The sequence below is a fragment of the Paroedura picta genome, chromosome 4, assembly GCF_049243985.1.
Source record: "Paroedura picta isolate Pp20150507F chromosome 4, Ppicta_v3.0, whole genome shotgun sequence".
In the NCBI taxonomy this organism is placed as follows: domain Eukaryota; kingdom Metazoa; phylum Chordata; class Lepidosauria; order Squamata; family Gekkonidae; genus Paroedura; species Paroedura picta.
In genome coordinates, this window is record NC_135372.1 from 33,937,069 (window position 1) to 33,998,016 (window position 60,948).

General features: G+C 45.9%; 2 protein-coding genes across 3 annotated transcripts; one reads left to right on the forward strand and one right to left on the reverse strand.

Moving 5' to 3' along the window:
* Positions 1-22,365: 22,365 nt before the first annotated feature.
* NUF2 (NUF2 component of NDC80 kinetochore complex) lies at positions 22,366-45,133 on the reverse strand. The gene is made up of 14 exons (XM_077332273.1): positions 44,984-45,133; positions 44,232-44,355; positions 43,722-43,796; positions 41,583-41,659; positions 40,088-40,149; positions 38,133-38,230; positions 35,833-35,906; positions 33,831-33,927; positions 33,437-33,499; positions 31,050-31,187; positions 27,800-27,940; positions 27,128-27,303; positions 25,032-25,167; positions 22,366-23,041 (listed from the first exon to the last, which is right to left on the reverse strand). The coding sequence occupies exons 1-14, from the start codon at positions 45,088-45,090 to the stop codon at positions 22,907-22,909; spliced, it is 1,503 nt and encodes a 500-aa protein (XP_077188388.1). The 5' UTR covers positions 45,091-45,133; the 3' UTR covers positions 22,366-22,906.
* A 255-nt stretch (positions 45,134-45,388) lies between these two features.
* Positions 45,389-60,603, forward strand: LRRC52 (leucine rich repeat containing 52). 2 transcript variants are annotated; one of them, XM_077336275.1, is made up of 3 exons: positions 45,389-45,852; positions 53,884-54,956; positions 59,867-60,603. In XM_077336275.1, exons 2-3 carry the CDS (start codon positions 54,257-54,259, stop codon positions 60,115-60,117), a joined length of 951 nt encoding a protein of 316 aa, XP_077192390.1. In that variant the 5' UTR covers positions 45,389-45,852; positions 53,884-54,256; the 3' UTR covers positions 60,118-60,603. The 2 variants fall into 2 exon arrangements, 1 of the variants encoding a protein (XP_077192390.1); XR_013230703.1 differs by lacking the exon at positions 53,884-54,956 and having other exon boundaries at positions 59,867-60,002.
* Positions 60,604-60,948: the final 345 nt, after the last annotated feature.

Genomic DNA, 60,948 nt, shown 5'->3' on the forward strand with positions numbered 1-60,948 from the left:
GCCAACAAAGCCCAACCAAGTTTTATTCAAGGTAGAGAAGCGTTCGTGTGCATGCGAACTTCCTAAGACACAACCATATGGGAATTCCCAGTCCATACCTATAGGTAGAGGATAGATTGTTTGTTTTTTTTGTTTGTTTCAATTTCTAGCCCACCGTTCCTGGTTATGCTGGCTCGGGACGGTTTACAACATTTTAAAAATTACAAATTGCTATGTAAAACAACCAGAAAGCTGAACAGCCCAGTACCAACTGTATTAAAAATAGCCATAATCAACAGCATAAAAAAAAAAATCGGCAGCCATACGGCTGTTCTTTTCTGGTTGTAGAAGGAACTAGATTTACAATCTCAGGTTTTGAGGAGGGGCCCGGGATGAACCAGGGCAAATTGAAATATTAGCAGTATATTAGTGTTTATTTATCATTTGGTGTGTTTTGTGTAGCCAGAAGATCTGAAGATTGTCTGGTGGCCAGAGGAGAGATGCAGGGGTGGGGTGGGTTGTGATTTGCCATTGTCTTCCTCTGCATCAACCCCTAGTGGTCCTTGGGGGAACTACCATCCATATCCTTCGAGGTCTCCCATCCAAATATTAATCAGGGTAAGCCCTGCTTAGCTTCCAAGATTTGACAGCTATCCCAGTCAGGGCACTAAATTACTAAACAGCTTAATGAAGATTTTCAAGAGAATCATGGACCAAACAGGAATGCCAGCCTTAAGAAGAAGAAGAAGAAGAAGAAGAGTTGGTTCTTATATGCCAACCTTTAGTGTATAAGGAATTGAAGCCAAGCAAATGGTAACCCTATATGCTAAGCTTGTCATTTCTGTTTGGTCCCTGAATCTTGTTAAACATAATCATCATGCCATCTGGGCTGTGGCAACCCACTAGTATTAAGGAATAAAGACAGATAAGTTATTTTAATTTGATGAAACAGGGGTGTGCCAAATGTGACAAGGAGGGTCTTCCTTAACACAAGTTCTCTCAGTTGGGTGGGTCTAAGGAAAGCAGGTGATAATAATTTATTTACAAAGGACAAAGTCAGACAACAGTTCTGCTCTCCTTCAGGGGCACCCTGCTGCACCAGAACATGGGTCTAGATCAGGGGTAGCAGGGCTCTCCAGATGCCCATGGACTACAGTTACCATGAGCCCCTGTCAATTGGCCATGCTGACAGGGGCTTATGGTCATCGTAGTCCATGGATATCTGGAGAGCCACAGTTTGGCCACCCCTGGTCTAGGTAGCAATGGACGGAAGGAGACAGAGTCAAGGACCGGTGGTTTCTCCACCTTGCATCCCAAGTGGTCACCTTGCCCTCGTCTGGCCCTGCTGTCCACCCTTAATCCAAGCCCTGATGCTGGAACCTCGGGGCCAAACTGGCGTGTCGGCGGGCAGTGTGGTGATGGCAGCTGTGGGCCAAAGGTGGCCCACGTTGTGGGGTGGGCGGGTAAGGAATCTAACTTGTGATATATACTGGATCTCGTTCTGGCTATTGTATAAAATAGAATAACATTTCAGCCATAAACAGCCAGCTTGGTTATTTCTTCTTTTCCTTGGACGGTCGGCTGGCTGGTCTTCTTTTTCGCATTCCAGACCAACATGGCTACCCTCCTGACTCTATCTTCCGGACGCGCTTCAAATAACTACCAGATATCAATTATTTTTTCTTCTTGTGAGGACCAGAGGTAGAATGGCCTACACCTAATCCTACGTACCAATTTGCTGACTCGCCTCAACCTCCAACTAGGCTTCCCTCCCCCGCCAAGATGCTTAGCCATCTAAGGTAAACCAGCCGGAAATATTAGGATCTATTTAATTTTCAGCACTTAGACTTCATAACTCTTTCCTATTTTGTCATTCTTCATACTTACGAGACGTCCAGCAAGTGATTGATCCTCAGCCGAACTCTGTGGTCATTCACGTTTGCTTATCTTCAGCCCACTGGGGGTACGCAAGAGATTTATTGCGGCCAATAAAGGTTGCTTCCAAAAGTACAGATTTTTCTTCGTCTTTTGGGTATGATAATTTCAAATAACTCTTAGGCGTGATAGCAATTACTGACAGGAGGCAGTTTCTGTTAATAGTTTATCACAGTTCATCATACCCCCTTTGTCAACCAAAGCACTTTGACAAGCACGGGGTTAATTAAAACCAAGAAGACAATAAAGTACACCTAATCAAACATTACAGGTACAGAAATCAATTAGCAGATTTATGGTTCTTTGGAACTTTCTATAATGCGCCAAATTCAAAGAAACTGTCAGTTCTGTCTCCCTGAGAGAATGTAATTGAATTTCTAATTGAAACAAGCTTTTCAATGGGGTAACACAATCTGAAGAAGTTTGATTTGCATGAAAGTGAGGTCTGTAGAGGCCAAAGGAGTGTACAAAAACCTAGGTCCCCCCCCCCAAGCTGCTTCCTCATTATAGCAAAATTACAAAAGAAGTGTAGAATCAATCAAATTGGCTGAGATGGATCGCGGAAGAAGATGGGTCCCGGGAAAGGAAGTTGAGTTTTGCCTCTAACAAGCTCCTGGAAGAATCACAAGTCAGGCCCTCCTTGTTGCGAAATCACGGCCTTGCCAATAACTCTGACTTCAGCCTTCATGGCTACAATTACTCTTATAAGAAACCGGCTGATCCCGATGCGGATAGTGAAAGCAACACCACAGGGCCACGCGCAGACCAGGTCTCCGCTTACTCAGGTGTCTCCCCAGATATGCAGAAATACATGACCATGAGAGCAATCCTAAATAGGTCTGCTCAGAACTCCTACTCAAGTCAGCTCAATGGGGCTTTCTCACAGGACGGTGCTCTTAGGACTGCACTGTTTGTAAGCTGTCCAAAAGACACCACGCCTTCTCAGAAACCGGTCCGATGAGGTCAAAATATGCTCCAGGAGCAACATAATATCGAGAGCATCGATTCAGTGAGGAAAATGCAAGAGGAGAAAGTAGCCTGCTCAGTCAACTCAGAACTTAGAGACCCAGCATGGTGGAGTGGTTAGGAGAGTTTGGTTCCCCGTTCTTCCACATGAAGCCTCCTGGGTGACCTTGGGCCAGTCTCAGAACTCTCTCAGCCCCATCTACCTTACAAGGTGCCTGCTGTGGGGAGGAGGAAGAGGGATAGGCAATTGTAAGCTGCTCTGAGACTCCTTAAGGTAGGGGTAGTCAACCTGTGGTCCTCCAGATGTCCATGGACTACAATTCCCATGAGCCCCTGCCAGCATGCTGAATATACCACCCCTGCCTTAAGGTAAAGAGGTGCCACGTGTGCAAAGGAAGCCCAACGGCAGGGAAGAAAGCGGGTAATTTAAAAATACACTAGGAAAGTGTGGTGAGAGAGAATAAAACAAACAAGGCGGGTGCTGCTGAAACAATGCTGATTAAGTCTGCTGCACAGCTGATCAGTTCTTCATAGAATCATAGAATTGGAAGGGACCTCATGGGTCAATTAGCCCCCTGCCCCCCAAAGGGCAATCAGATCCCACCCAGTTCCTAAAAACATTTAGTACGTGTCATGACCTTGAGGTGCAGTTCCAAAAGCCCCTCAAGACGAACACATAGGAATCCCAGGCACTGAGATAACCTAATGTAGTCTTCATTGAAGGCAAGGCAGCAACTACAGGAAATCAGCACCAGCAGGTAGCCATTGTCGAAGACAAAGAACTAAAGAGATTATGGCCAGTTATACCCTCAGACCCCGTATCCTCCCCCCCCCGAACCCCAATTGAGCCAGGAAGTCCATTTTCCCACAACAATCATGTTTGATCTAACACGGTACCCAAACACACAGGTGCTAACTCCGCTAGGGGCTTGTTATGAACAAAGATAAAGAAACAGAGAAGAGAAGAAGAAGAAGAAGAGTTGGTTCTTATATGCCGCGTTTCCCTACCCGAAGGAGGCTCAAAGCGGCTTACAGTCGCCTTCCCTTTCTTCTCCCCACAACAGACACCCTGTGAGGGAGGAGAACAGTTTTATCAGTGCCGTGGTGAGCCCAAGGTCACCCAGCTGGTTGCATGTGGGGGAGCGCAGAATCGAACCCGGCATGCCAGATTAGAAGTCCGCACTCCTAACCACTACACCAAACTACACTCCTAACCACTACACCAAAAGGATACAGAGTCTTTCTATAGTGCAGTGGTTCTCAACCTGGGGGTCAGGACCCCTTTGGGGGTTGAATGGCCCTTTCACAGGGGTCACGGCAGGGCAAGCAGCTTGGTTGGAGGGGGGAAGCACCACCACTGTTGCCGCTCCTCCTGAATTCCCCCTCCAATTTATATACAATGTATAACCCATATATACACAATCATGAACAATGAATCTTCACACCATTGGTCAGTTTTGGTTTAATTTCTGTGAAAGAACCCTTGCATAATGTTATGGTTGGGGTCACCCCAACAGGAGGAACAGTATTAAAGGGTCGCGGCATTAAGGAAGGTTGAGAACCACTGCTATAGTGTGAAGCAAGGAGCAGGGAGGCTGCTTCAAAGCGGCCTCAGATAGGCCAGTTCAACTCCAGGGCAGGAGAAACAGCCAAGCTAGCATGGGCCTGGTGTGGCTCATGACAGTAGGCATCAAGAAAGGTCTTGGCACCGTGTTGGGGGTCCCAATCGGCATTCCGTACGATCAGCCGATTGGAGAGATGTTTTCAGTGGCTTCTCCTGTATCTTTCTATGGAAATTTATTCTGATTTCTATGCCCCCGCTCTTGTTCAAGGATGCAACCTCCATCTTCACAATGTGTTGCGGGAAAGAGGAGCTAATGAAGATTCTCGCATCTTTCGTGGAGGAGTGAGAGTTTGTGGATCTAATTAGAGCTTATTTTAACACAACCCTCCAACCCCTTACCAGGCAATGGGGGTCCACCCGGCTGTCCCGAGCGAGAACTATGTTTGCTTTCTAAAAGCAGCAGATAATCGCCGCGTTTGAATATTCATGGCTCCCTACGCAGGTGTCTCACCCACACTTTGAGAACCTAGCAATTAGACTTAAGCTGTGACTTTTAATGATAGACCACCACAGTGGGGGTAAGGGGTAAGGCTTCGCTTTCAGTATGGGAAGAAGAAATGTGCCAGGAGACACATGAAAGTAGACAGAGAAAGGGAAGAAGGGGCGGGTTTTTGCCAAGGATATTGCAAGTTTGGGAATTTGGATTTCTCGATCTCAGTTTTGCTTCCATCTTTCAAAAAACAACTGTATGTGTGGTTCGACATTGGTACATGGATTCGCATTGTACATGATATGAAGATGGAAGGTGAGTTTAGAAGGTATGTTTTTTTTATACCCTGTTTTGTTGCTCGAAGAAGCTCAAAGCAGCTTCCAATCGCCTTCCCCTCCTCTCCCCACAACAGGCACCCTGTGAGGTAGGTGGGCTGAGAGATCTCTGGCAGGACTGCACTGTAAGGACAGGACTATCAGGACTGTGGCTAGGCCAAGCTGGCTGCATGTGGAAGAACGGGGAATGCAACCCAGCCAGCCACATTAGAAGCCGCTGCTCTTAACCACTACACCCTGCTGGCTCTGGGTTGGGAAATACTTAGAGATTGGGGGAGGGGAAGGGGAAGGGGGCCAAGGGAGGTATCTCAGTATTGTATCATGCTATAGAAACAGTACAATAAAGTGTATACTGACTGAGGCCAAAGGGCGTTACAACCTGACACACATGCAGAGCATCATGAAAACAGTCTAAAATATTAAAGCAACCTACTCAAAAAGTACTAATCATTAAAAGCATTGCCGTCTTTAGACAGAGCTCTAGCCCGTATTTTGTTGGCTGCTAAAGCAAAGAATGACACTCGACAGGAGATGAATGGGTCATAATCGGAGAGTAGATAGAAAAGCTTCTCTAAGTCTGAGAAAGATAATACTGTAGTACAGTGGTCCCCAACCCCCGGTCCGGAGACCAGTACCGGTCTGTAGATCAGTTGGTACCGGGCCGTGGCTCCTCCTCGTCCTCCTCCCCGGCTGCTGCCTTGGGAGCTGCCCTGCCACTCTGCCACCAGCTCACCTTTGGTGCTCTCCAGTGGCCGCCATCGCTGGGGCTCCCCCTCGGCGTGGCACTGCGCAGCTGCTGCTGGCAGCGCCCCCCAGTGGGCGGCGGGAAGTCAGGGGTGCCGGCAGGAAAGCAAGTGGAGTAGGGGCTCAGGTGGCAGCAGCGTCCCTGGGCAAAAGGTCCCGGCCCTAGTAAAATTGTCAAGCATTGACCAGTCCCCAGTGATAAAAACATTGGGGACCACTGCTGGAGTATTTTCCTATTTTATATGTAAACCACCCTGAACTACAAGGGTGGCCGGTATATATTTGTGTGTGTGTGTATGTGTATGTGTGTAAGTATGTATGTACGTACGAATTTAAGCCTATCTGGTTCAGGGCTCTATAGAGAGGACAGGATAAAATATTTATTTTATTACGTTTCTATATCGTGGTCTCTTGAAGGCTCAGGGCAGCTTACAATAATTTCACAGTTTACAACACCATCCAATTTGGGCACAGAATATAATGATCAAGCTCATTAACTTGTAAATTTATAAAACTTGCAACTCGTAAGCATTGTAATAATCCCAGCTGGTTACTATATAACCATACAAAACTGTTACTTGATAAGGTGGCTGGACTTGGCGCATCTGGTGGGGGAGGGTTCTTGGGGGGCCGAGTTGATGGTATTAGCTTATTGGACTCCACCAAACACTTGGCGGAAGAGCTCCCTTTTGCAGGCCCAGCAGAACTGTGCTAGCTCCTGCAGGGCCCTGATCTTAGAGGGGATACATTAAATTGGCAAACAATACTAAACTGGGAGGGGTAGCAAACACAACTGAAGACAGCAACAGAATACAGGGTGATCTTGATAGGCTCGAGAAGTGGGCTAAACTGAATAAAATTAAGTTCAATAGGGACAAATGTAAAGTTCTGCATTTAGGTAGGAAAAACCAAATACACCAATATAAGATGGGGGAGACTTGTCTTGGCAGTAGCATGTGCGAAAAGGATCTAGGAGTCTCAGTAGACCATACATTGAACATGTCAGCAGTGTGATTCAGTGGCTAAAAAGGCAAATGGGATTTTGGGCTGTATCCAACGGAGTATCATGTCCAGATCACGGGAGGTGATGGTACCATTTTACTCTGCCCTGGTTTGGCCTCACTTGGAGTACTGTGTTCAGTTTTGGGCACCCCAGTTGAAGAGGGATGTTGACAAACTGGAACGTGTCCAGAGGAGGGGCAACAAAGATGGTGAGGGGTTTGGAGACCAAGACATAAGAAAAAAGGTTGGTGGAGTTTGGTCTGTTTAGCCTAGAGAGGAGACAACTGAGAGGGGATCTGATAACCATCTTTAAATACTTGATTTAAAAGGGTGCCATATGGAGGATGGAACAGAATTGTTCTCTCTTGCCCCCAAAGGACAGACCAGAATGAATGGGATGAAATTAATTCAAAAGAAATTCCATCTAAACATCCGGAAGAAGTTCCTGACAGTCAGAGTGGTTTCTCAGTGGAACAGGCTTCCTCAGGAGGTGGTGGGTTCTCCATCTTTGGAAATTTTTAAACAGAGGCTAGATAGCCATCTGACTGAGAGGCTGATTCTGTGAAGGCTCATGGGGGTGGCAGGTTACAGTAGATGAACGATTGGGCTGTGAGGGCCGTTCTGCATTCGTCCAAAATAGCACAATGGTTACTAATTGAAATCGCTACAGTTTTGCCTTTATGCACAACGTCATTGACAATCTGCAACACTCCTGAAACCGATCCGCAAAAAGCACTTCGTTGTAGCGCTTTCAGGGAAATCCCAAAAAGTGGATTCACCCTCCGGAAAGCGCTACACTCCTGCAACCAATCTGCAACACTAGCGGAAAAGTTCTGTACGTTACCATTGTTGCGGTTTCTGCAAAGTCCTTCCCTCCCCCTGTCTCTCTCCTCTGATCTTCCGGTGAAGCGAACGCCATTTTTTTTTCTCGGAGCAGAGATCAACGCACTGGCAAGCCTTCGTTTACCCAGTGAGGCTTCCCCGGCTGCAGTCCCTCTGTTTAAAGTCACCAAGCAGAAGCAACACAGAGGCCCGTTTGCTGGTTTATTTTCCCTTTATTTTTCACACTGTTTTCGGCCGAAAATCGTGCCCGTGAAGGGGGATTTTTTTTTTCACTCGGGGGGAGCGTGGCAACGATGAAACGGCAGCTCAAACACCACCTGCTAGCTGGATGGGTCTCTCCGTTGCAACGAATCAATGCATATTCGTTGCAACGGGTGTGTGTTTTTTTAAACCTTCCTTAAAGGGAAAGGGGCTGTTTGGGAGCATGATAACGGCCGCCCATTGGCTGCTTGACGGCCAGGGGCGGGACACAGCTCAGCAATAGCACTTCCTGGCTAGTGATTTTTGCAGAGACCGGAACCCTGTGGGAAACGATAGAAACGCAACTGGATTCCACTACAAAGGCAGATATGCATAACGACGAATTCCACTATTTAAAATGGCGATTTTTCGTTCCGCAAACAATTTGCAACATTGATCCCGGTGCGGAATGGCCCTGAGTGTCGTGCATAGTGCAGGGGGTTGGACTAGATGACCCATGAGGTCCCTTCCAACTCTATGATTCTATGATTCTATCTCCTCTGGGAGCTCATTCCACCAAGTGGGGCCAGGACAGAGAAATCCCTGGCCATGGTTGATCCCAGACATGCTTCTTTGGGGGCTAGGGATCTCCAACGTATTGGAATTAGGAGTGGCTGGAAACCTCCTGAAATTACAACTGACCTGCAGGTAACAGAGCTCCCTTACCCCGGGAAAATGGTTACTTCAGAAGGTGGAATCCACGGCATCATACTCCATATAACTGGATCTGGCAGCCCTGTTCCTTCTCTCTCTCCCAAACACAACCCACCCTATCTCCACTGTATGTGGGGGATCACCTTCTCCAAGCTCTGATAGTTCCCTGATTTTACAGCCTCCTGAGCATTCTCTTTAGGTTTGCCAGTTCCTTCATGGGAAATATCTGGAGATTTGGGGGGGGGGGCTGAGGAGGGCAGGGTTTGAGGAAAGGAGGCACTTCAGCAAGGAATAATGCCATGGAATCCGCCTTCCAAGGTAGGTCACAACAACTACAAAGATACCAATCAATATTCCATAATATTTACATATAAAATCTCAACATCAAATCTTAACAATTAACCCTGATTGGGTGGGGCAAATGAAGTTGTAAGCAAATTTCAACTATACGGAAAGGTGGAGGTGAAGATGGAGATCCTTTCTTGTAGGAATGCCTCCTGGTCCAACAGGTGACCAATCAGGTTGTGTGTCCCGCCAATGACAGTGTCCTCAGACTTCTTCCACGCGGTGAAAGTTTCTGCCCGCTTAGAGGTACACAGGCCGGTGAGTGAGCTAGGAGGGAAGGGTGAGGGGCCTGCGGGCTGGGAGTCACTGGGGTGTTGGCTGGGGCCTGGAGGGGAGAGGAGGCCAGCCCTGGTCTCTACTGTGTTGGAGGGGGATGGGCTGCCACCACCCACACTGTTGCCTGCCTGTGGGGGGACCTGGGGAGGAGAAGACCCAGCCTAACCACTGCCAAGCTCCAGGGAGGAGGGTGGGGCCCTGCAGTGCCAGATCTGCCACATACCCAGCCTTACCTCTTTGCCACTTCCCCAGCCCCAGCACACCTCTGACCTGCCTGTTCCGCTGGCTGTGTGGTCCCAATGAGTGCAGTCCTTCTGCTAGCCCAGCCAGCTGGGTGGTGCTTACAGCAGAGACCAGCCCCACAACCACCTCCCTGGTTGCCCTGGAGAGGGAATGGGCGGACCTGGGCTAGCAGCGAGCACACCTGTCCCTGCCACTTGCCCAACTGCGGTCCCAGCCCACTTCCGTGGCATGCTTGCAGGGGGCTGCACGGCCCGCCTGGGTCCTGAACTCCTGCAAAGAGCCCTGCCATATGGTGGCTGAGACCTGCAAGGAGAGGTGCGGCTTGGCTTCACTGCCACAATCCACCCAGCTAGCCTTGGGGAAGGGGGCCAGGGACAGTCGCAACCACTGCTATCTCCAAATCCTGACCGGCCACCTGCAGTCCCTGCCTCCCTCCATGCTGCGGCCCTTGCCACACTCAAAACCCACGTGGTTCCTGCCCTCCCACGAAGAGCCTGCCCAGCTGCCAGCCCCCAAAAGCCCCACCCCATTCTGCACTGCCCTCTTGGGTGTAGCGGGGGGAGGCAGACTGCCTGCCAGTGCCTTCCCAGAGGGGGCAGGGGTGGTGGCCTAGCACCCATTGTATTCCTGGATACAACGGGCTTTGTTCCTAGTATATATCTTGAACAAAAATTTTTTGGTCTTAAATGTACCACTGGACAGTAAATTTGTTCTTTCTTTCCCTGTCTGTAGTTCTCACCAATGAGAACCGAAAGTGACTTTTAGGTCCATTATGCAGGGGGGGATAGTGCACATTCGGGGTGGAATGGCGGTGACTAAAATCACCGATAACGCATGGAGACGGCTGCAACCGGCCACAGATTCAGTGCACGCCACCGAAAAAGCCGTGTTAGCGAAACGTGGAAGAAAGCACAGCTTCTGGGTGACCGGGGCGCAACCAGAAGTGGTGCCGGGTTCGCCACGTGCATAATCGGTTACTCTGGGTTTTGCCGCCGTTGCGTCCCGTCCTGTGCATAACCGGTTTGCTTCACGTCTTCCCCCTCCGCGTTTTCCATGTGACCTGAAATCGCTGTTTCGGCGGCCGTGCATAATGGGCCTTACAGATAACTTTCCCCCACCCCCAGACTAAAATATCATTGACCTCTGCACAACCACAAAAAAAGAAGCGTAGGCGATATAGCCCCCCAAAGTTTGGTTACCGCTTGTTTAGAGGGAAGCAAAAATGAGCTGGTCAAGGTGACTGAAATGTCTCAAGGGAGAGGGGTGGGTTTCGTAAAGGGCTGCCTTGCCTCCCCTTGAGCCACTGATGGAAGGCAGGGATCTCAGCACTAGGTTGCAGAACTCCTTGAGATTTGGGGATGGAGCCTGGGAAGGACTCGGAACTCATCTGGATAGACCGCCAGGGACTCGTCCCCCCCCCTCCAAAGCATCTCTTTTTCCAGGAGAACTGCTCTCTTTAGTTTGGAGATGAGATCCCCTTGATAAATAGTTTTGTTTAAAGACAAAGAGGAGCATAGAATTTGAACGAAACTTCAGGGGGGGAAAGAGGTCTTCTCCAGAAGAGTGCTTGCACTCGAAAGCTCACGCCTTGAATAAATCCTTGTTGCTCTTAAAGGTGCTACTGAACTCTGATTTTATTGCTCTCCTTCCAGTGTTTGTGTTGTGTAAGTGGACCTGCCAAAGGCCGAGCTTGAGGCAGGATCCAAGCAGACACATAACTGACCAATGCGCAGCAAGGATACAGTATGCCTGATCCTATCAGTTTAAACCAACCATTGCTAATCTCACCAATTGCGCGGACAGGAGGGGAGATCTATTGTCTGCTTTGTGTAAGTTGGGGGGTTCTCAATGCAGTCTTGGTACAACTTGGATCACGTTCTGGCACCAATCAAGAGCTGCAACAATTCCAGGGTCTGTGTCCTCCTGAACCCACCAATGGAACAATTTGGCTTCAGTATCTGCCTATTTTGCATCTCTGCCATTTGTTCACAGACTTTAAAACAGAGATTCTAACTTCGAAACCCTGATTCTCTGAGCCGGCAATAAAAGCCGTGAAGACAAGGGGTCTCTTCCCCTCCCCCCTGTTTTCAGCATTTAAAAAGCTCCGACGTGGAGCCTAGCAGTTCACAAATATTACTCATGTAATTTGTGTGAGGCAAAAGAGGAGGTGAATTAAAAAAATATGTTCCAACTGAACACAAGGCGCATTGTTTGCATATCAGAAAAATTAATCTCCATAGAAAAATGTGAGAGCCTGCAATTCAGAAAGCAAAGAATTAGGACAGCCCAGCTGAGAATAATTTTCTAGCCAGTTAATTTAATTGCATAAATCATTCCTTTGTTAGCAATAAAGAGATATAATTAAAATGAGATTGCTTCTCATTTCTATTCTCAGGAAACTAAAGGAATTGATTTTTGGGGCATACATTCCTGAATACCACATTGGCAAATTACACGTACCTTTTTAAAAAAAATAATAAAATAAAATAAAATACAAGCGACACCATCTTGTGCTAATGTTGTGGAGAGGTTTAATTAATTATAGATACACTATATGATCTTAAAGAAATAATTTACTTAATGCCCATTGAAATAAGGTTTGCAAATGCAAGCACACTCTTTGAACAAAAGGTGTTCTCAGCAAACAGGCCGGGAAGTTTAACCGGTAGCTGGCAGGAAAGTTACAGCAGTAATGCTAGATGGAAGGAACAGCCTTAGACTAAGAGAGAGCAGGTCTCCCATTGTTGGCTAGCTTGCCTGGCATCTACTTTTTTAAAGCCCTGGTAGGGTTGCCAACCTCCAGGGAGTGGCTAGAGATCTCCTGCTATTACCACTGATCTCCAGGCAACAGAGATCAATTCACCTGGAGAAAATGACCACCGTGGAGTGGAGGGAAGACGGTTCCAGTGGTTATCAGCCTGGGGGTCGGGACCCCTTTGGGGGTCAAACAAGCTTTTCACAGGGGTCACGGCAGGGCGAGCAGCTTGGCCGGAGGGGGGTGCCATCTACACAACAGCCTTGTGGGGTAGATCGGGATAGAGTGTTCGTCTGTCTGGAGCAGCAGAAAAGAGCGAGATCGGCATGGTGGGACAAGAGGCAGAGCTGAACTGAGAAACCCCGGGGGAAAAAACAGTTTATATACAATCATGAACCATGGATCCTCACACCGTTGATCAGTTTCGGTTTCATTTCAGTGAAAGGACACTTGCCTAATTTTATTTGCTGGGGGTCACCGCAACACGAGGAACTGTATTAAAGGGTCGCAGCATTAGAAAAGTTGAGAACCACTGATCTAGGGCATCCCAGCCCACTGAAGTCCCTTTCCTCCCCAAACCCTGACCTATTCAGGCTCCAAACTCCACCCAAATATCCAGGTATTTCCTAATCCAGAGCTGGCATCCCTAAGCACAGGCATTCCACCCCCAGGCTACAAACCCCACCCTGCCCATCTTAGATCTGCTCAGTTAAAAATGACCGATTCAGTGGCTCCCTCTGTTTCAAGCTGTTTTCTCCTAACTTGTCATTTAGAATGATTTATTAGCTACATGCCTTTGTGAAGTGTGTGCGTGGCAGGGGGCGGTGGTGGGTGGGAGTGGTGAAAATCTCTTAGGCCAGGAACAAAACCATCTCCACATATTCTAAATCCTTTGTTTTGGCCACAGTCCTTTTAGGAGCTCTTTTCAGGCTCCAGGGATTTCTGCGATACTCTGGCTGCTTGCCACAATGAGCTAGGCTCAAAGAGGCCAAAGCTAAGAGTGAAATAACTATATTCCATGTATCTTTAAAAGGCCTAAGACAAGAGTGAACTGTACTCAGATTTCTAGAACATTTGACCAAGAGAAGCATGTCCATTCGTTTTTTTTTCTTGAATGAATTAATTCAAGCACACACAACAGATTGCATGGTTTCTTTTCCTTTCCCTTAGCGAAGGTCAAACTTCCTAGCAATTGATGATGTCATATGTGAGAAAATGGATATTTCATTGGTTCAGTTATCAGAGACCTCCATAAACTCTTTGGGCTCTCCAGTCTGGGGCCCCTTGCCAATGTGCCAGGGACTCCCAGGGGGTCATATGGACCCCCATTGAGATGAGCTGCTCTGAAGCTTCATAGAAGGTCCCACTGCTCCCCATCCCCGTTACATACATCTTAAGGAGAACACCCTTGCCAGCTGTATTTTCTTACCGCTGCATCACACTGCCTGCTCATGTTTAGCTTACAATCCACAAGTACCCCAAGGTCTCGTTCACATACAGTGTTACCTAGAAGCATATCCCCCATCCAGTAGGCATGTTTTTCATTTTTCTGACCCAGATGCAGAACTTTACACTTATCTTTATTAAATTGCATCTTGTTCTCATTTGCCCATTTTTCCATTGTGTTCAGATCTCGTTGAACTCTGTCTCTATCTTCTGGAGTATTTGCCAGTCCTCCCAATTTGGTGCCATCTGCAGATGAGTAGTCCCTCCACCCCCTCATCTAGATCATTAATAAATATGTTAAAAAGTACCGGACCGAGCCCCGAGCCCTGAGGTACCCCGCTACTCACCTCTCTCCAGTCTGATGAAACACCATTGACAACAACTCTTTGAGTGCGGTTCTCTAACCAATTCCCTATCCACCTATCTGAAAATCTAGATTGCAGTCCTTCAATTTATCCATCAGAACATCATGGGGAACCTTATCGAAAGCTTTACTAAAATCCAAGTAAACAACATCAACCAAATTTCCCCGATCCAGCAAACCTGTTACTTGATCAAAAAAGGTTGGTCTGACAGGACCTGTTGGAGACAAATCCATGCTGGCTTCCTTGGATCACCAAATCCAAGTAACACCTAACACCTTTGCACCTAACAAAAACAACAACAACAACAACAACAACTTGGAGGTAAAAGGTAACTCCAGGAGAGGGTCTCCAGCTGCCACGTGGAAGGTGGCAATCCTACTCCAAGGGAAATTTGGTTTGAATTTTATTCTAACCTGTTTTGGGGTGCCTAGTGGGGGGAAATTGCCAGCAACCATTCTAATTAACTTTTTTACCCATTGGCATGTCCTTCCCCAGGAGCTATAGATCAATCCTGCCTTTATAGGGCCATCCTTTTAGGTTGTCAGCTCTGGCTTAGGAAATTTCTGGAGATTGTTGGGTGAAGGCTGAAGAGGCAGGGTTTGGGGAGAGGAGGGACCCCGGTGGGGTACAATATACTGACCCTGCATAGCTTTCAAGATCAGGCTATACCATGGTCTTGAGGATTTTTAAGGGGCCTTTTCTCTGGTGGCTCCTGCCTTTCCAACACCCTTCTGATGATTATTTTTTATGTATTTGCATTATTTTGGGGACAATTGGAACACTTCTATTTGCTACATCAGCATTTAGTTTAAGGTTTACGCATTTTATTGGCTGCTGGAACCATTTTGCTTTATTTTTGACATTTTACTAGGAATACTACATCCCAGCCACCCGTGTGGTCTATATTTGACAGGAAAGCAGGATATAAATCTCTCAAAGAAATACCTCCTGGGAGGTATGACTGCCTTTCAAAGGCAGCCTCTGCTGAGCCGATATTTCTTTTCAATTTTACAATAGCAAGCCTCGCCTTCGAAAGTATACAGCAACCAAGCATTTTCTTTGCTGTGTTTCAACCCTTAATACATAGAATTCAATTTGGCCAGTTTGCTTAAGACTAGCAAGAATCTACCGACAAGCCTTCCTCAAGAGGGAGGAACAAGCCAAAGAAACCTGAAAACTCCCCCTTGGTCTTGAGGGTTCTGTGACATACAGGACTGGATGTGTTCAAAGCTGCTTTTTGAGGTGCTGTCAAAAGGCAGGCGATTCACCTTTTGTTCTGGCAGATATGTGGCTAGAAATAAATATTCATCGTAGCCTAACCCAATATATTGCAGAGTACAACAGTGTCACCCAGTGGACAAACGAGTGATTCCATTTCAGACCAGCATATTTCCTTATCTTAAATGAGCAAAACTCCAGCTGCCAAGTTTGGCCAATTTGACGCTGTGAAAGAACCCTGCGACATAGAATCATAGAGTTGGAAGGGGATTCTATGTCGCAGGGTTCTTTCACAGCGTCAAACAGGCCATCTAGTCCAACCCCCTGCTCAACGCAGGATCAGCCCTAAGCATCCTAAAGCATCCAAGAAAAGTGTGTATCCAACCTTTGCTTGAAGACTGCCAGTGAGGGGGAGCTCACCACCTCCTTAGGCAGCCTATTCCACTGTTGAACTACTCTGACTGTGAAAAGATTTTTCCTAATATCTAGCCTATATTGTACTTGTAGTTTAAACCCATTACTGCGTGTCCTTTCCTCTGCAGCCAACGGAAACAGCATCCTGCCCTCCTCCAAGTGACAACCTTTCAAATACTTAAAGAGGGCTATCATGTCCCCTCTCAACTTCCTTTTCTCCAGGCTGAACATTCCCAAGTCCCTCAAACCTATCTTCATAGGGCTTGGTCTCTTGGCCCCAGATCATCTTCGTCGCCCTCCTCTGTACCCTTTCAATTTTATCTACGTCCTTCTTGAAGTGAGGCCTCCAGAACTGCACACAATACTCCAGGTGTGGTCTGACCAGTGCCATATACAATGGGACTATGACATCTTGTGTCATCTTGGACTATGACATGAAGACTGGGAGACAATCCCTGGTAGGGATCAGCTTGTGAAACTTCAGAGGGCACACCCAATGCCCTCATTCTAAAACTGGAAGTGCCTGCATACTTCCAGCATTCCACAGGGCCTGTAAAACGGAGCTCTTCCACCAGGTCTATGGTTGAGTCTGGGACAGTGAAGAAAGATCACTCGGGGTCCCCCCTGGTGTTAAATGCCACCTGTGATTCTTGTCTCTCCTTTCTTCTCCCTCTTGAAGCTTGATGGGGGAGGGGTTGGGGGTTCCGTCATGTTGTTGCTGCTATGCTGTATTATTATGAACGCTGGCAGGGGCTCATGGGAATTGTAGTCCATGGACATCTGGAGGGCCACAGTTTGACCACCCCTGGTCATAACGTACATTTTTAAAAATAACATCAAATATATTTGGGGGAGGGGGAGGCAGTTGAGGGCGCAGAGAAAAGAAAGGTGCAAGCAGACACCATTTTGCAAATAAAACAAAATTGGAAAAGGGGGAGGCAGCAAAGCATCATTGGAGACTGCCTTCTCCCGACTCTCAAAGCAGAAAAGACATGGCGAATTTGGGGAGGAAATCCTGAATGCAGCAAAAAATGTCAACTCACAGCATCCAATGGATATCCAAAGTGAGACTAAAACCAAGTATGTCTCAAATGCGGAAACAATCTTTGTCACCTTCTTACTTTGCTTAGGAGAGGATCTGTCAGACGTCTTTACTAGACATGATAAAGTTTGATTGAGCCAGCTTGCTGTAGTGGTTACGAGTGCAGACTTCTAATCTGGCGAGCCCGGTTCGATTCCACATTCCCCCACATGCAGCGAACTGGGTGACCTTGGGCTCACCACAGCACTGAGAAAGCTGTTCTGACCGAGCAGTGATATCAGGGCTCTCTCAGCCTCACCCACCTCACAGGGTGCCTGTTATGGGGAGAGGAAGGAAAAGCGATTGTAAGCTGCTTTGAGGCTCCTTTGGGGAGAGAAAACTGGCATATAAGAACCAACTCTTCTTCTTCAGTAATATCAGGGCTCTATCAGGCTCACCTCCCTCACAAGGTGTCTGTTGTGGGGAGAGGAAGGAAAGGCAATTGTAAGCCGCTTTGAGATTCCTTTGGAGAGAGAAAAGTGGCATATAAGAACCAACTCTTCTTCAGTAATATCAGGGTTATCTTAGCCTCACCTCCCTCACAAGGTGTCTGTTGTGGGGAGAGGAAAGGGAAGGCGAATGTAAGCTGCTTGGAGACTCCTTCGGGTAGAGAAAAGCGGCGTATAAGAACCAACTCTTCTTCTTCGTCATCTTCACATTCAGAAAAGCTTATCTCATTGGTCCACTCTTCTCTTTCCATACTTTAGATGGTCTGAGCATTTCTGTGGCCTAACCTCCTCTGCCATAACTGTATATACTTCTTACGATCGTAAGTTTTAGCAATATTTATCTCTTCTGGATTGCCATTTGACGTGGCAACATAAGGTCCAGGCAAACTCATCTGATCTGGCACTTCATCAGATTCAAGTAGGTTGACTTGATCTGGCGTTCCATCAACATGGTATTCATTTTCTGTGTCTGGCACAGCCTCAGCCTTATAAAGGCCTGTGCTTTCAGAGCCTGTCATATACACTCTTGTCATTTTGGGGAAATAACACATTGTCCGTTTTCTCAAATTTGATAACCTCCCTTATCCAGTTTTGATAGGGAAATTAGATTTGTTTCCAATTCAGGAATGTACAGTACACTTTCCATAAGAAATTCATGAATGCCACCCTGTGGCAGACAGAGACCTAGCATCAAAGCCCCTTGACAGAAAGCAGATATATTTTTTGAATTTCCTAGGCCCACCTTTGTTGTAGGATTTTACGCAACTCTGTAAATTCTTATGGTTTCAAACATGACTGCTGGCATCAGAATCTAGGATGAACTTTCGTGTGTTTTTCTATTAAATGGCAGTAAAACTGTCATGTTTACATTTAGCCCTTTTATGGGGCTGAGTAGCCTTCCCCCTCCCTCTGCCTGGGGTTGAGCACTTGCTCTGAGAGCAATTTCTGGCTTTGACCCAGCTGACCAAATTCAAAGTATTTGATATTGGATTTCACTCCTGTAGCCTGATTCTCTTCCAGCATGAAATGGCTCGCTCTGCTTTGGAGTAACTTCCCTGGCAGCGAAATTGCCCTTCCCTTTGTTCTCCCAGAACAAAGCCTTATGGCCCAATTGCTCCAACAAATTTTCTATTTTTCCACTAATAAGATATCAATGGCTGATTTCCTTACTAACCTCACAAACTGATTGCTGGTAATACATGATCTGCCCCAGCACCAAATCACTTATAACAGACATGAAACTTTTAGGCAAACTTATACAGTACAGAACTTTTCTTCCGTCATCCAAATTCTTTCCTGCATATCCCCCTTGCTCATAATGTTCATTGAGCATGTGATCTAAAGCAGCCTCATCCACATATATAACTTTAGAGGGAGTTTGATGGCATAACAGTAACTCCAGGCTTTATGGTGGGGAGTTGATACAACAGTATTACACATGGCTTTTGCTGTATGCAGATCTTTAATATTTAAAAAAATCTGAACTAATGGGAGATTAGAAAAGATTGGATTTTAAGATTGCTTTGTTTTCTCTGTATCCAGCTCCATATCAGTGGGAGGGGCCTGCATGAGCTGTTGGGGTTCAAGAATCTTGGGGTTCTTGAAAAGATAAGAGCACTCTTCTTTGATATGGTAGACGTTCTCTAATTCCTTTGGGGAGGTTGTCCATGCTGGTTTCAACCAAACTTTTAAAGCAACACCCTGCTCCCCCTGTATAAATAGTAGGGCTGTTGGGCCAGACTCTGAATTAAATAAAACCTTCATAATGGGGTCAGTAGGCTCTGCAGAGCCTCTTGTGGCACAGAGTGGTAAGGCAGCAGTCATGCAGTCTGAAAGCTCTGCCCATGAGGCTGGGAGTTCGATCTCAGCAGCCAGCTCAGGGTTGACTCAGCCTTCCATCCTTCCAAGGTTGGTAAAATGAGTACCCAGCTTGCTTGGGGGTAAACGGTAATGACTGGGGAAGGCACTGGCAAACCACCCTGTCTAGAGTCTGCCATGAAAACGCTGGAGGGCGTCACCCCAAGGGTCAGACATGACTCGGTGCTTGCACAGGGGATACCTTTACGGCTCTGTAGAGATATAGACAAGACTGAGAGCTTTGGCCAAACTAATATGTGCAGTCTGAGATCCCCCTGGGAGAGGATGCTAATGGCTTCCCCATGGTGTCATCTAGCAAAAGCATCAATTCATTCTCCAATTTGAGATCTGAACCCCTGCTGATTCTGTCATCTGATTCAGAACTGTGAGACATGTTGACATTAGGCCATTGGAATGGGTTGTGTCTAGATATGCCGCTGGCAGCTGAGTTAAAGGTGGGAACCAGCATAAAACTTGGTGCTTAAACCAACTTCTCCAATCTGGTGGAAACATCATGGGAAATGGGAACCAGAATGTAGAGCGGCAGTGTTAAGTTTTTATGTCAACATTTCAACAACATCTCCAATGCAACTTCAAGGACCTCGCCATCAGGTATTTTAGGGCAGTGGTCCCCAACCCCTGGTCCGGGGACCAGTACCGGTCCATAGATCAGTTGGTACCGGGCCGCGGCTCCTCCTCGTCCTTCTCCCCAACTACTGCCTTGGGGGCTGCCCTGCCACTCTGCCACCGGCTCATCTTTGGTGCTCTCCAGCAGCCACCATGGCTTGGGCTCCCCCTCGGCGTGGCACTGTGCAGCTGCTGCTGGCAGTACCTCCCAGCAGGCGGCAGGAAGTCAGGAGCGTCGGTGGGAATGCAAGTGGAGCAGGGGCTCAGGCAGCAGTTCTCAGCAAAATACTACCCCCCCTCCCCGGGCCTCAGTAAAATTGTCAAGCGTTGACCGGTCCCCGGTGATAAAAAGGTTGGGGACCACTGTTCTAGGGAACGGCAAGTTGCAACTCAATAGGGCCTTTGTGCTTGGTACTGACGGGATTCTCGGTTGCCTCAGTAACAAGGACCTCTGTTCTCCCTCAGAGTTAGCACTGGCATTGGTAACTGAGTTGAGAGCCCCTATGGGATCAGATGTTTTACAGGGGAATTGCCTTTGGTCAGTGGAGGTGATGGCAGTTGTCAGCACTGAGGCAGCATTTGATTCGAGGTGAGAGTGACCAATGCTCATTTTTGTTAAAAAATTGTCTTCGTTTGTTGCATCCACTATATTGAGGATAATGGGAACTGCATAATCAAAAGCCACCTAGATGGAACAATCAGGTGAGACTGAGTGAAAAGGCTGGCTGGATCCAACCCCCTGAATAATAAGCTATAGGCCCAGGATATAAGCAATACTTCTGACACTAGCACACCTCTGTCCTGAAACAAGTCAGTAGGGTGCCCAATGCTGGCTTGGCAAATGCTGGGAAATCTGGGGATGGCATCTGGGGAGGGTGGATACTGGAAAAGATGTGACTTGCCAGGAAATGGACATGACTGCCTTCCCTGCCCTCCAATGTGCTGTAGTGGTTAAGAGCACTGCTAATCTGGCAAACCGGGTTTGATTCCCCGCTCCCCCCCACACGCAAGGAGCTGGGTGACCTTGAGCTTGCCACAGCAGTGATCAAGCTGTTCTGACCGAGCAGTAGTATCAGGGCTCTCCCAGACCCACCTCCCTCACAGGGTGTCTGTTGTGGGGAGAGGAAAGGTGATTAGAAGCCCCCTTGAGGTAGTGAAAACCGGAGTATAAAAACAAATTCTTCATAAAAATCTGTCTTCATAAGTGAATATGAAGCCCTTTTCAGCCAAGGTTCCAAAACACTGAATTTTTCTTCCCCCTCTCTCTCCTACATAATTCATTGCAGTCAGCTTGGAGTAGTGGTTAGGAGCGTGGACTTCTAACCTGGCAAGCTGGGTTTGATTCTGTGCTCCCCTACATGCAGGCAGCTGGGTGACCTTGGGCTTGCCACAGCACTGAGAAAGCTGTTCTGACCGAGCAGGAATATCAGGGCTCTCCCAGCCCCACCTTCCTCACAGGTTGTCTGTTGTGGGGAGAGGAAAGGGAAGGCGAATATAAGCCACTTTGAGACTCCTTCTGGCAGAAAAAGTGGCATAGAAGAACCAACTCTTCTTCCTCTGCCATTATTTTTACCAGAGACTAAGGGAAATGCCTAGAACAGGGGTAGTCAAACTGCGGCCCTCCAGATGTCCATGGACTACAATTCCCATTGGCTCATGGGAATTATAGTCCATGGACATCTGGAGGGCCGCAGTTTGACTATCCCTGGCCTAGAATACCAGTGTGAAGGGATTTTTTCCCCTTCCTGGTTATTTCCTCAGTGGTGTGAATTTGGGACCGGAACAGGTAAATGGAAGCCCCGTATATACGTGTGAAGCCCCTTGTTCATATTCCCATGAAGTACACATACCTGCCACTGGCCACTGGACAAGCTGAACTCAAGAGACCAGAAGCAGCCAACCAAGAGTATTCCCTACAGCAGTGGTCCCCAACCTTTTTATCACCGGGGACCAGTCAACGGTTGACAATTTTACTGAGGCCCGGGGGGGGGGGGGTAGTCTTTTGCCGAGAGACGTCGCCGCCACCTGAGCCCCTGCATTACTTGCTTTCCTGCTGGTGCCCCTGACTTCCTGCTGTCCACTGGGGGTGCTGCCAGCAGCAGCTGTGCAGTACCATGCTGAGGGGAAGCCCCAGCCATGGCAGCTGCTGGAGAGCACCAAAAGTGAGCCGGCAGCAGAGTGGCAGGGCAGCCCCTGAGGAGGAGGACGAGGAGGAACTGCGGCCCGGTACCGACTGATCCACAGACTGGTACTGGTCCCCGGACCGGGGGTTGGGGACCACTGCCCTACAGGAATGTGCCTGATGGTTTGCTGGCAGGGGCTCAAGGGAATTGTAGTCCATGGATATCTGGAGGACCACAGGTTGACTAGCCTGGGTTAAAGGGCCAGGCTGAAGGGCTGCAAAATTTGCATTGACTCAAATCACTCCCTCTTCCATCAATCAGGGTCATTACAGGTAAGCTTTGGATTATCTGGAGAACTTTTGCCTTTTAATGAATTTTTCAGGCAGGACAATGAAAACATCAACTGAAGCCAAATGAAAGTGATTAGTTTATTTTTCCATACAAAATGCTAAGCAAAGTTCACAAGACTTCTAAAAGGTTCCCTTGTAAAAAAAAAAAAATTCTGCTCAGGTGTCACCTGGCGCTCAGACATCAATCCAGGGCAAGAATGGAAAATCAGAAACATATTAAAGCACAGACAAAATGGTCCCATTTAAGATGCAAGAATACCTCATAGCAGACCTGTGGCAGTAACTCAAGCTTCCATGCTGGCTGTTCCCCTCAGATGGGCCGTTTCTTAGAGGACATCGTCTGGTTCCACTCTGGACTCTTTTTTGTTTCCTGCTGAGGATTCCGTGCAGCTCCTAAAACTTCTCGCGGTCGACAGGCTACTCCCCAAACGTTAAGCAAACTGAACTGAAGCCGGGATGCACATTCTCCACCCAACAGGACTGATTAGTGCCAGACCACTCCGCACTAAAAGGGGGAAGGGGGAGGTGTCGGCCCATCTCACCATGAAAGCCACTCCGAAAATTGCTTTCTACAGTGAGAAAGTAAACGTGATCGGAGTAGGAAATCAAGAGCAGAATGAAGCAGCCAAGGTCTCCAGTTCCAAAATTTTGCCTTCTCTTGCAGATGTGTAGCTGTCCACGATTTTCGCCAGGTTTTCATGGTACTTCTCCAAGCCAACTCTCATGTTAAGATAAATCTCCTTAAGGCAGAAAGAAGGAGGAGAGTCAGGAAATTATTCAGAGGAAGGCATAATTTGTGCACCCCGAAGGCTCTCTTGGGCCCATTCATGCTTTCTATTATTGCAAAACCCTAAAATGGAATATTAGCCGTTTACACATAACAAATCCACCAGACCTTTCCTCTGCTTGCCTATACGCCTTGAAGAATGACATGCTCCATTCATTCCAACAAGCCGGTGATCCCTGGCCCCAAAGACGGTCACCTGGCCTCAATCAGAGCCAGGGCCTTTTCAACTGTGGCCCCAACCTGGTGGAACAAGCTCCCCAGTGGAATCGGAACCCTGCTGGAAACGCAAACAGTTCCACAGGGCCTGCAAAACTGAGCTCCTCTGCCAGGCTTTTGGTTGAGACCAGCGATGCCCCTAAGTTTCCTGTTACTGTTGACTGTTATGATTCCTTCTTACAGTTGCTCAATGTACTTTCTTGCCCCTACTGAGACTGCCTATTGCCCTGCCCCCCTTAGTGAGGGGCAGTTTATAAATTCAATAAGTAAAGTAAATAAATGAGTGGAGAACAGATAAGCACAGTACAGGCTCTTCTGAAACTGCTTGGGCCAAAGGTTTAATAGAATCACAGCTAACAGCAACTGACAGGTTTTGACAAAATCAGCAATAGCCAGTGGAAATATCTTTTCTGAGATATTTTATTGGATGCTGATAATGAACAGCAAGCGGGATGTGCAACTGATGTTTATAACATCTCACTATGTATCCTATATTTTAGCTCTTTTTCTGGGATCTACGTCCCCTGCCCTTTTATCAAATAAATTTTATTTTTAAAAGGAATCTCAGCTAATGGGGCCTTGCCAACATCAATCTCATCTCTACTATGCCCTTCCAAGAACCCTTACATGCCAGAACCATAGAGTTGGAAAAGGACAGACAGGCCATCTAGTCCAGGGGTTGTCAACCTGTGGTCCTCCAGATGTTCATGGACTACAATTCCCATGAGCCCCATGAGCATTTGCTGGCAGAGGCTCCTGGGAATTGTAGTCCATGAACATCAGGAGGACCACAGGTTGACTACACCTGATCTAGTCCCTTTGCTCAATGCAGGATCCGCCTGAAGCATCCAAGACTGGTATCTGCCCAGCCAGTGCTTGAAGACCACCAGTGAGGGGGAGCTCACCACCTCCTTAGGCGAACCATTCCCCTACTGAACTACTCTGACTATGCAAGGCAGAACTCAGCAGTGATGAGCGTTACCACTACCAGCAGGAATTAGGGTCCCTGTGCCACCAGCAGCCTTACTTTTCCTTGGCCCAAGGAGGGTTAGTGCAGTGGAGCAGATTAGCTTCTCTCTCCAGGCCTGCTGTAAATTTACTTTATGGGCCTACATTTCCCAGATACCCTCCAACTGGGCAAGGCAAAATGGGAGGGAACAGGTAAGCCAATCACTGAAGAGAAGGCAGAACCTCCTTGGGAAGGAATCCAAATTTACAACAAACCCACCAGGACCTTGCCCCTGGTGGAAGGCCAGAGCTAATTACTGCTGGGTCAAAGGGTGCTTCTGCACCAGGACCATTCAACATAGCCCTACTGCTCCAACCTCGTTTCCTAATTTCCAGATCGTGCCCCACTTCATGACTCTTTGTCATGCAGGAACACCACGCTGATAATCGTGTCAATCTCGTTCACACGTCCATTTGGGTGAAAAGCATGTTCATGGCTATGGGAGTCTGGAGCTGGCTTCCACCAGCCAAAGAACAAACTTCTCAAAGGCATTCCCCACGGGTTTCTCTCCAAGGCTATGCCAGATCGGGCCTAAGTGGGGTTTTCGAAGGTGCCCCTTACCAAAGTTCCAGTCAACCTTAGCAGGGCTGTACTTCCCTGACCTTCCACTGACCAAAATCATTATTATGGCTATCCTGGTCCACACATGTTAAAGTGTGACCACATTCTATCCCAGCGGACATTTCTGATACCACATCAGATCTGTGCTTTCACTTACCTGTGCTTTTGATTTCTCCCTTCCAACCTTGTCGTGCAGCTGCTGAATCGCTGCTTTGAGCTGCTTGATTTCCGTGTGAATGGAGGTCAGTTTTTCACAAACGGCCCCTCTTTTCTCCTGAAACATGTTGCAATACCTGGAGAACAAGACGCCGGTAACGAATGAGCACTGCTACTCCCAGATATTTCACACCCTTGCCCAAACGCCAGATTGTATTTTCAAGGCATTGCCTTCGGTCTTACTCTTGGAACAAAAACCAAAAATAAGAGTTGTTCTCCATGTGGATAAACGAACAAATTGTTACCTAAATCCCCTATAACTGGGAATAGAAACCTACAGGTGTGGCCCAGGTAGATTGAAGCTAGCCACTGATGCCATACACACACACACACACACACAATGCTTTCTGCTCCACCTTTCCAGAGAAGCCCAAGCAGATCTTGAAAGGAGACCTTCTTTGGAAGCTTGAAATCCACAAGGTTTCAAATATGTGAGTTTGAGCATCAAAGCTACCTTCACCAGATATCTGACAAAGGGAGCTTTGACTCTAAAGCAGGGGTAGTCAACCTGTGGTCCTCCAGATGTCCATGGACTACAATTCCCATGAGTCCCTACCATGGGAATTATAGTCCAAGGACATCTGGAAGGCCACAGTTTGCCCCCTGCTCTAAAGTTTATGCCCCAAAAATCTTAGTCTTGTGTGCTGCTGGACTCAAATCGAGATCTTCTACTGCAGACCAACACAGCTATCCTCTGAAACGGATTATAATGTCTAGATCCTACAGTCCTGTTATAACGTTCCCCTGTTAATGGACCCTCATTACTTATCAGTTGGATTAAGAATTGCCACAGTCGAAAGTTAATCTCTTGAGCGTTTAATGAAGTCATAGCTCTGCACACTGTACCTACTAACTTTAAAATGTTCTAAAAGTGTTCTCATGGCTGCCGTGGGAATGTCACATCATTTCTATATAAGCTTAATTGACAAATAATAAATAAATAAATTTGCCAGGAGGGGAGAAAGCCTTTTCATGTTAGGATCATGTGACGCTTCCCCTTTGGTTTGAACACTGTTAGTCAGGAAACAGGCCCTTAAGTCCAATGTCCCCAGAAGTCTAGAATCTATTCTTGATGATGAACAGAAGGATCAAAGAAAGTCGAGAAGATTCATGAAAGGCAGACAGACCATTGTTTAAATGTTAGCCGATTTTTTTTCTTCTTTTGTGCGGGATGAAGAATGAATTTTTTAAAAAGCATTACAAGTTAAATTCGTACCAAGGCTTGATCAGTCCCAGGTACCAGGTTGCCACAGGGCCTAAAAATTTCACTGTATATTCAGCAATATTATAGTAGATTCAGCAATGATTTTTATTGCAGCATTTCTTAGAAACACTCAGCAGAAGACAATGGCTTATTGATCATTTCAAAATTGAAATATTCTTTGATATGACATCTGCATCAAATTCTGCCTATCGTTTTTTTATTAACCCCATTCCACATACTATGCCGCAAGTTTCCAGTTCGCCTTTAGAAGCAAAACAAAATTTGCGTGCCGTAGTATCTTGGAGACCAGCTGAATTTGCCAGGGCCAACCAGTCTGACCTCTCCGGGGCTTTCTAAATTGTCGTTCCTGTTATATTATTGTTGAACAAAACCATGGAAATTATGTTAAATTAGAACCACTGTTGGGTTATTGTTGATGTTATTTCTGATTATGTTATAGGCTTAAGTTGTTCCATGTATTATCCCATGACTTTGTATGTCAACCGCCCTTAGCCGTATGGGAGGATGGTGTAAGAATCTAAGAAATAGAATAAACCTTGTTTAGCTTCCGTGACCAAGCTAGCCCAAGTTGTCCGCTTAGTCAATGCCATGCTGCAAAAATTGTTGTCAAGTTGCATTGCAGTTATTAACTACTATACCATGTCACCTGCCTACAAGCAGAGTCACTTTCACAACCAAGGAACACGTTACACCCATTTGCCTGAAGGGACAAGGTGTCCTCACTAGGTGCTAGCTTTGAAATTACCTGGCAACGCTTTCAGAATTGCTCTCAGAATTAAGTAGGATAAACACAAGCACCAATCAATGCATACTCTGTTAACTCCTGCTTGCGCTGCTCCGTATCCTCGCGTATCTTCTTTATTTTGATTTCGGTGGTGGTGAGCTTTTCCCGTTTTGTAGTCACCAGCCTCTTCAAGGACATCTCTTCCGTCTTGGAATTCCTGAATCCGCTTTTGCTGCTCTCAATCTGGTGTTCCAGGGCTCGGATCTGGGTGACGAAGTGGAGAGGGTGAGAAAACAATGACATATCGCAGAGGTACAGAGCTGCAATTATTGGGCCAGCTCGAAAAGTAACAGCTCGCTTTAAGGGAGAACCAGAGCCCACTTTGCAGAACAAAGAAGGTAACCCCAGCAAATAGGAAAGGACTTGGCATATTTAGGCATGCTTTCAGGAAGAAGACTTTTCAACTGTGTGGTGATTGAACATTTTATTGTTTCCTCAGTTGCCTTGGGCACTACTTGGTGGAAAGCCAAGTTAGAAGTTTGGGATTATTATATTGCATTAATGGGCAAAGGAAAAAACCACAAAGAATCATCAGGGGCAGGAAACAGGAGGGAAAATGGTCTCCTGCAACTCAAAAACCTCCCCTCCCCACAATTCTAAGCTCTCTGGCCAGTTCAAGCCCCTCCTCCCCTTTTGACACACAACTGCTGTCAACTTTAAGGGAGCGTATTCAGATGCTTAGGAGACGCAAAAGACAAACCTCTGCCAGGACAGCCAACTGCTGATCGGTATATGCTGCCTGGGTCTGCATTTTCTCCTGATACATCTGGATCTCTGTCTGACAGGCTGGCAGCATCTCTACCAGGTCTCTGTAGACTTCATATTTCCGAATAACTTCTTCCTTTAACAGAAACAATTAAAAATGCAAAGGATTTTTAGCACTGCAGACAATTTTTTATTATTATATATATAAAACGTAATTTAAGTTCTCCAGTTTTGTGGTGCACCTCAATATTCTAAAAGAAGAAAATTGCGGGGTTTACAGATTAGGACCAGAAAGGAAACAGCATGTGGCTGCTTGAACGGTTGGCTTTTGATTTTTAATTTTGCAACTGGTCCTGTGTTCCTGTTTCAGGAACACAGAAGAACAGCTCACTTAGGGTGGCTAAGGTAAAATAATAGCACCAACACTGACAGAGTACCCTTCATTTTGCCCCGAAACATTACAGAGTCCCCATGATTGCACTGTGTGGCCACACACTACTGTAATTTCTTCCAAGGTGGATGAATTCCCATTGAGATCCCCACCATTCCTAAGCAATACATTTCTTACTGAATGCTGCCTTGTAAAACGTTTGGAGAGCCCACATTCAACCTGTCCTCCACCAACTGCACTGGTTGCCAACTGAATTCCAGATAGGTGCTGGTCTTGGCCTTAAAGACCTAATGCAGTTTGGGACATGGAACTGCCTCTCTGTATACACCCCTTGAAGAGCAGTTCATTCAGCCAATTCCAACCCATTGGCTGTCCCCAGCCACAGGCAAGTGTGCATGGCACCAAAACCAGGACCAAATGAGCTGCCAGTGAAGATCCGGTCCCTTTCAAAGTCCCAAAAGGCCTGCAAAACAGCACTCTTCCACCAGGAATTTGGTTGTGGCCAAGGTCGCCCTCCTACCATGTAAAAGCCCCCCCACACACACACACACCTAGGTCTCCCTCACACTTGGGTCTCTTCCTAGGCCAACTGAAACAGGCCAGAAACCAGACTGCCATCCGCTATAATGTTAGGCCCGCAATGGATATTTCAGATGGAGGAACGAGCAATGTTTAGGATTTTTTAATTATTATGTTGTATCGAAATGGGTTCGTATTGGTTGTAAGTGGCCCCGAAACCATTTTGGAGAGGGGCAACTAAGAAATTCAATAAATAATTAAGGGCTGCAGCATTTTGGGGTTGGATGCACGGAATACACTCGAACCAACAAGCAAAAGCTGTAATTAATGGGAAACTGACGGAAGCTATTTCAGTTGAAAAAGGAACATGTTGGGGATGCCCTTTATCCCCTTCATTGTTGATATTAGCAAAAGAGATTTTAGCTATAAAGATCAGATAGAACAACAGAATCAGGGGGGGGGGGGAAGCGATAATATAGAAGTCAAAATGAAAAGTTACACAGACGATGTGATACCAGCAGTCTCGAATCCCCAGAAATCGTTGCAATACGTAATTGAACATATTGAAGAATTTTGATCTCTTATCGGACTATAAAATTAACAAGGGGAAAAAAATGATAATGAAATCTTAAACACGGCAAAAAGAAGAAGAGATTATAAAGAGCACAAAGTGCCCAACGGCCACTGACCCTAGTAAATGTTCAGGAATAAGTGTGACTGGGCAAAACTAATTGTTTAAAAAATAACTATCAGGAAATTTGGAAATCTGTTCAAGCAGATTTAATAAAACAAACAAACAAACAAACAAAAAGCTAGAAATCTCATGGCTGGGGAAAATCTCTACAATTCAAATTAATGTGCTGCCAAAACTAAGCTTTTTTGTTCCAAATGTTACCCATATACACAGAAGGAATTTTGACAGAGTGGCAAAGACAGATAAATTCATACGGAATGGCAAAAAATCAGGAACAAGCTCCAAAGTATGACAAGATGAGAAAAAGAGAGGTGGTTTAACAGTCCCAGAAATAAAATAGCATTAACCAAGCAGGAGGTCTGATCTGGATTGTGGCCTGGGTTAGAAACCCAGCACAAAGAATAGAAAAATTAGAATCAGTTATGAAGGTTTGCAATTACCTATGGAAAAACAACTTCACTATTAAGCAAAAATATCATAACACAAGAAAGAAGTCACATAATCAGAGATGGATTTTTGAGAATATGGTTTACAGGAAGGAATTTATTGAGCCCCTCAAACTCCCTGTGTATTCCCCAATAGAAGCTCATTATGATCAGAAAACAACATTTGTTAAAATGTATGGCATGATAAACACTCATGCAAAAATCTAGTCTTGGTAACACATTAAAGAGGACAGTGTAAACATTTAATGGCTGATGTTATCGATTAGTCTCAAGATGAAGGAGATCGTGAGTACTGAAGGTGGAGTTCTAAGAGGTACACCTGAATGTGAGTTGCTAATTATAAAACAAAAAGAGCGTTTACTACCATTGATATATCAATTTTCCGCTACCGTTAGAACAGGTGAAAAAAATGTACAATAAGTGGATGGAGAACCTTAAATAGATGTTCGTGTAACAATGGAAATGACTATGGGGAAGGTATCAAATTTACAGTCAGCCAGACACTAAGAAAATTGGCACAATTTTTCAGATGGAATGCAACTTCAAAGGATATTATTTATTTATTTGACTTATTGACTGCCACTCTCATTTCTGGTTCGTGGCGGGTTAGATTTGTCCAAAATTAAAACCCCATTAAAACCATCTGGACCAACAATATGCATATCAACTCTAACAAAACCGTAATGTAGAAATGCCCTCTGACCCCACCAAGAACTACTATATGAGAGGGAGGAGGAATGCAGATCTTTAATTAGTATATGCTCTTAATCCTTTGGGGGGGGGAGCCCTTCAGATCTTCCTTGCCATGCTGAAAAAGCACATAAAAACTACAAAGGAAAAAGCTGGAAAAGCCATATGTGGTGGACTTGTAAAAAGGCAAAAAAGATATCAGGGCCAAAAAGAGAGTGCATATAAATGAGAAAGCTTTCCATAGCACTACATTATCTTGAGACTTCTAGGCAGCTTCATTGTTCAGAGTTCTGGTTTTTCCATCCAACAAAGCCATGAGACAAACAGTCTAAGGTAGGAGGACCAAGTGTACCAACTATAACTTTCTAATTTGATGAGACCAAATGTTCCAGTTGAAGCTTCAAATCACAGGGTGGAGGAAGTCCTACCCTGAAGCCTGTACCTCTGATGCACTTGTGAAGCTGCCTATGAAGCCAAACGCAAAGGAAGCGACTATGACTCTCACCTTGTCCTTCTTGATCTTCAGGAGAGACTCCTTCAAACGTTCTTTGCAACTGGTCAGCTCCTCGGGAGACTCCGTGATCTTGGACTTCAGCTGCTCTTGCTCCTCTTTCAACTCACATATGGCCCGTTTGAGTTCATTCTAATTAACAAGAAGGGCGGGCACAACGTGGTTGATGCTGAGGGAAGTTTCAATCAATACAAATCAGAGGGGGCCCATAAGCCAGCCTTTAAGTAGCCAGGGGTCAGGTCAGTTTTTAAGGCTTCAAATATGGAAACGTCACTAGCAGCTAAGCCTCCCAAGTTCTGCCATGGTGGCAGGTTTAAATTGCTCTGATTTTCAAAAACACTAGAACCCGTCCTACGAAAGAGAACTCTCTCTGCACCAGCTGCCTGACAGGGACCAACAAAGAAATGGCCACTCAGTGAGAGAAAAATCCAAACAAAGAAAAGGACAGAGAGTTGAAGCTCCCAAATAAGCTGTAGTAAATGTAACTGTTTATTCCATAATAATGGCTGAAAACCGCACCGGTTGGTTTTTCGGATAAACTTCCTCAGCAGCCGGTATCTGTATTAAGTTAATAACCTATGAAATACGTGAACTATATCCAAGAACCAAATCAATTACATTTTGATATTGCATTTGAAAGTAGGTTATACTTTGAAATGTAGTTTCAAAATTTAATTGATTTGGTACTTGGACATAGTTCACGTATTTCATAGGTTATTAACTTAATACAGATACCGGCTGCTGAGGAAGTTATCCGAAAAACCAATTCAACCGGTGCGGTTTTCAGCCATTATTATGGAATAAACAGTTACATTTACTACAGCTTATTTGGGTGCTTCAACTCACTGTCTGTTTCTTTGGTTGGATTAGCCTGACAGGGGCTGCCGGACTCTGTGCTGTACAGGTTGTCAACAGCTGGCTATTGATTGCAAATGCCCTGAACAAGTTACACACTACTTGGTGGTTTTTGACCCAAAAAAGGTCCTTGTTAGTGTTTCAGTATCTGGCAGAGGGTCAACTCTGGCAGCTGAAATACTTTTTTTTTTTTTTTGCAGGAGCAGGTAGCATTAGTAGCAACCATCTTGTAGCACAATATTCAAACGCAGTACTGAGTGCCTTGAAACCTCACTGTGTAGTTTGATACTACATGAGACCAAGTCTTCAGCCAAACCATCTGTTGGTTTATGGTCAAACATTAAATGGTTAAACGTTAGTTTTGTGTTGGGTAATGTTTAATGATATTAATACAGTTTATTAAGTCTGATCCCCTGAACGTATTGTACCGTTTCATATTGGAATGTATGCCGATCTATGTTATGAGCCACCCTGAGCCATAAGGGTGGGTGGTATAAAAATGCAATCTGTTCCACCTAATATTTCTGGTCTCATGACTTAAATACCACTTAATAAAAACCACTCAGGGCAGCTATCCCGCCCCTGAGTGCCTCCAACCAACTTGCCTGTCTGTCCAGTGGACAGCCAATCGCCTTCCGTCCCCCAACCCTGAACATCTCCTTCCACTTCCCTTGGAGGCTGCAGGTCCCTGCTGCTTGAGATGTCCCTAACGGTGAGTTCCCTGCCTGGGAGCCTCCAGTCTTTCCAGGTCCTGGGAAGGAGGGAAAGGCCATCTGCAGAGTTCTCCCACCCCACTACCCCCAATCTAGTGCCTGTTGTATTCCTGAATGCAACAGGCTTTGTCCCTAGTAAATAAGACTATTACCAGGCAGCATATGAAAGTCCCAGGGCTATCATGGCGACATTGTATTCTTGTCTTATCACATATGCATTGGCCTCCTGTATGCATATCTCCTACCTCTATTCAAACCAATTTTATTTTTGCTTTGCCACACTACATCTCAAAGACACCTGGTCCTTCTCCAGGTCTGTAATGGTTAAGAGCTGCGGATTCTAATCTGCAGAAGCACGTTTTGACTCCCCATTTCTCTGCAAGAAGCCTGTTGGGTAACCTCAGGCCTGTCACAGTTCTCTCAGACCCAGCTACCTCCCAAAGTGCCTGTTGTGGAAAGAAGGAAGGGAATGGGATTGTAAGCTGCTTTGAGACTCCTTAGGGTAGAGAAAACCTACTCTTCTTCACTGAACTCGGTCTCTCATCTTCTGATCTGCTAGACTAGATGAGAGATCTTCATTCTCATTTACGTCTGACGAAGTGAGTTTTGACTCACAGAAGCTACTACCCTGAAAAACATTTGTTGCTCTTCAGAGTACCACTGGACTCGAATTTTGATCTACCACTACAAGATAGCACAGCTACCCACCTGAAATATACAGCATGAAGACAAAAATGTACATTCAGTTGCACCTCTCCGTATGCTGAGGTCATTCCCAAGGCTATCATCAATTCCCTGCTGAGACACACTTACCAGATCTCGGGTTTTCTCCGAAATTTTCACTCTCTTTTGGCCGATCGCTTCCTGCAAAGCGCTCTGGTGGAAAGAACAACTGTTTGACAATTAAGAAAACAAGAAACTTGGCTTTTCGTCCTGAGCTCCAGCAGAGCCTGGACCTTTGCCTGACATTCTATCTAGCCTGTGGCTGTGCAGAAATGGCACATTTCTCTAGCTCACAGCTGCACACAGCAGCCTATTTCTGAAGAACAAGCCATTGACTTTGGGGTTTCACCGAAGGTGACAGAATGAGTTTACAGGCCATGGAGGTCATTTTTAAAAGTTCAAAACACAAAACGTGCCATTTGAGAACAAGTATTTAGAGAGCAAAACCTAAGGAGCCTGGAATCACAAGCCGACTCCTACATACCGCTTTCTGCCGATATTCCTGGTTAAGTTTGTGCTCCAGCTGTTGAATATCTTGCGACAGCTCCTTGAACTCCTCTTGTTGATCGGCGGGGATCGAACTGGATGCACAAGAGAAACGGGGTTCAGTACTCAGAGTAAACATGCAAAGATCCACTTACTAGGAAAGCCAGCTTGGTGTAGTGGTTAGGAGTGCGGACTTCTAATCTGGCGAGCCGGGTTTGATTCCCCGCTCCCCCACATGAAACCAACTGGGTTACCTTAGGCTCGTCATGGCACTGATAAAGCTGCTCTGACCGAGCAGTAATATCAGGGCTCTCTCAGCCTCACCCACCTCACAGGGTGTCTCTTGTGGGGAGAGGAAAGGGAAGGCGACTGTAAGCCGCTTTGAGCCTCCTTTGGGTAGAGAAAAGCGACATATAAGAACCAACTCTTCGTCGTCTTCTTCAAAGCTGCGGATATATCTTTTTACGGGCTTTGGGAGTGGGGGAGTTGGATTCAAAATCAGTCTTCTGCAGAAGTTCTTCTCCCACGCCGCAGAAGAATTTGGATCCAACCGTGAATGCTGAAATAGTATATGAGAGTCCTCTAAAACCCAGGATTTTCACCCAAGTGAACGAACAGGGTTGGTTTGTTTGGTTTCAAGAACGAGAGGCCTTCCAGATCAGCAAAGCTAGTCAAATTGAAGCTAAACTAGTGTCTGAGAAACCGCATGCAACAGACAAAACTGCAAGTTTCAGTAGGACTGAAAAGAACTCAGTCAGCTCCTGGGCATCTGCAGTGCTCAACTCCAATAGGCAACAGAGCTATCCCAACCCACTCCATAACATGAGAACCTCTTGGAAGTGCCGGGTTTACCAGCCCACTCTAAGCTCCTTGCTCAGAGGGTGGGAACTGCCAAGAGCACACATCTGCTCCCCTCTTGATGCCAGTAGGCTGGAGTTGAGTTGAAGGGACTAGAATGGACAGCTCTGTTCTCCTTCCTCCTCAACCAGCAGCAAGCCCCTGAGATAGGTTGTGCAGTATGAGTTCAGCCTGGCCATTCTCTGCTCTTTAAGCTACTGCAGTGGCTTGCCCTTCCCTAACAAAGAGTGGCAGACCCTAATCTCTCCTACATGCAGCCAGCTGGCTGAGCTTGGGCCAGTCACAGTTCTCTCAGCCCCACCTACCTAGCAAGGTGTCTGCTGTGGGAAGGGGGAAGGAAAAGGTGTTTCTAAGCCGCTTGGGGACTCCTTTGGGTCATGAAAAGAAGGATATAAGCAGTTAGCTCTCCTCTTCAGCTCTTCTCTAACTACCCCATCCTTGTCTGTTAGTGCATACACCATAAGGAGGGAAAGGAGTCTTCCTTTGCCCCTGCCCATGTGGAAAGAAATAAGGGAAAGGCTGGAAGGGAGGAAGTCTTCTCGGACGAGCACTTTGGGGTGAGACAGATGTTCCGAGGATGCAGAAAATCATGAACTTCGGGTCTCTCATATATTATAGTAGCTACCATGTAAGTCACCCTTCCCAAGACAAGCAAGAGCATGGACAGCTTTGGGGTCTCCTTAACATCAGCCAGTAGCTCTCATGGGGTGGGGACAAACCTCATGTTCCTATACTATTGGTCCCACCCACAGCTATCTGAGGATTGTAGTCTGCAAGAGGAATAAACCTCTGCACTGTATTTTTCCTCAGGCACACTATGAGAAGCCACTGGCAATACCAAAAGACCTTCAAAGTCTTCAAAAGGAGAATGTAGCCCTAATCCAATCCCAACTCATCCCCCCCCCGCCCATTTCCAACTACCACTAGAGCAAAAGATCAAGGAGGTAGCAACCATGGACTCGGTGCTTGGATCTGGTTGAAGCTGCAGCCAAGGAGCTCCACTGTCCCCTCACCAGATCCTGGGCTTAGCAGGGGGGAAACCTACATGCACCATTGCATGTCAAATATGCGATCTGGGGAGCCGTGAACTCAGACACAGGCTGCGGTTTTAAGCTGTGGTCACTAAATCTCAGGGGGCTTACTCAAGTTTTTCCAGCTTCAATGTTGCCTTCTGGATTGACATCTGAAGCTGCTGTGCTCTTTCCATGGCCAATTTCTGCAAAATAAAAAACTGGTTATATTAATAAAGATGGCAAACGTTACACACAGCTCCCCACCATCCACCAAATGCAGAATAGGTCGCTTGTGTAGCATGTTGCTGTAAAAGGCAGCTTGATTCCAGAGGCCAAGTGCCTTAGCTGGACTTAAAGTCTGTCAAAAGCCAATCACACTATTTTTAGGCAACAAGCCTTAAGAATCTACTCTAGTTTCTGGTTGCATTTTTAGGAAAATCCTACATTAGAAAAGTCAAATGGGTCAGGGGCAGGCAGAAAGCTAATCAGGATCCAACAACTGATAGTTGGTAATTTGCAGCTGATAGCTAAAAGGATCTCTCCCCCCTTTCCTAGCTAAAAGGATCTCCCCCCCCCTTCCCCCTCTGCCCAGTACACAGAGAGTCACTCCTTGATCTGGCTGCCCTTCCCTGCAGTATTTGATTTCTATACTTCCCACAAGCGGGCTCAGGCTGATTTACATTTTTAAAAACCACAGTTACAAACAAGTTCCCTTTCCCTTACTTTCTTAAATACCCGCCAACTACCTGGAGTCTGCAAAGGACGAGATTTCAAAAGGCGACTCATTCCACCAGGTTGGGACCAAGACCAAAAAGGTCCTGGCTGTGGTCAGGATCAGGCTACAGTCTTTAGAACCAGGGATTACCCCCCCCCCCCCCAGTAGAGCACAAGACCCAGAGAATCAAGACCTGTCAACCAATTGCTTCTTGGCCCATAGCCACCTGACTTTCCCTGCTTCTCTTATCTCTTCTCCCCCCACCCCACCCCCATTTCTCATTTCTCCTATCTCAGGCCCGTGCCTCATTTTCTCCTTAGTTTCCCATCCCTCCTATCTCAGGCCGGGCTTCATTTTCTCTTTAGACCAGCCCCATGTTCCTGGGCTCCTATTTTCCAACTTTTCTTCTGTTTCACAACATCCTTGCACCTAACAGGACACTAGCCTGGCTATGTGAATACTGAAAGCCACCCAGGAGCTCTCTCCACACTTAGGAGAACTCCACTGGTACACACAACATAAAAAAAAGAACAAGAAAGAGATCTCTTTTGCTTTGCCTGGTGAAAGGTAAAGGTAAAGGTATCCCCTGTGCAAGCACCGAGTCATGTCTGACCCTTGGGGTGACGCCCTCCAGCGTTTTCTTGGCAGACTCAATACGGGGTGGTTTGCCAGTGCCTTCCCCAGTCATTACCGTTTACCCCCCAGCAAGCTGGGTACTCATTTTACCGTCCTCGGAAGGATGGAAGGCTGAGTCAACCTTGAGCCGGCTGCTGGGATTGAACTCCCAACCTCATGGGCAAAGCTTTCAGACGGCTGCCTTACCACTCTGCGCCACAAGAGGCTCTTTTTTGCTCTGCCTGGTGAAAAAGTGACCCCAAATGGCTGAAACACTGAGAGTCAGGGTTTTTTTTAAAGGGAAGAGTAGAATTGGGAAGAAAGGTCCCCAGCAATTCATTAACCAGGAGAAAAAGCCAGGGACTCCAAGCCTCAGAGGTGAACAGAAGCATCGGTGAAGCTCAGCACTGGAGCTGTGAGATTCCCCGTGCACAGGGCAACATGCAGAATAGCTTTTGCCCACCCTCAGCTCAGGAATGAATGCGAAGAAGAGACTGAATCTGACTTTTGCAGGTAGTTGAGCGGAGCGGGGGAGGGGGACATTTTCAACCTTTAACCTTGGGTACCCCGTTTGTGATGATTGGCTGATCTTTGGTCAGTCCACTCAGTCAAGTCGGAAGCCTTCCTCCGGCAAAAGACGCTGCTTCAGTGGGAGGAAGGATTCCAACTTTGCTGGGCTCAGAGGGAGGGGCCCAGGCCCTTCTAAAGCTCATGTCAGATCTGCATTCTGTCTAACAGAACAGACCTCCAGTTGAAGCTATTTTGTAATATGTCAATAACCGAGCTCAGAATTGGCAGGAAAGGAGGCTTCTCTTGACAACTACCGGGACGGCTATAAACTGCTGAGAAAACAAAGGAAGAGGAGGATTTCAACCCTCTAGCTTCTGCGAGTACCGTGAAAGGTCAACTTGAGAGATGCCACAGGCAGGAAGTGACATACATGGCATGGTAAAGAGGCTGAGGAACTGGAAAGCCTAGGGGGAAATGGCCCTAGGAAGCAGAAGAACAGGAAGTCCAGAGAGACCATGGCTGAAGCTACCACGCCATCGAGTACGGCAAACATCAGCCGACTTCCCAAGAACTGAACGAGTAAACTTACGTGTGTGCTCTGGATTTCCAGGTAGACTGCCCGGCGGGAATCACGGAATAAAAGGAAGTTAATAACGCCGCTCAAGAAATGGGCTGTCCTCTTCGGTTCTAGAATTTTATCAGGGAAAAAAGCAAACGCTTCCATCACAGCTACCGGGCAAGTCGTTTTCCAAATTCAAAAGACCGTGCGAAGCTTAACAATAATGCACCAGGTAGATGCAGCAAGCTAAAGGAGACTATAGCAGTGTAGGATTCCAGAAGCATGTTAAAATATTTCTTGCGTTTTTGGATTTCTAGGGTGCAATGTTTCGGAAGCAAGCAGACCTACTTGGGCTACATGAGATTTTAAATATTTTCTTTCTTTTGTCCACATGGTAGTTCATGATTTTAGCTTTAAAAGGTAAAGGTAAAGGTATCCCCTGTGCAAGCACTGAGTCATGTCTGACCCTTGGGGTGACGCCCTCCAGCGTTTTCATGGCAGACTCAATACGGGGTGGTTTGCCAGTGCCTTCCCCAGTCATTACCGTTTACCCCCCAGCAAGCTGGGTACTCATTTTAGCTTATGTCTTGCCTATTTATCAAAGGAGAATTGTTTTACTAAGATTATAAGTGTCACTAAAATTTTTAGTTCTATCTTTTGCTCACCCATCTTCTGTTTATTCAGTTCTTCCTTTGCCCAGCGGCCGTTGCTGGATCCAAAAGTGGATATGTATTACTGCAGTATATTTTAGAGGGTTTTGTTTAGTTTATTAACTATGGACTGGAGATAAGGCAGAGACATAGGTATTGCTAGAAGATTCAGCAAAGCTTACGCAGTAAGCAGGAAGGAAGCTAGACAACAGAGGGCTTTTTGCCATTAAGTTGTTAATTTTTATTGTTAACTGCTTTGTCTTAAACGCATCATAAGGTTTTTATGTTTTGCTAATGCCCATAATATACACTTGGATTTATCATGCTTCGTTATTCCAGGGTTACCCCCTTCTGCTGTTTCGTTCATAAACACTCTGTATTAATTACAGACAAGTTCATTAATTACGCCCCAATAAACACATTCAAATTGCTCAGTTCAGCTCTGGATTCTGTCTTCTTACTTGTTAAGTGCTACTCAAGAAATGAGCCAGGTTAAAGGTAAGTCAAGTGCCTTTCTTCTTTGTGGTCTCAGGGCTGCTGCTCTTTGCCTCTCATCAGTGTAACTGGAAGAGGATGCTGTGTCCTTAGGTTAACTACTTATGTAGGACCACCACCCAAGTAATGCACTTGCCCTGTGCCAAACTTAGAAGAGTGCAGAGTTTGAGTTAGAACCACAACTGGAACTGTGCTGGGGTGTTAAGGCAGGCCTAGGCCAAGAGACACCTGAACAGAGCACATTGGTCATTAATCATCATCAATAATTCTAGATTAGGCATGCGCATGGGGAAAAATGCGGATCATTTCGGATTCAGCTGGAATCTATTTAGCCAAACCCAAATCACCCCAAGCTGCCCTTAACTGGTTTGGATTTGGCCAAATCTGAAGCAGTCAAAATTTTTCCCCTCTCCACACACCCCACCCCACCCCACCTTCCCTGGCAGCAAAGAGCATTTCCCCTGCCTGAGAAAGCAGGGAGAGGCATTTAAAGGACCTGCCAAGCAGCTGATAACACATCAGCTGTTTGGTGGGCTCTCTCTCCTTCTCATATTCTCTGGTGCTGCTTCAGAAGGCAGGGAGGAGGCATTTCAACTGGCTGAATTGCAGTTTTGCCACTGCTGATTCAGCCAGTTTATAATGCAGGGATGGTTGATTCAGCTCAGATAGGTCTGAAAAGTACCCCAATCAGTATTTATTTGGGTATTTTTTGGCCTATCTGAACAAAATCGCCCATCCCTATTCTAGATCTTCCCCTAGCAGAACAGCTAGTGCCATACAACAATAGCAGCTCAGAGATACAAAACCAACAACGTACAAAAGATGGGTTTGAATTCTTACTTGGATTCATGAGATCAGAAATCTGGAAGTCGTTGACGCGGCAGATTGGGAAAAACTGGTCCCTGTCAAAGTTTCACAGAATATTGATTCATTTATCAGATTATGTCACACTCCATCTCCCCTGAAAGGGAGAGAGCTAGCGTATAAAACGCATTCAAACAGTACAAAAAATGCAATACATATATTTTTAAAGTACAAAACAATTGAAAATCTATACCAGTAAAAACCTATCCATTATCAAGGATGGTAGGATGCACAGATCATGAAGACAGAATGATTTACTAGCTGCCTCGTGGATCAGTCACCCAAAGGCCACCCAAAAAAGATCAACTCCCTGCAGAACCTAGGGAGATCCCACAAGGCATATACCTCTTCAGACAGCTGGCTCCATAGGACTGTGGCCACTACAAGAAGGCCCTTGCCCTTGTTGACACAAGGTGGACAGTTATTGGACCAGGTACCTTCAATAAATCTGAGATGAAGATCTGAGAAGGCAAAGAGCATCATACCAGGAAAGGCTGGATATTAATTGTTATAAATAGTAATTTTTGTAATTATTAGTTTTTATATCCAATTGACTTTTTCGCATTATATTTTCTGGCACTCTTCCACGTGACATGGCCATAGTCAAACATCCAACTGAATTCCAGTTTGCTGCCATGGACGTAAGCATAACTAGGAAGCCATGATCACACACTCCTCATATAGAAGTCCAACATGTTTTTAGGGTAACAGCCAACATCAGAATCCTAAGCTTCTACACACTTTGCATATCTCCAACATGGTATCCTAGCTTATCTCTTCAATTGACTGGACATGCAGAACTTCTGACTCAAGGGCTAAAGACTTTATATAGTTACACTCTATGTCTCCCCCTTCAAAGTTCCACTTGACTCCTTTAGGGTCCCTTCACATGGTAATGGAATTCAAGCATCCCAATGACCCAAAGGAAGCTGAAAACTTATCTCAAATACACAACATGTCTCACCACAGGTCCAATTTGAGAACATCTTAAAGTCAGCATACAAAGGTCACCTGAAGGGCATTTACCATTACAACACTCTGTCTTGCCCTCAGCTCCTGTAGAGGGTCGCTGTAAGAACATTCCCCTTACAATGAGACAATGTTTTTGTGGGAGTGGCAAAATCGATACAAGAGAGCATATACTGTTCCACTGCCCTGCTTATGTAGACATTCGTAGCAACTTGATTGACCCACTCCTTAAAACGTTGCCAGAACATCATGATGTAGATCAAGCAAAGAGGCTGCTAAATGATGAATCCCCCCAGGTGACAACTCAGCTGGCTAAGTTTTGTGCCGCTGCCATAAAAATCCGATGCTTTAAAGTAGCTTAATTTTAAGTTCTATTTTATGATCTGTTTTAAATTGTATTACATTAAATGACCATATTCTTTTGGTGTTTTATGTATTGACTTCATACAACTTGGTCTGAACAACTGTAATAAAGTTTGATGGATCACCTGTGCATACTCACATGTGATTATATAGATTGCCAATGGGTAGGAAGCCTTCAAATATCTCAGGATACGCCGTTTCAAAGGTAACTGGCACCTAAGAACACAGATCCAATTTAGCAGTAAAAACCACAGAAAGTACTTCTAACGCATGGGTGAAAAAAACAAGTGGAAATTCAGTATGCGCTGCAGCATTAGAGATGGCTTTTTAACACAAAACAACCAATCCAGAAAAGGTGTGCAATCCTGCTTGCACACCTCTAGACGTTTTCTGCTCATACGTGATGCTATTTCTTGCTTGAGAAGAAAGCACCTACTGCTGGAAGACTGTGCTACGCAAAGTGGAGAAGGCAGGTCATTACAACATACGATAAGCTTATGCATGGCTAAACTGAATGCCCAAGGGAAAGGTTGAAGGTCTCCAGCAGAAATAGAGAAATTAGTGGGGGGGGGGGGAGTCACACACAACCAGTCTGTGGGATCTGAGTCCACAGCTACAAGTTCCTTCATGGCAGACTTCTAATAAAGCCAAGTCCCAAACATCTTGACTATTCATTCGCCATATCTCCCTATGGCAGCGTTTGTACCTTCCATTTTATGGCATAGCTGTTGACAAACCCCACTCTAACACACAAGTTCTTAGTACATCGAGCTACAAGGCTGAGGCATGGGAACTAGAACACCATACCACCCCAATCATTGATCACAGATGGATTTCTTTGTACAAAGGTCTAATAGCTTGGACTCTCGATTCTGACACCAAAAAGATCAGAGTTCACGTCTTGCCGCAATCTTGTGGGTAAATTTTGCAGAAAGGGCAAAGCTCTGCGGCAGAGCATATATTTTCAGTTTAGATAGAGGGGGGGTTCAGGTCTTGACTTCTGCAATTAAAAAGATGTGTCAGGTGATGATGTTATCCATTCAGTCGTGTCCGACCCTCGGTGATTCTATAGGAATGTTTTCGCTATATGTTTCAGTCAATGACTTCTTCTTTTATTTGGTTTATGGCAGTGGTCCCCAACCTTTTTATCACCGGAGACCACTCAATGCCGGGGACCACTCAACCCCTTTTACCGGTGGGGGGGGGGGGTAGTTTACTCCTCTACTCTCAACCACTGCCCTAGCGCTCTCTCATTGCTATGGTAATGTTTAAACATCCCTTCAAAATAAGATACAGACATGCCACAACAATGAAGTGTGTTGTAAATGGCTGGGGGAGAAGGCGTCCTTTGAGGCCCACCTCCAATTAGTCGAAGGACCACATGTGGTCCGCGCCCCACACGTGGTCCGCGGCCCACAGGTTGGGGATCGCTAATTTATGGTCATCCCTGTATCAGCTTTGATCGTGTCGAGCCAGCGGATCCTTTGGCGACCACATTTCCTTTTGCCGCTGACCATGCCGAGCATTAATGATTTTTCTAGCGAGTTTGATTACATGACATGTCCAAAGTAAGTGAACTTTAGCCGTAATATCTTGCCTTCTAATGACAGTTGGTTTGCTCCTCTCTAAAACTATCTTGTTGATAACTTTGGCTGTCCATGGTATTCACAGCATAATTTGAAAGCATCTATTCTCCTCCTGTCCTCCTTTTTCAGGGTCCAGCTTTCGCATCCACAGGTTGTTATGGGGAAGACAACGGCGTTGACTAGCCAGCACTTTGTATTAAGGCTGACATCCTTACTCTTCCATATTCGGTTCATGCCTAACATTGCGTTCCGGCCCAGCGTTATTCGCCGTTTGATTTCACGGCTGTATCCACCACTTTGATTGATCATAGAGCCAAGAAAGATAAAATCCTCAATACATTAAATGTTCTCATTGTCAATCGTGACTTTGGTGCTACTGCCAGTAGTTGTCATGAACTTGGTCTTTTTGATATTTAGGTATAGTCCCCTCCTTTCACTTTCTTCTTTTAGTCTCTTTGTCAGGTATGCCCCCCCCCCATACACCTTGAAAAGCTGTTGTGGTCAGAAAAACATAACAGTAGGTTCCAGGGGCTAGTGATATTTTCCATAATCAATTTTGCTCTCCTGACACAAGTAAAAGCAAGTCATTACCATGTCACCTTCCATGTATTCCCTTTCCCACTACAAAAGAGATTTCAGCTGTTTCCAGTCTGGATCCAGCACCTTTATCCTGTTGCTCACTGCAAGCATACCATGTAGAAGTGTTCCAGACGGATGCCATAGACAATCTGCAAAACTCTCATGAAGATCACTTGCAGTACTTCCGGCTAAAAGAGGAAGAAAAATGGATTTGCCAAGTACCCAAATCAGCCCAAGAAGAGAATTTATTTACTTTGCAATAATTGATTTAACTTAAGGCTGTATTACAATACTAACATATTTACGTGATGCTATATTATAATGAATTACCGAGCAAAGCTCCACAGAAGGGGCTGAATAGTACCAGCTGTAAATTGAATCACTCCAGATACTCAGTAGAAAAGCGAGAACCACAAATCAGAAGCGATTCCTGCGAGGGTTTTGCATATTTGACAGGCCTAGAGATATAAGATCTCCAGAAATTCAGAAGCCATAGGAGAGGTAAAAGAATATGTTGGCTAGAATCTAGTCTAAACTAGGTTTCTCAACCAGAGTTTTGTGAAACCCTGGGGTTTCTTGATAGGAATCACATTGCTCTACCCGAATAATTTTGCAGCACTTACCTTGACATTTGGAAATAAGTCACTTTTGGAAAAGTTCTTGGCCTCAATTCCTGTCAACAAGGAGTTGCGGAGGTGTAGAACAATGTCATTGTTGCTATATTTTGGAAAGGTACAACTGTCCATTCTGCAAGGGGGGGGGAAACACATTCTGTATTTTGTTGTGCCCGCCACAGTTCAAAATGTTCTAAGTGGCTACGGTAAGACTACAGTGCTTTGACAGGCAAACAGATACAATAGAAAATAACAAAGCAGACCCTATCTGTTACCACAAGCATATCAATTTGTGTAATAAAAATACTAGCTCTGAGACAAAATTTCAGGGGGAAAGAGCTCAGGGGGAGAGCATCTGTTTTGTACGCAGAACGTTCCTGTTCAGTCCCCAGCACTTCCAGTTGAAATGCCCAAGCAGAAGGTGATGCAAAAGACCCTGGAGAAATGTTGCTAGGGTTAAGTAGACCAGCATGGAGCAAGGGGCTGCCTACTGAAAGCAGATTTATGTGGACTTAGTAAGCTCAGTTCCCCTACAAACCCGAAAAACAGAACCGCCGGCAGCTGGATCAGAAGGAAAGGGCATTCACTCTCCACCCCAGCAGCAGCCAGCCAACCAGGGACCACCAGAAAGGACCGCCGACTCCCCAACCTCTAGCAGCTACGGTAGACTGCACCGGTCCAGGGAGGCTCCACTCACTCAACCCCCACCCCGATTTTTAATGCAAGCCGCCTCTCTGGAAATTAGCCAGCTCGCTCGTTACCTCACTTCGGGTGCAGCAAAACCGCCTCTGCCCGCGAAACTTCTCGACCAACGACCCTCGTCAGCGAGCCCTTCAAATTCCGCGGGAGCCCCGCCCCTGCCGTACATGTGACTGTGGACCTCGCCCCTGATTGGCTGGCTGAAAAACTTTCCTGTCCTCCAACACCTCCCGGCTGACGCGAACTCGTTGGGACGGTTTATCCGTTCTCAACTCTATGGTCAGCTTCCCTGCGGAAAGTATTCCGGAGAGGGAAGCGGAAATGGCTCGCCAGGGAGTCAGGGGCGGGACTAGAGGCCTTTCTTGAAACGGTGATTGGAGGAAGGCTCCGTTGGGAAGCGGGAGAAAGAAGGAGTCTTTGGGTGAAGCGGCTGATTGACTTGTTCATTATTTGGGGATATATATTTTCGTGCATTCTCTTTAAAGCCCTCTTTCACGCGCTCCTGTAAATGAGCTCAAGCCCGCCTTCATCTTTTCAAGGCGCTCCGACAAAGTCATTTTTCATCTTTCATTTTGATCCCTTTTCGCCCAACGGTTTAAACTCCCACTGCAATAGAAGTTGGGTTTTTTAATGAATTTGTGGCATATGTTAACTATTTATTTATTTATTTATTATATTTCTATACCGCCCTCCCCGGAGGCTCAGGGCGGTTTACATTAAACTTATAAACAATACATGGAACAGTCGCATAATAACATTGTGGCCCTTTAATTAGATAGATTGAGCACACCTGTTGGTCAATGGCAGACAGCTTTAAATATGTTTGAGTTCACGCTTTCATTGGGGACTCCTATGAACGGATCCCACAGAGCAGCAGCCTAGTGATACTATGAAATTGACCATTATTGTGATAAGCCATCCATATACTGAGGTATGTCATGAATTTATGTTGTATAAAAAGTTCTCATTAGATTTGTCATTTAGTATAGTTAATATATATTTGCTTTACTGTTTGTTGGAGTAATCACTGAGGCAGCTCCTGGTAAACGGGTTTATGACTTGAGACCCCATTTTGATTACTCACGATATTGCAGCAAACCACACAGAGAATACTCTGAAGTTTGAAGAATTTATTCATCAGCCTTTCGATTTCCTTTGTTTCTTTGCCTTAGTCTACAGGTGGGGCCTGGGGATTCCCTGGAATGGCAGCTCATCTCCAGAGATCAGTTCTCCTCCAGATATCCATGGACTACAATTCCCATGAGCCAGCAAACGCTGGCAGGGGCTCATGGGGATTGTAGTCCATGAACATCTGGAGGACCACAGGTTGACTACCCCTGCCCTAAAGGATGCTTTGGAGGATGGACTTCGTGGCATCATACCCCACTGAGAACTCTACCCTCCCCAAGCCCCATCCCCAAATCTCCAGGAATCTCCCAACCTGGGTCTGACAGCCCTTCCTCCACAGGTGGCTATGGGAAACCTAGCAACCCTATTAACTAAACAGCTGCCTCTTTCATTGTAAACACCTGAAGTGTTTAGAATCCTGGAGAGTGGCTGCCAATCAGACCTAGATGACCTAAGTGCCTGAGTTTGTATGTGGCCTTTTAAATAAGAGTCTCTTGTTTGGTGTTAGAGCCTACGCCTTACATGCAGAAAGCCCTAGTTTCAATTGCTAGTTAAACAGGACAGGTGGGCATTGATGTGAAGGCCACAGTGAACTACCAATCAGAGGCTCTGAAAGGTTGGGGACCTTTGTCATAGCCCCATATACATAGGGAAGTATAGCTGTGTGTCCCATGTGCAGAAAAAAGATGTATATGCTGAACTGAGTAACATGGAGTTGTTCAGCCATCACCATCAGTTGCTTGGTTGCTTCCCTGGCAGCTGACACCCTAATGCAGGCTTTCTCAACCAGGGTTTTGTGAGAACCATGTACATGTATACATGCAAACTCTGGAGTTTTTTGATGGCAATGGGTAGGAGTTAATTAAATTTTTGCCTATTTTTTAAATTTGTTAAACATTTAGCAGATGATGTGACCATATATGGTCAACTCACCCACCCCCTCCCAAAATTGCCAATGATGGGGTGGGCACCCAGGTGGGCTTGAACACAGCTGTGTTTCCCAATCATATATTCTACATAATGTTGCCACTTCTGGGGTATCTTGAAGCCTGGAAAAGGTTTCAGAGGTTCCCCAATGGTAAAAAAGCTGAGAAAGGCTGTCCTAATGGGTAGTCAAGGGTAGGGCTTCCAGGGAAGGTCTGCCAGTGAAGTATGCTATTGATACCCTTGAAGACAATGGATTAGACTAGAATAACTGTGACAAGGAGAGTTTGCATATGTGTTTGTGTGTGTAATCACAAGTTAAAGAATACTAATTTATAAATATGCAACACATGTCTCAAAAACAAGCAGGTTCAGAAAACAAGAAATGCTAACTTAACTATCTAACACAATGAAAGGTTGCATTTGATGGCACATCCTTACATTCCAGTAGTCTCAGCCCTTAGTTTAAGCTTTCTCTACATCTGTGAACAGGCAGATCATAGTTGAGACCTTGTGCTGTCAGAATCCAAGTAGCTAGCTGAATTCCTAATTCCTTGGCCAGTTATAGTTTTTGCCCACTGGGGTCTGGTGGGTATAATGAATCAGACCACATTCTGGCTAGAACCTTCTAGAAGATGACCTCACTATTCTTGGCTCTCCCCCTCCTATCAGGGCTCGTAAATTTTCACGTAGAGCCAATTAGCCCATTCCATACTTTGGCCTTGAAGAGAAGAGGCCTGTAGGCAGCTGAGCCCAATTAGGAACACTGGCAAGATGGAACCAGTTAGCAACTACAGCCATTAACTCTTGAGGTGAAGAATAAAAGGGTGCTTTGCCTCGCACTCTCCATAGGACTCTCCATCGTTAGGCTCAGTCATAATACTGGATTGGATTTAGTGGTTGCCTGAATACTGGGGACACAGACTTATCCTTGCTATTTATTTATTTACTTACTTATTTGCCTGTTTATTTTATTGTTTAGACTTATTTCACGCCACTGCTGGCAAGCCGGCTCATGGCAGGTTACATAGTAAAATCCCACATACAGTAAAACCCCATTAAAACCCATTAAAATTAACATTCACCCAGCAACAACACAGCATGGTGGTAAAAAATATTTAGGCTACAACTAGGTCATGCAGTTACAGCTTCAAGGACCACTTTCTTTCATCTATCCCCTGCCTTTCTTCCCAAAGAGGATGCAAAGTACCTGATGTCAGATTCCTTTCCTCCACTATAGTCTCACAACAATCCTGCAAGGTAGGTTAGTCTGAGATTGTGAGCCTGGCAGACAGCCATCTAGCAAAGTGGTGATTCATGCCTAGGGCTTCCAGATCCTTGTTCAGCACTAACCACGGCTCCTTGTCACATTTCCTTAACTCCTATAGGCAGTTGTGAAAGACCTCCATACTTGAGAGGAGACGGGTGGAACGTAATGGCTCAGTTTCATTGAATTACTCTTGACATTCCATGATTAAGGGCACATCTGCCTATTAATCCTCAATCTTGGCACATTTATTTCCTTCAGTGTGCCCCTCCCCCAAGAATTATACCCAAACAAATGAGAACCTCATATGCCAGTTTGGTGTAGCGGTTAGGAGTGTGGACTTCTAATCTGGCATGCCGAGTTCGATTCTGCACTCCCCCACATGCAGCCAGCTGGGTGACCTTGGGCTCACCACAGCACTGATAAAACTGTTCTGACTGAGCAGTGATATCAGGGCTCTCTCAGCCTCACCCACCCCACAGGGTGTCTGTTGTGGGGAGAGGAAAGGGAAGGCAACTGTAAGCCGCTTTGAGACTCCTTTGGTAGAGAAAAGCAGCATATAAGAAGCTTCTTCTTCTTCTAAACTGGTTATTCCTGTTTGGTCCCAGAATCTGTTAAACATCTCCATTAGGCAGTATGCTAATTCACTACTCACCCTCTACCTATATGTATGGACTGGTCATTCCTAGTTCATTGTATCTGAGGAAGTACATATGCACATGAAAGCTTACACCTTGAATGAAACTTAGTTGGTGTTAAACTAGACGCAACTGGCGCAAATGGACCTCGGCTTTGTTCTGCTGCTCCAGACCAATACAGCTATCCACTTGAACCTACAATAAGGAGAATTATTTCCCAAATAACCAGTAAAGTAACATGCTCCAAAACAGATCAAATTGAGAGTCCTGTTCATGTTATATCTGATGAAGTGTGTATGCACACAAAAGCTCATACCAAATAAAAATTTGTTGGTGTTAAAGGTGCCACTGGACTCTAAATTTGTTCTTCTGGTTCAGGCCAACACCACTACCCTCTTGAATCATGCTCATAACAGTACTAGATTAATATAGCCACAAGGTGTCAGTATTGGATTACCTGTTCCAGTTCACATTGGCCTGGATGTCAGCAGGTGGGAGAATTTCTAGATTTTTTTTTTCTTTCAGCACAGGAGCATTTAGACAAACTGGATCCAGCCAGCTTTTTCACTCAGTCATGCCTAATTCACTTCCTTATTACAGTCCCCGTCCCTAGTGGCTTTTCTCTATGCAGGTCCCGTGGCCTCGTGCACATTCTTTTGGGAGGTCAAAAGAGTCCCTTTCCTTATTTTTTTACCAGTGGAAAGCTGGTTGGGATCCAACCCATAATTTGGAACCAGGCTTGGAGGGGGGAGCAATGTATGACACCCAGCCATCTAGACACCGCTCCCCTTTGAATTGGACCTTATTTGAGACACTATTAGGGGCGATCCTAAACAATGGGCTTAGAAGGGTTCAGTGTAACTTCTTGTTAGGAGTGCAGTGTAAGAACCAGAGTGTAGGTTTCATGTGTCATGGACACACCATAAAGGGCCTTTCTAGTCCCTTCCCTAGTGTTGGGAAGTATTCCCAAATGGATAGTATTTAGGGTTACCAACTCTGGGCTAGGAAGTTCCTGGAAATTTGGGAGTAAAGTCTAGGAAGCGTGGGGTTTAGGGAACGGAAGTGTTAACTCTGTAGGTTCTGAGGTAGACCTCGACACCAGTAGTGATTTGAGCTCTTTATTAAGACCCCAACATAGTACGAGTAGTAATAAACTGGACCAGCAAACCCCTGCAGAACCCCAGTTGATATACAGTAGCAGACAAAGGTTCTTCCCGCCTATGCATCCTATTGGTCAGGTTAAGTTCAAATTGACTGGATCTGGCACGTGGGATCTAGCTGCACATTGGTCATTTACACTGCCCGCTTCGATCCTGCCTCAGATATCAAGCTTGGTCCTTGGCAGAATCAGAAACACAACAGGAAGGACCACAGAAAGGTATAATGCCACAGAGTCCACCTTTTGAAAGAGCCATTTCCTCCAATGGATATGATCCCATAATCTAGACATTCCAGAAGATATCCAGGCCCCACCTGGAGGTTGGGAAATACCTGGAGATTTGGGGTAGCAGACCCAGGGAAAGATGAGGTTGGGAGAGGGGAGGGATCTCAGCTGTGTATAAAACTATAGAGTCCTCCAAAGCAGCCATTTTCTCTAGAGGAACTTGATCATCTCAGCTTTAAGAACCTAACAAGTGGAACGCCTACATTACTGACAAATCTAGGAAGCTGATGAATCAGGAAAGTATCGATACCATCAAATGAGTAATTAATGATAAGGTCAGAGATTTTGCTTTTATAGCCAAACTAACCTTGTAAATAGAAGGCCGTTAAAAGAATTTAAACTGGGATATTTTCTTAGAATTTGTTGATAAGTAGATTTTGAATGTCATATTATTGTAATGATAATAACATAATAAATGTGGATATTTCTAATAGAGGAAGATGCCAGGGAGTCTTAAAGAATTCTTTTCAATTCTTTAATTTCTTTTTTTCTGTATCATATTAAACTTACAACAATCTTTTAAAAACAAGTAATTAGTGTATGTATGTAATAATGTTATAGCCACAGGCCTTAATATACAAATTATTACAACAGTAAAATGTAGTCAAAATACTGAAAGAAAATTGCAATGGTAAAAATACGAAGCAAAACCTAGCCGCAAAGGAGTGAAGATGCAGACTTACATACTTTAAGAATTAACAAAGGATAAATTATGAATCATGAACCTGGGCAAAAGTTAGGGGCGTTACTGGCTAAATTATTGGGAACATTTCAAACTTTATTTTGAAACACACTGCAACTGTGAGAAGGGTGGAAAAGCTGGAACGGTTTGACAGTGAAAGTCACCAGGTCAAATCAAAACTTCAGAGTAACTATTGAAGAATGAAAGCTTCTTGTATGTACCTTCATCGTATCCCAGGTTATATTTCTCAGAAATGGGTTTATAGGAGGCTGTTGTGTATGGGGAGGGGGGAAGCAAAAATGCACAAGATTGACGTGGCTCAGAGGCTGCAGATCCCTGCCGCATGAGAGCTACCCCTGCTGCTGGGTTCCCTTCCTGGGGACCCCCAGCCTGCAGCCTTTCCAGGTCCTGGGGGGAGGGAGAGGCCATCCACAGGGTTCTTCCATCCTACACACACCCCAATCTATCTCCCGTTGTATTCCTGAATGCAACAGGCTTGGCCCCTAGTTCTTATATATTACAAAGTTACATAGGAGCTTCACCATGAAGTCTTAATCACCCAGCAAACCCTAAATTTTACTGTATTAGTGCATTTCTAAACAACCTGACCACTGAGGAAGACCCTTTGGGTCAAAATGCACTTGGTCTCAACTCCATGTATTATTGAATATTGTAATACACAGTATGTTATCATGATTTATTGGTGATTTTAATTTCTAATATGTGCACTTTATTGTAATAAATATTTGAATTTTAAACTTTCCTCCAGCTCAACCTCTAGGTTCCTAGCTTCTGAGAACTGACAAGATGGGCTAGCCATCCTGGTCAAGGTAGTATCGTATGGACAGGACATTGTTTTCTGAAGCAAAATGCAAGTTCTGTTCCCTCTCACGAGAGGAAGAGCTGTATTTTTTATATCCTGCTTTTCACTGCCTGAAGGAATCCTAAAGTGGCTCACAAACACATTTCCCTTCTCCTCCCCCCAAGAGATACCTGTGAGGTAGGTGGGGCTGAGAGAGCCCTAAGAGAACTGCTGTGGGAGAACAGTCCTGAGAGAACTGTGACTGTCTCAAGGTCACCCAGCTGGACTGGGAGAAGTAAACCCAGTTCTCTGCATTACAATCCCCCACTCTTTAACCATGCTAGCTCTCGAGGCTTGCCTGCTCCATCAATCCTGAATATGGTATTTACCATTTATTTAAGCAATTTTATCCACTTTTCTCCCCAAGGGGCACACAAAGCAGCTTTTAAAAAAACACTAAAATGCAGTAAACAATTTAAATCAGCCTTTCTCAACTATTTTTTTTTACTGTTGAGAAACCCCTGAAACATTCTTCAGGCTTCAAGAAAGCCCAGAAGTGGTGCGATGGTGCAGAATATGGTTGGGAAGCAGAGCTGTGGACATGCCCATCAGGAGCCCCTCCCCTCCCCACCTCCTCCAGCCCCGTCATTGACCATTTTGGGCTGGGGGGGGGGGTCGACATGACTATATATGGTCATCTCACCCAATACATGTAATAAGTCTGGGGATCCGGTAGACACAGACTACAAGCTGTAGTCTTCAAAAAAACAGCTCTTTTATCGAATCCAAGCACGAACTAGAACACTGAATGCAGAACAGCAGAACACAATGACTTAAATTCATTTGTACAAGTTCACCAAGGAACCTGATTGGTCCTTAACAGAAGCAGTTCATTGGTCCATAAGTTCCTGTAATATTGTCTCTGATTGGCTGAATTACAATCCTTCGTTAGTGTAGTAACATTAGCACCATGGAGTTCACATACATAACAGAATGGTTAACAAATTAAAAAATATATATTAAAAATTAATTAACTTCCACCTATTCGGGAAACCCTTCCAGGGCTGTCCCAAAAACCTGGTTCAGAAAGCCTGGTTTAAGCTAACAAAAAGCTTATTAAATAGATGGAGGGTGGGAGAGACACAAATCCATATCCTTGTTCAGCTCATGTATGAGGCTCACAACATTGGCCCCCACTCAAGCTTCTCTACCTCCAAGCCGAGGAGAAACAAACTCCTCCCCACGCAAAGCCAGTGGCATGGCAGGAAGCTTCCTGTTGCTTTCCAAGAACCCTGGCCAGGGATGAATGGAAGGAAGGAAGGAAGGAAGGAAGGAAGGAAGGAAGGAAGGAAGGAAGGAAGGAAGGAAGGAAGACTCTCCCAGGTTGCTCTGTTTCTTTGATCTCTCTACCAGCAACACTTTGGTTTCTCTTTGTAAAATACACTGAATTCTAGGGTAGTGATCCCCAACCTGTGGGCCGTAGACCACATGTGGTCCGTCAACTAATTGGAGGTGGGCTGCGAAGGACACCATCTCCCCCCCCAGGCCCTTTACTTCCCCCCCCCCGGCCCTTTACAACACACTTCGGGTGTAATTGTCTCCCATCACTCCCAGATGGGACTATCTTGTTGCAGAGAAACAAGCTCAGGGTTCCCATTGATTTGTCATTGTCATGAGTTAAAATTTCCATGAAAATAAAAAGATCCTTATGTTCATTGTTGTGGCGTGTCTATATCTTATTTTGAAGGGATGTTTAGACATTACCATAGTGATCAGAGAGCGTTAGGGCAGTGGTTGAGAGTAGAGGAGTAAACTACCCCCCCCCCCACACCGGGCCTCAGTAAAATTGTCAAGCGTTGAGTGGTCCCTGGTGATTAAAAGGTTGGGGACCACTGTTCTAGGGGATTCATTGGCTGTTTTGAGAAAGGATTATCATTGGCTGTATCTGGTTGTGACACAGATGTAACAGAACTGATTTTTGCTATATATTCCCTGTCATGTAAGAAGATCATAGTCTGAGAAAGGGTGCTTGCACCCAAAAGTTCACGCCTTGATTAAATCTTTGTTGGTCTTAAAGGTGCTACTGGACTCTGGTTTTATTAAACTCAAGCAGGATTTTCCCTCCCCCCGTCCCCATATACTCTAAAAGGCATCCAGTTATTTGGAAACTGCAAAGTAGGCACATGTGCCAACCACAAAGACACCTCACTTCAGCCAATACAGAGACAGTGGCAAAACTGTGTCCACTCATGAGTTCCCCAGGGACGTCACCAAGGTGTCAACTGACAGTCAACACGACACGGAGATGCTTCCGGCCTGCGGCTACTCTGCATTTTCCAGCAGATGAGCTTTCTCTCAGCCCCAGATGCCTTCGCTGACAGTTCGCCAGAGGTCTCGGTGAGCAAAGAGCCTGCTAGGAAACAGAGAACCTCAGCTCCCCTCGAGGAGAAATGGCCGCTTGCCCAGAATGGCACGGAGCACAGCTGACAGCAGGGGAGAAGAGGCGCTGCTGGAGATGCCGTGTCCTGCCTCCTTCGAAGAGTCCCAAGGGGATGTGGGTGGTGCTTCTGGTTGGCATCAGCTGTGTGGTGGAAAGTGTGAGCTGCCCAAAGGAATGCACTTGCCAGTATCTGGCCGTGAACTGCACGGGGAAGAGCCTGGAGGAATTTCCATCTGTCATCCCCTTGGACACCCGGCAGCTGGTTTTGGCACAAAACCAACTCCGCTACTTGCCCTCCGTGGAGCTGAACTTCCTTGGCGACTTGATCTACCTCGATTGCAGCGGCAACGCGCTGGGGGAGGACTTGGAGTTCACCTTTGTCAGCATCATCAAGCTGGTCTACTTGGACCTCAGCTTCAACAACCTCACCCAAGTCAATTTTGGGACCTTCTCCCAGCTCAGCAGCCTGGTGGTGCTCAAGCTCTCGGACAACCCCAGCCTGGTGGAGATCGAGAAAGACTCCTTTGCCAACAACACCTGGCTGAGGCACCTGGACGTCAGCCGTTGCGGCCTGGCGTTCATAGACACGAGCACCGTCCGGGACCTGCCCAACTTGAGAAGCCTCGGCCTAAGTGGGAACCCCTGGTTTTGTAACTGCTCTTTTGTGGAACTGTTCAACTGGATGAAAGAGAGCGGGGTGACCTTTCTAGGTGAGTATTTGGGGGCAGCAGCTCCCACCTCACCCACCCTTTCCTACAAAGGCCAAGGCTGGCTGTTGAATTCAATTCAAAGGAAAGCGGATAGGAGCCCACAAGGCCCAAATCCTCCCAATGCCATTGAAGGTCGAATAAAAAGTAGAGTGAATCCTGACTTCCTTTACATACATGCCTACATGCATATAGTGGAGGTGGTCAGAGGTTTTGGTGCCAGAGGTAAGGAAACCTTTATGGCAGCTACTACTACTAGGCTTGTTTGTTCTCAGACAAGACAGCTTCAAAGGGGGAATCCAGTGTGAAATTTCTGGATTACAATCTGTTCCACATAATATATTTCTAGTAAGGCCTTGGAGGAGGAGTGTGTCTCATGGCTCAAGTGCCACTCAGCACTTAACACCCACTCAGAGCGGCTGTCCCACCCCTCAGTGCCTGCTCCTCCAACAGGCTTGCCTGTTTGTCCAGTGGCCAGCCAATCGCCTTCCATCCCCCACCCCTGACCACCCCCTCCTCCTCCCACTTCCCTCTGAGGTTTGGAGGCTGCAGATCCTTGCTGTGTGAGAGCTGCCTCTGTTGGTGAGTTCCCTGCCCGAGGGCCTCCAGCCTGCAGCCTTTGCAGGTCCTGGGGGGGGAGGGAGAGGCCATCCACAGAGTTCTTCCACCCACCCCCAATCTAGCACCTGTTGTATTCCTGAATGCAACAGCCCCTAGTCAGTGGAATAAACTAGAGTAGGAGGCAGCTATCCCATGTTTTCTAGCATAGGCCTATCCAGGGGAACTAGTTCCGGACAGCATGCCCTACCCTCCTGCTTCAGCCGCACACAGTTGTTGTTCAAGAGCACCGACAGCTCTTGGGGTATCGAAATAAAAACACATCATGCTCTTAAAATAGCATGCTTTCTTGGATGCTTAATTCTGAACATATCAGAGTGCAGGCCTTTCTACTGAAATCTCTTGCACCTGCCATTTAATCTGGAACAGCACCTGCCTGTTGAAGAAACAGACGTAGAATATAGAGGACAGTTTTGGGAAGAGCCATAGCTCAGTCGTGGAGCATCGGCTTTGGATGCCGAAAATCCCAGGTTTGATCCCTGGCACCTCTAGCTGAAAAACGAATCAGGCAGTGGGTGATATAAGAAAACCTTGCCCCTGAGAGCTGCTGGCAACCACAGTGAAGACCCATATATCCTGCTTGCACATGTGGGCCTCTGTTTGCGAGAAAGAGCCAACACAGGGTTACTTGCAGTTGAAACCAGGGATTAGATTTACAGGGGTAGTCAAACTGCGGCCCTCTAGATGTCCATGGACTACAATTCCCAGGAGCCCCTGCCAGCGAATGCTAGCAGGGGCTTGTGGGAATTGTAGTCCATGGACATCTGGAGGGCCACAGTTTGACTACCCCTGGATTAGAACATGAGAATTACTCAAGTGAGTGCCAGCTTGGTGTAGTGGTTAAAGAGGGACGGCCTCTAATCTGGCAAACCAGGTTTGGTTCTCAGCCTATCGTCCACACGCAGCCAGCTGGGTGACCTTGGGCCAGTCGTGGTTCTGTCTCAGAGCTCTCAGCCCCACCTCCCTCAGAGGTTGTCTGTTGTGGGGGAGGAAGGGAAGGTGCTTTGAGACTCCCTTGGGTACTAAAAAGTGAGGTACAAAAAACCCAGCTCCTCCTCCTCTTCCTGTACATATAAAAATGTGTTTCACTTCTGTACAGGACTAATATTGACCTTGAGAGATCCGTTGTACAGCACAGGATTAGACAATTTTACGTGTCTCACTTCTGGTGGGGGTCCCGACACAAGTGACAAATCATTGGCTGTTGGCAGTCATTGGCCTTCACATTTTCTTCTTCCCCTTCCTTTGGCAATGAGCACACGCCACTCCTCCCCTGGCAAATCCAGTGACATGGCAGGAAGCTTCCTGTTGCTTTCCAAGAACCCTGGCCAGGGATGAATGGAAGGTGAAGAGGTGAAAGGAAGGCTCAGCTCTCCCAGGTTGCTCTGTTTCTCAACTCTCCCCTTGCAGCTTTGCAACACGTTGCGCGTGAAGCAGACACATGGTTTTTGCCGTTTCTCTGGGCCTTTTGTGAGAGCCGTGGTTAAACTTTAATGCTCGGCGTAACCTTATCGGGTGGCCCGGCTCCTGTTTCCTCTTGGAAGCGAAATAAGACACACCTTCTTCCATGTCAGTCGCCGACACGAGATGGCCTCGATAAAGTGCAGCCTCAACTGGAGCACTCCTGGCTACTTTGTGTGAGTCGATTGTCCAGGGGTCTTAGAATCATAGAGTTGGAAGGGACCTCCTGGGTCATCTAGTCCAACCCCCTGCACTGTGCAGGACACTCACATCCCAATCGCTCATTCACTAACCTGCCAGCTGGCTTCATACCCCAAGGGTGGATCAGGGATCCAATGTGAGTCCTGCTGCTCGGTTCCTCTTCATGCAATTCTTGATTCAGATGGGCATAGCGTGCTGAGAATGTCCTTTTTGCATCATTTAATGCAAGGGTAGTCAAACTGCGGCCTTCCAGATGTCCACGGACTACAATTCCCATGAGCCCCTGCCAGCGAATGCTGGCAGGGGCTCATGGGAATTGTAGTCAGTGGACATCTGGAGGGCCGCAGTTTGACTACCCCTGATTTAATGTGTCATTGCCTTCTGCAATGTTAGAAGGTAAATTGAAGAAGATGCCTAGAGAGGAGAGATTTTGCCCCTGCAAGTCAGGGGAGATAGAAACAATCGATTATGTTTTCTTTAGGTGCCCCTTTTATATCTATGCCCATCAGAAGACTATCTGTCTTCTTCTGAAGGAGTCTGTTTTTGATTTGGAAGCAGGTTGGCTGAGGAACTTTCTCTCTGGGATAGCCCCCAACTCACTAAGATGGCAAAATTCTGTGCAACAGCAATGAAATCAGGTCAATTCAATACAAATTCTTAAATGATTTTAAGTCACGTCAATTAAATACAAATTCCTAAATGATTTTAAACAACAGCCATTTTTAATAATTTTATTAATTTTTACAAAATATTATTCTTTACTGAGGTAAATTTTTTTCTTAACTGTTTTTAAACAATTTCTTCTTAATCTGTTTAAATGCTCTCTCCTATTCTTAGTTCTTCTCAGGCTTGTTCTTTTTCCATCTGTTTATGAGTGTTTATTACATTATAATTTCTTGAACTATTTGTAATTTTAATTATATGCTAAACAACATTTTTTTATACAATTCTGTGTTTTGTATTTTTATTTTTGCTAGACAGCTATAATAAATGAACCTGACTTGGACAAGGCGCTAACACGCCTTGCTTCAGTTCTGTTTTTATGGACTTCCAGTTTGTTCTACAACCCAAACACTATTGCATTGTTTCCTGAATGTCCCTTCATCTTGACTGGCCTACTTCACAGGGTTGTCGTGAGGAGAAAACGGAGGCAAGGAAAATGATGTAAAGCCACTTTGGATGGGATATAAATGAAATAGAGCAATCCTGTCAGATCTCTCTCAGCCCCACCGACAACATAGGGCATCTGTTGTGGGGAGAGAAAGGACAAGGTGATTGAAAATCACTTTGGGGGCCTCGTCTTGTAGAGAAAAGTGGGGTATCAAAAACAGCTCTTCTTCTTGGCTCAGTGTAATCTGCCTCAACTCGAAGTGACAAAGGCAGACAGTAAATAACATAAATGAACAAATAAAGTTGTGGAGAATCCTCCCCACTGTGCCATTTTCCTGAGCAAAGCTGTCCTCAGAGGACTATTGAGCACACTGCAGAAAGCCGTGTGGGTTTTGGCAGTGAGAAGTGGCAAAATTCAAATTTACCTACAGTAGAAAACTGCATTGTCAGGTTGTTAGAATTGGCTGAAATGGCTAAGCTTCCTGCTTTGGGTAGATAAAAATCAACATCTCCTTTTGTGACACGATGGAAAACTTTTATTGACTTTTTATAGGGACAGGGCGGAAACCGGATAGACAGTTTGCGGCCTTGAAGAGTAAACAATGTAGATCTTTGAGTATGTACAACCTTAACGAAAAGGGACTAAGGATTAGAAAGTTTTAAATCAGTAGAGGTGAAGTAAAATAACATTGCAACAATATCGACTAACGTAATCCAGCATTGTAATGTAAAAGATATAAGATGTCTGTGCTTTGTTCTTTTCCTTATAATTTCTTTCTTAACTGTCCTATATTAAAAATCAAAACTTTTATTGGGGAAAAAAACAAACAAAAAGAGAGCCACGTGTATTTTAAATTGTCCCACCAGAAGTATTTCTGTTCAGGAAACAGGCATGGAACAGTAGATTTTAGGGCCGGCCTTTACAGAGAGCCAGTTTGGTATAGTGGTTAGGAGTGCGGACTTCTAATCTGGCATGCCAGTTTCGATTCTGCACCCCCCCCCCACATGCAGCCAGCTGGGTGACCTTGGGCTTGCCACGGCACTGATAAAACTGTTCTGACCGAGCAGTGATATCAGCGCTCTCTCAGCCTCACCCACCCCACAGGGTGTCTGTTGTGGGGAGAGGAATGGGAAGGCTACTGTAAGCCGCTTTGAGCCTCCTTCGGGTAGGGAAAAGCGGCATATAAGAACCAACTCTTCTTCTTCTTCTTCTACAGCTGTTTCAGCACTTGCGAAAAGGCACAACAGGGGAACAAGTTGGCCTGGTTCTGCTCTGTGAGCCCCCCTGGTACTTTTAAGTAGCCCAAACTCACCCTCAAAAGTGGTGTCCGCACCCATGAGTCAGTCCCATGGATGCCACAGCATCTAGCCTATCCCTTACAAGCAAACCAGTAACGGGAGGCTAAGTTATGGACCAGACCAAAAGAATGTCTGATGAGGTCGTGGGCAATCATTCATAGACTGATCGGGATGTCTTTCAGTACAAGCCAAGGCTTGTTTTCATCCCTGTGTTTCCTCCACAGATGCGGACAACACCACCTGCTACAGCCCAGCTTTCATGCATGGCTTGGGAATGCTGGAAGAGGGCCCAGAAAAGCTCCATTACAAGTGCTACATCCATTTTGACGACCGAGATTATCTTTTCCTGGGCCTGATCGGCTTCTGCATCTTCTCAGCCGGCACGGTGTTGGCCTGGCTCCTGGGAGTTTGTGCAGTCATCTATGAATTCTTGACCGCCTCCGATGAGGATGAAGAAGATGTGGAGGAAGACTAAACAGCCCACCAGACATTTCTGCATGGCTGAAAGTACAAATAGGTGGGTTTTTTGATGGAATGGCCTGGATGTCTCGCAAGACCAGGAAGATGGTGAGCGGTGGCCGCTGGGATGGGGCCATCCGTTCTAAATAGCGAGAAACGAAACAGAATTTGCGTTGGTCATTCTCCAACTGTTTGAAAGCTGGGAGTGGAAATTGGAAAGATCAGACACTGCAGCCAAAACGTCTTACTTCTTCCAAAGACATGCCATCTTGGGAAAATCTGAACTATGTGCTAATGTGCTATATTGTTAAAGAAATTGGCCCTGTTATGAGGGCAATGAATGAGAGCTCCCTTATGGCCAACTCTGGTGACCCTATAAAGTCCAAATGTACACTCAACACTAGCTCAGTTCTGCTATGGCCTGTTTTTTGACAACATTCCTATGCTAATGAAAGTGATGATGCAGCTTTGCTAGCTTGAACCTGGCCGGGGCTTTTGGGAATTGGAGTCCATGGACATTTGGAGAACTACAGTTTGGCCTTTAAATTTTAAAGGGACTGCAGAAGACAACCTGAAAAACAGCTGCATGAGGGGAAGTTTAAAGGGACTGCAGAAGACAGCCCCAAACAGCTAAGCAGCAGGGAGCAACATGCTCCCTCTGCAGTTCATCTGTTTTGGAGGCATTCTATAAACCTCATTTAAAGATACCACGTTCCCTTTCAATGGGGTTTGCAGGGCTACGAACCACAAATCTCATTTGTGGTTCAGCCACAACTGCATATGGGATTGCATTTTCCTGGTTCATGCCCATTGACTTCAAATTTTCACAGATCTCTTGTTTATTTTG

Coding starts and splice junctions, on each gene's coding strand:
- LRRC52 (XM_077336275.1), top strand. CDS start 54,257: ATGGCCGCTTGCCCAGAATGGCACGGAGCACAGCTGACAGCAGGGGAG. Junction 54,957..59,866: donor GAGCGGGGTGACCTTTCTAG/GTGAGTATTTGG, acceptor TTTCCTCCACAG/ATGCGGACAACACCACCTGC.
- NUF2 (XM_077332273.1), bottom strand. CDS start 45,090: ATGTACGGCAGGGGCGGGGCTCCCGCGGAATTTGAAGGGCTCGCTGAC. Junction 41,660..43,721: donor GTCTGGAACACTTCTACATG/GTATGCTTGCAG, acceptor CTGTGTTCTTAG/GTGCCAGTTACCTTTGAAAC. Junction 35,907..38,132: donor TGGAAATCCAGAGCACACAC/GTAAGTTTACTC, acceptor TTTATTTTGCAG/AAATTGGCCATGGAAAGAGC.